Below are 72089 nucleotides of genomic sequence, written 5' to 3'. Positions count from 1 at the left end.
GGGCTCAGTTAGGGTCGGGCTTTAATACCGTCGGGTTCGGTTCGGGCTGGAGTTTTAAGCATGATCTTACCTCTATGGGGAAGTAGTAATATAATGGAACTAACTTCCGCATTGCCACAGTCGGCAACTTTGTGCCAGTGATCCTTGCGCTGTTTGGCAGCTGCAACTGTGTTGCTTTTTGCCTGTATTATTGATTTGTATTGCTCGTATTTATTAATTATTATTGTTTGCTCCTCTGTTGTGAAATATGCGGCTCGGGCCGGTTTGTTGCATGTTTGCGATTGGTCGCATGCAGCAAACTCCGCACTTTTTATGCGAGCGCGCACAGATCTAGACTGGACATGCCTGGATTGAATTAGTGAGTTGATAGCCGGCTTTATGGTACCGAATATCCGGAGGGAGGATGTCTCTGTAAGTGAAGGTTAATCCAGCTTTATCGTACAGGCCTCTGGTTATGTTCAGAGAGTCTGTTACTGCGGTAACAAACCCAGAGGTTCGATTTACCTCGCGTCATGAAACAGGTCAGGTTACTGCTCTAACCCTGGGTTACTTACGTCCCTTTGTGAAAATGAAAGTCCTGGTTTTCCCTGATTTCACGGTGAACTCACCCTGGTTTTCCACTAAACCTGCTTTTTGAACGGCCCCACGTCACGAAGCAGGGCTAACGAACCCCAAGTACAATTGTGGTTCTGGGTTGCTTTACCCTGAACTTGGAAACCCAGGGTTTTCAGTTTCACAAACGCTTCTCGGGGTTAGTTTTTGTAACCCAGGGTAAATTGACCCGCAGTTTAACAGGCGCGATGCCACTTTAAAAAGCCATCATCAATGGAGCCCAGATTCGACGAGTCACCATGACAACGGACGAGACGCGCTCCGCGTGACTTAACGCAATGGAAGTACAGATTGTAATCTACGTGTATGAAGACTTTGAGGACATATTGCGAAAAGATGAACAGCGTTGCAACTGTAACCAAGAGAGAGATGACTTTAAACTGCTGCTCAAGTTGATGCGTACGTCTAAACGTAGTCCGTTGGACTCATGGTAAAATTACGGCGGTAAACGGCTTGAATAATAGTTTATTAAATTATTTTGTTAGAAGCGCACATGTCAACAGCTGAGAACGAAGTTTAAAAACATTATTCACACAGGTCGCACTTCTGCATCATCTCGTTAGGGATCCTCCTCTTCCTCATTATAACATAATGACATTGTACAGTAAATAACAAGAGCATTCTTTTATCGCCAACAGAGTGCTCTTGTCACACACATAAATGTGCTCTCATCTTTAGGCATTCCATGTTTAATTCTGTGTGTCTTTTAGTCAAATTATACATAATTGATAAAAAGAAAGTAACAGGAAATTGAAGAAAAGAAAGGTGGTCAAATATTTTCTGTTACCGATTGTTCCTGTTGCTTAACATTCTGGTGCAATTCAGAGTGACATTTAGCCTCCACTGAAGGATCCACACTTTCTCATCCTTTTTTAACAGAGCAAGCAGGACAGTCCGTCACATCCAATGTACAGATAGACGCTCAGTGAACACCAGCGGTTCATTCAGTGGAATTCATATGCAACTGTATGTTTTGATGTCATCCTCATGTATTTCCAGCTATTTGTTGAAGTTTATTGAATTCACTTTCAATGAAATACAGACATCAGATTTAAAAAATGGTTTCTTTGGACCTCCAGATTAGGAGGGCAGATTTGAACATACAAATTGTGGAGCACAGGTTAGAGGTGGGTGTTGTTTACAAGTGAATCATGTTGAATATTAGAATGTTCACCACTAAAATGATCTAAGAAATAACTTTGTATTTGTAAGTAATAAAGATGACCAAAAGAAATGTATATTGTATGTTTTTATTGCCCGCTGTCATGATGGTGAGTTACACAGACTCTGAAATGATTCTGGCAGATGGAGTCACTGCTCTACCACCCTGGATAGCTGGCAGGTGGAGGGGGTCATCATCGGGGTGTTCAGTTTGTGGGGTAGGGTTTTGTTCTCATCTAATAGTGGCAATACTACTATGAAGAACAGAACTGTATCACAGGTCCTCTCAGGAATCATCTTGAGGTGTCATAGACACTGGAAACGGCCTTTCAGCGGCCTATGGTCATCACCCGGGCTCTCGTCCTGCAGTGAACCCATTTCAAGTTCTATTGGGGACCTGGGTTAGTAAGGGGTCAGCACCCTCAGTTGGCATGGGTAACCTCTGTCCCCCAGAAAACAACCATCAGACTCTCCTGTGATGGAAAATATATTCATTAGAGTGGATTAAACAATGTAGACAAATGAATTATTGTGCTAATCTCTAGTTACTGCGTTAGTCTGTTGCTCAGGTGAGACTCATCATACACCCGTGAGTCAGGAACCGATCAGGACCGCTCTGTCTCCACATCAGTACTGAGAGGAGTTCCTCATCCGCAGCTGCTGGTTATGCTTGCTCTGGAGGGTTCTGTTGGGTATCTGTCTGTTAAAGCTTGAAATGTCTGCTGATGTGATTAGGTGCTATACAAATAACGGCGGAAAATGTAGTTTGCAGCATCATATGTGATCTGGACAGATGTTAGTTTATCTATGATGCGGTCTTTAACATGTTGAAACAGTAGTCAATCTACTTGTACCTGCATATATTTTTTTGTGAATTGTCATCCTCTTCGAATCATCACCTTCATTATGTGAGGGAGCCTTGATGGGAATGTGGGTACCATCTATGGTAGAAAATTACATTCGGACATCCAAAAAGAGATTAATGTTACTAACATTGCAGCACAATATCATTAAGAGAACATACTTTCAAATGAATTAATCAGATTTCTACATCATTCACCTGCTGTCCTGTGGAACTCCTCCTTGATGATTCTGATGGTTTTGTCTCTAGGGAAACAGAAAATCTGGGGTAAAAGTTTGAAGGCAAGGCGCACTGAGCATCTCCCACATTATATAGGAAAATTACAGTTTGCAAATAAAAAATGTAAAACTGAACGGAGTGCTACACGCAGCGCTGCTGCAGACGGGAGGATGGATCAGGTGTGTGTCTGTGTGTGTGTGTTGGGATGTGAATCGGTACCGATCATAAAGAGAACTGTCTGGATATGACTGGACATCTGAATGCGATACAAATATATTTAATTCTCTGTGAATTGCAGAAACTCCATCAAGGGGCTCCATGTCAAACGAACATGCTATGTTCGCCTCTAAAATACCTCTAAAATACGGAGTTATTTATTAAACCTTACTTCGATCAAACTCTCCGTCCGACAGAACCAGGAAATGAAGCTGCGCGAGCGGCAGTTAAAGGGGGCGGAGTCAAAATAAACCCTGGGTTTGTCGAATAAAACCTGCTCCCGACCAGGTTATTTTCAGAGAGTCTGTTACTGCGGTAACAAACCCAGAGGTTCAATTTACCTCGCTACGTGAAACAGGCCAGGGTTACAGCTCTAATCCTAGGTTAAGTTACCTCCCTTTGTGAAACCGAAAACCATGGTTTTCCCTGATTTTACGGTTAACTTACCCAGAATTTCCACTGAACCTGCTTTGTGAGGCTAACTTCAGAGTGTGTTACTATGGTAACAAACCTAGAGGTTTACTTTACCTCGCCTCCTGACACAGGCTAGGTTTACTCCTCTGACTCTGCATTAACTTACCTCCTTTTGTGAAACCGAAAGCCCTGGTTTTCCCTGATTTCAGGGTTAACTTACCCAGGTTTTCCACTAAACCAGCTTTGTGAAACGGGCCCAATGTGTACCTTGATAGCTTTGCCTACAGTTTTTGCAAAAACACGCCCAGTCGCTCAAGGTGTGGATGAAAGATGAAGAGAAAACCACAAAGTCGTCTGGATACAGGAGAGAGGAACTGCCTGTATTGGTCTCCAAAAACCAATACAAAGACTGTACAGGCCTCTTGCATTATGCGGAACCCGTGTAAATTCCACTATAAAACAATAATATCAGACTTTGTTTGTTTTCTTTTTTTTCTTCGCCATCACAAGAAAACACACATAGTATAACTTACAATACCACAATATAAATGCGTTCCCATATCTACCAGTTGCGAACAAGACAAACAACCATTTCCTGAACCCTGAGCACTAATTATAACATGGCAGTTAGTGTACTTATTTGTTTTGCTCGCTGTGCTGAAGTATCCACACATTTTGACTGTTGCACACAGAAAACTTCATTATCCCACTGCTTATGGAGTGCCTTTTGGAAGTGGGTTCGTTGTCAGACAGCTCTGAAGATGTGCAGCTTTTGGCTGCTCTTGACACTCTTGTTGAACTCACCCCATTAATGCTGGATTACTGTGGAGAGGCTGTGTTTTCTTGACGGGGGAATAGAGCAGAACATTTGAGCGGGTATGATTTAATCTCACAGTTTTTAATTGCTCTAGCATCAGTTCATGCACTTTCAAGATGCACAGAGGAGCTTTTCAGATTCCTAGGGAGGAAAGTCAAAGTTCAGCAGAATCGGCTGATATATACTGCAACTGGCTGAAACATCCAAGTTTTTATGATCTCCGTATAAATTCATCCCTTTCCAGCTATAATATGCTTTCTAAAAACACCCCCCAATCTTCTCATTTCAAGGGAGCTTTTGTTGTTTTTGTGTTCACCAGAGTCTATATGAGCATTGCAGAGAAAGTAAATCTGTTACTAGATTAGCTATTTTCTCAAATGGTGATCGTGATTACTGAGCAGAAAGTATTAAGGCAGCATTAACATCTCTGATCATGTCAGATTATAAGGAAAAGGAGGCTGATTTTCTAGGCATTCCTTGTAATCATGGTATAAATATTATTCAAATATTATCCACATGAAATAATGTACATAGGTAGATAAATTTACTGTAATTTACATGTGTATGAACCCTCCACATACTGATGTTAAAACCCTTGAAAACGGATTAAAATGGCTATACACAATACCTAATCGGGTCAAAAAAGAGCCGTCTCATAAATATGTAAAAAATAATATTTTTTTCTTTCAATGCACCAGATCTTTTCCATTACTTCAGCCCTATTCATAGATAGAATGCCTATTCTATCTATGAATCTATCTATCTATCTAGAATGCCTATTCATAGATAATCTTAATTTCCCTTCGGGGATCAAACCAGTATATAAAATAAAAAAAATAAAAAAAATATATAAAGTTTATTATATTTCTTATTATTATTATATATGTTTATAGGGAATTTGCCATTAGAACCCTGTTATTCTTCCAATGGGAAAAACACAAAATATGGAATATTTCCAAGTTAGTACACAGTTTAAGACTTCTGATAAAGATATTACAACTATTAGATGAATGTTTTTGCAGGTGTGTGAACTCAGACAGTGGGTCTGTTTCTGGGTTGTGGGATCATTGAGGTCACTGTCTTGCTGCAGACAATGAAGATCTAGTTTCATGAAAACATGTCAGCATTATTGTTTATAATATGTATATATATATATATATATATATATATAGAGAGAGAGATATATATATATATATATATATATATATATATATATATATATATATATATATATATATATATATATATATATATATATATATATATATATATATATCTATACATATCTATACAGCATAGTATATGAAAAATATGTGGTTATAATGGGAGTCATGGGAGCATTTTTGGCCCAATTAGGTAATGTGTATACACAGTGAAAATCTGCTATTCTATACACTTCCAATGACAGGCATTAAGGAATTGAGAAAATAAAGTTGAAAGAAAATTACTGGCAAAATGTCATATATTTAACCTTTCAATTGACTGATTTATTGGGAGCTAAATACATAGAAACAACAAAAATGTCCTTTTTTTGGACCAAACAGTTCTCGAGGGTTAAACCACCTTCTATCTGTATTACCTTTTCCCACACTCCTGACTGTTTAAAGCCCCCCCCCCCCCCCCCAGATTGTCTTAAATAAGTGGTTTGAATAAAAATACAGACAAAAATTCCCTCCAAGGACTTTCCTCATATTAGTGTCCTAGAACTATTGATACAGTACTCAATAATCTATTTTATTTGCAAGAGGTGTTCCATCAGCACCTTCAATATGCTGACAATTACAAATACGGATGTCTTTTTACTGTTGTCTTTTCTAAATTTCCTTCTCCCACTATGGAGTAACAGTCTTATTATTGTGCATCAGCACTAACAGTAATGACCAATTATAAGAGATTCAATAATGCTTGTAATGATTTATTTCTGAATTTATGATTAAAAAGCTACCTAGTTATAAAAAATCATTAAAATTCACAGCACCAGCAATTATCTTATGTGTGTTTTTTTTCCACCCCTGACAATTTGCAAAGCTATCACTTCAGTTCTGTTGAAACTCATGCCAGTAATAATTGACATGAGCCTTGTTGACTATGGCCTTCTGAAAGCTGATTATCTGATACGTGTCTGTGCAGTCACGTCGTGCAATCATTATTCAATAATTCACTTTTTTATATCCCGAGGTGAGCACTGCCTTTGGTCATTAGCCCACCAGACAGAAGCAGACATCTTTAATTTTCTGTGTGGAAATTGTATTTTCTGTATGGGAATATAATTTCCTATGATGATTCAATTATTTTTCTTAATTATATCCAAAGAAGTAGGGTAGTGCAGATTTGATAACTGTGTAAATGTAGATGATTGTGGTTATTTATATGAACAACAAATGGCTATCACACATGTGCAAGTTTTTCATTCAATAATGGTCAGAATAAAGTCATGCTTGCATAAAGGAACAACCCGTTCAGCTCCGGTGTGGTCAAGCTATGTGTCAGTCCAAAGCGGAAGCCATGCAAACTTGACAGAGTACAGTTCATGAGATACAAAATAAATTGTCAAAAAAGAAATGTTACTGAATTGAGTGACATTGACTGTTGCTGTTAGCAGAGGGGTTCACTGAAGTGGAACGATGAGAAAAGTGTTCCATGTGCTCAGACCTTGTAAACAGTGGCTAGACTACAGGAAACTAGATGGGTATGGGAATCTGTGGCCCTGAGAGTTGGAGGTTTGTCAACATTATTGCCTCCTTAAGGACATTTTTGACTTGTTTCCCAATTCTTTTAACAAATAATTGAGGCAAAACACCCTTTCTTCCCTGTTTTCTCTTGCACTTCTCATTTTTCCCTCTTATTGATAGAGAATCCTAGATCTAATATATTACTACCTACAGCATGTTCACCAATGGTAATTTTTCTTTCTGCAATACTGAAACTTGGCACGACCTGAAAATGTTTCAACTTAAGAGAAAGATTTGTATTATCGGACTTTTTAACTGCAGTGTTACATTTACTCCCATAGACCTTCATAGATTTTGACAGAGATGGAGAGGAACAATCTCCACACAATAAGACATTTTAATCAAACATACCTAGTCTGCAACTACCAGCCTGGTGGACTGTTTACTTGACTTCTTTATACACATTATTACTTTTATGTGTGTGCGTGTGTATGTCTGTGTGTGTGTGTGTGTGTGTGTGTGTGTGTGTGTGTGCGCGCGCGCGCGTGTGCTAGCATAAAAATATAACCTAAATAAGAACAAAATTGAATGCCTCAGAGAGGAATCTAGTTCAAAACACAAGCTGTGCCAGCCAGATATTTGAGTAATCATTGAGTCATTGGAATTAATCTAAAATCCTATCAACCTCCCATAGATATATTGCAGTCATTTTGTGTTATAGTGCAATAAAAATCCCCCTTATTGGTCTTTTAAGTGTTAGATTAGATGATTGGAGCAATTTTGAACCAAGTGACAGAACAAATGATCTTTTATAATGTTGGCGTACTACAGTGAGACTTCTCTTTGACAGTGGAACCCATCATCCAGCACTGTAAGTGTTTTAAATCTTTTTTTACAGTGCACTTTTATCACCTTCATAAAGCTGTGCAGGTTTATAAAGCTACCAGTGACTTGTTCATTTAATGGTGAAAGCAGAGAATCATATACAGTATGAGAAAAACATTGCTGGATAAGAGATGTTTAGGCAGTACAAATGAATCTGTCTGCAGAAATCTTCACTTTGCAGTTCTCTCTTCTTCTGTTCTGGTATCACTGATAATGTCCAACTCCAACCTCCATCAATACATATCCAATGTCTGGGTGTCTTTAAACACGCAATATCCAATCATTCTTCAAAATTGGAGACTTTCTTCATCCCTAGAGTCCCCATATTCACCATCCACCCCAAGAAGATAGGTACCGATAATAATGTGTGCACCCCTGACAGAAGGAGAGCGACGGCTAACCCTAACCCCTACCTGCTTTTCAAGCCAATCCTAGCTCACCAGTGACATTTCACTGCACTTTGTAGGGAAATGTCATTGTAAAACAATAACAGCAACAGCATCATTACTTTTGGTTTATTTGATAAAAATTAGATCAATGGAAAATAATGAACTCTCCTCCCTAGATTAATTTCCAGTAACTTGATAATTAATATGGCTTTACTAATAAACTTTTCTATTTGGCTGCCTTCCCAAACAGGGTTGACCACAATCAGTCAGAGGAATGCATTTCTACAGCACCAGCAGTCATTCATTAGTCACTAATCACTGTGAGTAATACCACTGCACAAGCCCTCCATTATGAGAATATAAATCTCCTGTATTAATACAACACACAAAAATGGCTTATTGGCTGACTGAAAGGTCAGCTCGGAGTCAAAGTCATATTCAATAATCCATGAGTGAACAATTAGATCTGATGATTAGCATACCATAAGTTGTTTTGGAGAACACCAGCAGCCAGCAGCTCCTGTCAGGTTTCTACTCTGACATAACTTATTTCCTATGTACAGGAATTACCATCTGCAATTCAGATGGTAATTCAGATGCAGATTCTGCAGTATTGACAAGATAGTATTTGGAACTTAGAATGTAAGAAGACTAACTGCTGATGGGAAACTTGATGCGTTAACCCACAAAATGGATCATTACCTTTGAAATATTAGGAAAAGATAATGGGTGGGGGTGGCACCACTGCTTATTCTAGGTACAGAAAAAATTAACATCAACCACAAAACACAACCTTGAGCACAGTCATAACCAAAACAGCTACTGGGATCTTTAGCAAACTCTGCCCAAAGAAAAAACCTTGAGTCAACAATGAACTGCTTGAAATGTGCAACAAGTGAAGAGCCCCCAAAAAGTAAGAGCTCACCTTACATATTTGTTGACCATAGACATGTCAACAAGAGCATCATGAAAGGCATGCAGTCAGCAAAACAGAACTGGGCTGAGGGTAAGAGCAGAGAAATAAAGAATACCCTCAATACCAACAAAACAAGTTGACATCACAAATGATTAAAGGGCTAACAAGCACAAAACAGACCAAAGGTTTTTTTTAAATTCAGAGCAAGAATGGTGAATGCCTAAAGGGAGAACAGAAAACAGAAAACCAATGGATAGAATACTGTTTTGAACTCTGCAACCACACAGCAAGTGGAGATCCAACAGTCATGACAAACCATGGAGGACAAGCTTCCTATCTTCGGTGTGGAGAAGATAGGGAGCTTATCTGAGCACTGAAAGAAGGAAAAACTGCCAGAGTGTACAACATCACAACAGAGGTGGTAAAAGCAGGGGGAGAAGCCATGATCAATGCTTTTTCAACCTTCAACAAAATCTGGCAGAGTGGTGAGTGGCCTACATCGTGGACCCAGTCGCTCATCATCACACTTCCAAAAAAAAGGCAATGTTAAGCTGTGCAAACCCACCGCATCAGTCTCATCAGCCATCCCTGCAAAGTCCTACTGAAAATCATCTGGAACAGTTTAAAACCTCAGGTTGAACCGATTATAGCTGAAGAATAGGCTGACTTTGGGGCAGGGTGGAGCATCACAGAACACATATTCAATTTAAAAATTATCTGTGGGAGATGCTTGCAGTATGAACAACACATTTACTATGTGTTTGTAGACTTCAAGAAAGCCTGCAACCAGGTATGGTCTATGGCGCTGTGGGCAAACATAAAGAAATATGACATCAGCCCTCACATGGGACAAAGGCTAATATCTGGATTTGGACAAGTGTATAACGGTCTAAAACATTTAACAAACACCTCTCTCATATTGTAATTGTTGTTGATGTTGTAAATGTGAGGAAGTTGTGAAGAACTGTTATAACAATATGTCCATAAAAAAAAAAAGGACAGTAACTAGAAACTGTGTCCAGCTTCAAATACCTTGGAGCAATCTTGTCTGATGAAGGATCTAAAGACTATGTCCTTGCTTCCAAAATTGCCCAAACAACTGCTCCTCTGGTAAAACTTGAGCTTACTTAGAAAGACAGAAGCATCAGTCTTGCGTCAGAGGTGAGACCACTGCACTCCCTTATCATATAATCTTTCTGTATGCTTGTGAAACCTGCAATCTTACAGCTGAGCTACAGAAGACATGGCCTGCTTACCACTGTAATAAAGCAGAAACTAGGTGGTATGGTCATATCACCAGACCCTCAGGATTTGTGAAGACCATCCTACAAAGATCTGTACAAGGTGGAAGGAGATAAAGGTACCTGCCATATGTTGGGGAAAACTGAAAGTAATACAGGCCTAAAGTCCTCTCTCGGACTAAATTATTCTGTTTGGAACATTTAGGACTTTGTCACCGTAAAAATAATTTGTCTATTAATTGTTAACCCTATTTTTTCAAATATAAATTAAACCTTTTTCATCGATGACACTTTTAAGATAATAACAATATAACCCAACAACATAATAACAAACAAATTATAAAAGAAGTTACAAATATTTCAAAGATTTTTTATTGAACACAATATCAGATTGTTAACTATGGATAATGCTATATTTTTCCTTCTTTTCCTAAGACATTTACCTGGGTTTTAACAACAGCTACGTCACGAGATAACAGACATGATTGTAATTCCTCTTTGTTTTCTCAACTACTTCTGCAAATTGGCTCTCTGATTGTTGTGATGGTAGAATAGTGAACAAATATTCATATATACAGGAGAAAATCAAAGGGATGGCGTCATTCCAGTAAATCAAATTCATTGCAGATTGGGTAGTTACATTTCTGATCAAACCTAGACCCTTTAGGAATGTAAACCTTATCAGATCATGTTTACCTCCACCTCCAGTAACAAGTGATCATCCATCAGAAATGAAATGTGATTAGATGTGATTGGACTTTAATAAGTCCCTGTAAATAAAATAAATCAAATATATAAGTCTAAACAGAAAATAAGGGGATTATAAGTCAGGCAAACCTATGATTACATTGTGTGCAGTGTCACCTGCTGGGTCATCAGGACACCCTCATTAAATTAATCTGTTATCCAATTAGTTTTCTCTTTTGCTGCTAAATTGCTTCCTCTACGAGGCCTATTGAGGGACATCTGTGTGATTCATCAACAAAAGACCCTCCTGCCATTCCATTTTGCTCCCCTGATGGTGGAGCATTTTTGACTGAAAACAGTTACTTCTGTTGTGCATGTGAAGTGGATTACTAATTATCATTACACTGAATGAAGCCTGTGTTCGTCCTTGCATGCAGCTGCAGGGGATGTTGGATGTGACAGACTGAGATTACAGGATTAATTTTTTTGTCTGGCAAAAACAGTCATTAATGGTATCATTTGTTGACATTGTGTAAAAAACAAGCAGAAGCAGGTCGGTCAACATATGGATAACTGGGTACTTTATGCTTTTTTTTTTCATGAAAGAAGAGGTAATGTCTCGAACTAACACATTTTCTTTGCTGCTTTATTGTAAAACCTTTAATTCACAGCAATATCTGTATGCAGTGATGCTTCAAAAAATGTTTCTAAAAGTTTTGAAGATAAATGCCTCTTAAAATAAAAGTGTTGGAGGTGTTGAAGTGTTGGACTTCTCTTAAAGAGGACTGATACATGGCATTAAGTGTGTGATTGTGTACATCACTAGAGCTTATTTTAGGACTTCTTGTCAGGCACAGAGACAACACTGGTCAAAGGTATAAATGACCTAATTTCATAGAAGAGGGACTTGGCTCTTCTTATTAGAGCTTAGTGTTATATTTAACACCACTGAGCAGGAGGTACCATCAAAGTTGTGTTAATGAACTGGATTAAGCTGGTTTGAGATCCCAATTTGTAACAATAAGGAATTTTATTAAAAAATGGTGCTTTTCAAAAAGTTTCAAAGACAACGTTATTAACACAGGCATCAAATCATACATTGAATATGATTAAAGAAAAAGCTCTAATAACAAATAACAGTTCACATCACAAAGTAGATCTCACACAATCGTCAAATATTAAACCAATATGAGAAGATGACCTTTGAGTAAAGTTCTTTGCAGTGTTTAATGTGTGTGGGTATGGTGTTCCAGAGGGAGGCAGCAGCCACCAGCAAGACTATCCCATCAGCCCCGGTCCGGCAAAGTCATGGATCAGAGTTTGAGCAGCAACGAAGAAGAATGAAGTTACTCAGGTTGGAAAGAGTCCGATCTGGGGATTTGTTTGATGTGGTCTTCAAAGGAAAAGTTGCTGTAAAAGATGACTCCAAGGTTATAGATATAAGGGTGTGGGAGAGAGAGGGGAGTCGTCAATGGTGATACTGATATTTAGGATGTTTTTTAGTGAAGCAATGATTATCATACTAAATCTATCACACTTTAATATGAGGATGTTGGCTTGCATCCATTGTTTAATTAGTGAGGTACTTTTTTCAGAAAGGAAAGAGTTGCAGTTGTTATGGATTTAGCAGATATGTAGAGCTGGATGATGATGAGGATGGAAGACATTGATCAAGGAGAGGACAGTGTTGATGAACTGCTCTGTTTATATGAAATGGTTTAATCCAGAAGAGGGTAGTAACAGTGATGCTGAGACAGATAAGAGTATAGTGTAGTCAATGATGTCAGAGGTTGATGTGAGGTCAAGCACACGAGGAAGATGAGATGACCAGTCAGCAGATAGGAGGAAATCATTTGTGACTTTGATGAGGGATTTTTCAGTGCCGTGTCTTGTGTGGAAACTTGGTTCAAACAGGTTGAGGTGGGATGTCAGGGAAGGGGGAGAATGGAGATTAGCAGAAAGTTACTCATGATGTCAGTGTCATTTTTTTGAGAATGTGATTTGGGTTTGATTTGAAATATTATTATTAGCTAAACTTTTTTAGTCATCCAAAAGTACTGAGTTTGGGGAGTGGTTTAAAAAAATTCCACTTCTTAATAGAGTGGGTCCGACTTATGAGAAAACGCTACGAGCAATGATACTAACGAATTAATGTTTTTAATGAGTTAATTAAGTTCACGAAGCTCAAACATGAATAAATTCCTCAAAGATGACAGAATCCTTTGACGTAAGTTACCCCATAATGATTGCTCGGGTTAAATACAGAGCTAAAAAAAGAAGACGAAAAACACCCACCACTTTGGAGACTAGATCTTTGACTTGCACTCATCTTTGAGGTTTTTACACTAGAAAACTAAAAATTCCCATGTTTGAAACCTTCCCTGAACTCTTGCATTGAGACACATTGATACACACTGATAGCAAAAACAGTCATCACTAGAGGTGCTGAGAACAACTTAGACTTTAGTTTTGTGTGAGGTGAGTTTCTTGAGGTGTGGAAAGTGAGTGTTGGATTATAACAGCTTCTGATCTCAGTATAAAAAAAATACACGTATATAAGTACAATCACATTTTCTATAATATAAATTCACAAAAATTAAAATGGATTTGACAGGTAAGACATTACATTTAATGAGAAACACATCTCTATATGATTTGGTGAAAGCATTGCAAATACTGAAGATAAAACAACGGTTGACTAATAAATTAATTGTCAAACATTAATATCATAGCAGAGGAATTGATTAAAACTAGCAATATCTTGGAGTGCTTTCAGAAAATGGAACTTTCCCATTTAAATTCCCTAAATTCCTCTGCTAAACCTACCACCAGTCTGCTCGACAAAATTATAACTACGCTTCTTAAAGAGGTATTACCATCAATAAATAAACCCATACTGTCAATAATTAACTAGTCCTTATGTGCTGCAATCTTTTAAAGTGGATGCAGACATTATCCTCCTCTCAAATTACATGCTGACTTCCAACATTCCTGTATAAGATCCTAGAGAACGTAGCGGCCAAACAGCTAAATGATTACATGTTGGAGAATCATTTGTCAGAGGATTTTCAGGTTTTGGAACAAACTACAGTATGGAGCCTGCACTGCTAAAAGAAACAAATGATCTTTTAATAGTGCCAGATAAAGGTTTTCTATCTGTTGTAGTTTTATTAGACCTGAGTGCAGTGTTCAATATTGTTGATCACAATATTCATCTCAGGAGATTAAAAACTTGGTATTAAACTAGTTTTAGGTCACATCTATCCGACCAATTTCAGTTTGTCCATGTTAATAAATCCTCAGATCGAGAGACTCTTACCTGTCTTCCTCATGGATCTGTTCTGGGACCAATACTGTTAAATCTATCCATGTTACCATTGGGAATATTATATGAAAACATAACAATAATTTTCACTGTTATGCAGACGATACCCAATTATATTTATCATTTAAAACAAACAAATTTGATCAACCAACTAAATTAAAGATTTGCCTCAGCGATATTAAATCCTGGATGCTTCACAACTTCTTAATGATGAACAGTAACAAAATCAAAGTTATTATTATTGGGCCTAAGCATCTTAGAGATAATTTTTCCAGCATTGTAATTCACTTAGATAACTTTGCTTTATCCTCTACTAATGATGTCAGGACCTTGGGAGTGATTTTTGATCAAAATCTGTCCTTAGGCTCTCATATTAAGTCTGTCTCAGACAGCCTTCTTTCCTTTACGAAACATTGCTAAAATTAGACATTTCTTATCCTTTAAAGACGCAGAAAAAAATCATTCCTTTCCAAAGTTGTTTAAATCAATCCACTGGCCTTAAAGAAAGTTTCTTAAAGATGTTTCGCCTCTCAACCAAGAGGCTTTTTCAGTTCTTCAGTTCTTCAGTATTCAGAACTTCAGTTTCTCAGTATTCAGAACTGAAGAAGCCTCTTGGATGAGAGGCGAAACGTCCTTAATAAACTTTCTTAATGTCCAGTGGATTGATTTTAACAACTTTGGATAGCCATGACCTGGATAACTTAGAACTTACAGAATTTCATGCCTTTGTTACTTCTAGATTGGATTACTGCAATTCTTTACTATTGAGGTTCCTCCATTAGGACTTTACAATTACCTCAGAATGCAGCTTCTTGCATACTGGCTCAAACTGGAAGGAGAGAACACATCTCTTCTGTCCTGGCATCCTTATATTGGCTCCCGATAAAATCTCGAATAAAGCTCTTTAGTATAAGGCTCCGTATTAATGTAGCCGCAAGAGGACACAAGCCAGTTTCTTATTGTGCCGGTCCCAAGCCCGGATAAATACAGAGGGATGCATCAGGAAGGGCATCCGGCGTAAAACTTTTGTCAAATCAAAGATGCAAATCAAACCTATGACTTCCATACCGGGTTGGTCGAGGCCCGGATTAACAACGACCGCCATCAGCGCTGTTGACCTACAGGGCGCCGTCGGAAATTGGATTACTGTTGGTCGAAGAAGGAGAGGAGGAAAGTGTGTTCGTACGAAGAAAGAGAAGAGGAGCACTAAGAGTATAGGACTTAGAGTAGGGACGTTAAATGTTGGAACTATGACAGGAAAAGGTAGAGAGTTGGTTGACATGATGCAGAGAAGGAAAGTAGACATACTATGTGTCCAGGAGACCAGGTGGAAAGGTAGCAAGGCTAGAAGTTTAGGAGCAGGGTTCAAGTTGATCTATCATGGTGTAGATAGGAAGAAAAATGGAGTAGGAGTTATCTTGAAGGAGGAGTTTGTTAGGAATGTCCTAGAGGTAAAACAAGTGTCAGATAGAGTGATGAGTCTGAAGCTAGAAATAGAAGGAGTGATGTTCAACATTGTTAGTGGGTATGCTCCACAGGTAGGATGTGAGCTGGAGGAGAAGGATAAATTCTGGTTGGACTTTGATGAAGTGATGCAGAGCATGCCTAGAAGTGAGAGAGTTGTCATTGGTGCAGACTTCAATGGACATTTTGGTGCAGGAAACATGTGATGGAGAGGTGATGGGCAGGTTTGGTATCCAGGAGAGGAACACAGAAGGAGAGATGGTGGTTGAATTTGCAAAAATGATGGAAATGCTGTAGTGAATACTTTCTTCCAGAAGAGGCAGGAACATAGGTTGACCTATAAGAGTGGAGGTAGGAGCACACAGGTAGACTACATCTTGTGTAGACGGTGTAACCTGAAGGAGATCAGTGACTGCAAAGTAGTGGTAGGTGAGAGTGTAGCCAAACAGCATAGGATGGTGGTGTGTAGGATGACTCTAGTGGTGAGGAAGATGAAGAGGACAAAGACAGAGCAGAAGACGAAATGGTGGAAGCTGAAAAAGGAAGAGTGTTGCATGACTTTTGGGAAGGAGTTAAGACGGGCTTTTGGTGGTCAGGAGGTGCTTCCAGATGACTGGACAACTACAGCTAATGTGATCAGGGACACAGGTAGAAGAGTACTTGGTGTGTCACCTGGAAGGAAAGTAGATAAGGAGACTTGGTGGTGGAATGAGGAGGTACAGGAGTGTATACAGAGAAAGAGGTTAGATAAGAAGAAGTGGGACACTGAGAGGACTGAGAAGAGTAGACAGGAGTACAGGGAGATGCAGCGTAAGGTGAAAATAGAGGTGGCAAAGGCTAGGGTTAGGGTGATTAAAGATAGGGACGGAAGCCTATTGACAGGTGCCAGTAGTGTGATGGGAAGATGGAAAAAGTACTTTGAAGAGTTGATGAACGAGGAAAATGAGAGAGAACAAAGACTAGAAGAGGTGACTGTTGTGGACCAGGAAGTAGCAAAGATTAGTCAGGATGAAGTGAGGAGGGCACTGAAGAGGATGAAGAGTGGAAAGGCAGTCGGTCCTGGTGATATACCTGTAGAGGTTTGGAAGTGTCTAGGAGAGGTGGCAGTAGAGTTTCTGACTGGGTTGTTCAACAGGATCTTAGATAGTGAGAAGATGCCTGAGGAATGGAGGAGAAGTGTGCTGGTGTCCATTTTTAAGAACAAGGGAGATGTGCAGAGTTGTGGCAACTACAGAGGAATAAAGCTGATGAGCCATACAATGAAGTTATGGGAGAGAGTAGTGGAAGCTAGACTAAGGGCAGAAGTGAACATTTGTGAGCAGCAGTATGGTTTCATGCCAAAGAAGAGTACTACAGATGCAGTATTTGCTTTGAGGATGTTGATAGAGAAGTACAGAGAAGGCCAGAAGGAGCTGTATTGTGTTTTGTAGATCTGGAGAAAGCTGATGACAGGGTGCCCAGAGAGGAACTGTGGTATTGTATGAGGAAGTCTGGAGTGGCAGAGAAGTATGTTAGAGCGGTGCAGGACATGTATGAGGACTGTAAGACAGTGGTGAGGTGTGCTGTAGGTGTGACAGAGGAGTTCAAGGTGGAGGTGGGACTGCATCGGGGATCAGCTCTGAGTCCTTTCTTGTTGCTATGGTGATAGACAGGCTGACAGACGAGGTTAGACAGGAATCTCCATGGACTATGACGTTTGCAGATGACATTGTGATCTGCAGTGAGAGCAGGGAACAGGTCGAGAAGAAGCTAGAGAGGTGGATGTTTGTCCTGGAAAGGAGAGGAATGAAGGTTAGCCGCAGTAAGACAGAGTACATGTGTGTGAATAAGAGGGACCCAAGCGGAAGAGTGAGGTTACAGGGAGAAGAGATCAAGAAGGTGGAGGATTTTAAGTACTTAGGGTCAACAGTCCAGAGCAATGGAGAGTGTGGAGAAGAGGTGAAGAAGCGTGTCCAGGGAACGGGTGGAGGAAAGTGTCAGGTGTGATGTGTGATAGAAGAGTTTTAGCTAAAATGAAAGAGAGGTGTACAAAACTGTGGTGAGACCAGCGATGTTGTTTGGTCTAGAGACAGTGTCACTGAGGAAAAGACAGGAGACGGAGCTGGAGGTAGCAGAGATGAAGATGCTGAGGTTCTCAACAGCATATTTACTGCTACTTTAAAAAAGTGAGACAATACATGTCTGGCCAAGACTGCATCATCTGTCCATCATCTAACTCATGAATCAATGAACGATATCATCACAAGGACGGAGATGTTGTCGCTCAGAGCTAAATATGGTACTTGTTCAGTTGTTGGTTGAACAAATGACCTTCTGATTACAGTTCATCCAGATCTGGAGCAGCAGATCTGACGTGGAGAGAAGTGTCAGCTGTATCTTCACATGTGTGAGTAACTTGGGACTGGGCGCTTCACTGACTTTAACGTATTTCATATTTGTTAAGGGGTTCACTTCCCTTTAATAGGGGAGAGTTTTTCATGTTTTCAGTTAGAGTAAGAGACTTGCAGTGCTCTTCTCTCTTTTAATGAATGTTTCTAATTTGTTCATTGAAAGTTTTGGTACTGGAAATAATACTTTTGGAGTAGGATGTGTAAAAAAAAAAACCTGGCACATTTTAAACTTTATCTCTGGTGAAGCTAAAGTCACAATCTATTTGACCAGAAATACAAACTTGAGGACAAAGTGTTTTGCTGTGATATCAGATGTCGACTTAGACTAGATTTCATTTTTTACCAAATTGAAAAATGCATTATAGATGAAGATCAACTTGAATTTCATTGATATTGATCATTTTTCAAAATTTCTTTCGATTATAATAAATTTTGGGTACATTTTGGAAGCACATATATGAGCTAGTGTATGAAAATGTCTGTGAGGTGGATGTTTAAAGCTGAACCAGGACACGACAAAAAAAACAACAACAACAAAATGTAAAGTGTAAAACGCGTAAGTAAATGACAATGATAGTAATACTGGTAGTAATTATGGTGTAACAATAACTAAAGTATTCAGAACACAAATGATTCTGATAAAGATGGTCAGAACCCTGTTTGAATGAAGAGAACTCTGTAAAGAAGATTTGACCCACATTCCTCCACAGTGATGTGAAAGACTCGCTGCCAGTTGTGCCAAAATGTTTGATTGCAGCTGTTGTTGCCAAGGAAGGAACAACCACTTATTAGGTTTGGCGGTAATTAGTTCTTCACATGTGTGAGGTTTTCACTGAATGTAATGAGAATGTAAAAGCTGCATCTGGTGTTCACTCTTGTCTTGTTCCTAAATTAAAGTTACTTTGACAATCTGAACAATTTCAGGACAAGAATCAAACAAAACAGAATAAATGTAAAAAAAAGGGGACAAATGCTTTTTGACAAGTCCTGAGACTTTATATGATTGGAATAAGTATCATTCCAGCTTTCATGTGATTTGCCAATTGGCTTATCTGGATGAAGTCACATGCATAGTCAATATAATTTTACCAAATAAGAAAAAAACAAAACAAAACCTCAATGTCAATTCACCAATTACACCATCAACTTCCATTTTGATAAATCTGTTCTAATTTAAAAAAGCTCATTTTCACTCTAAAAGCTAATGTTTGCTCAGAACCACAGCTTTCAATTTTTAGTACACACTGTCCTCTCTTTACATTTAGAAGTATTGCTGGTTGTGGACCAATCAGGGCGGTGCACTGTCTATTCTTTACAGTCAAACTTTCCAGCCACTGGATCAATGCTGTCATTGAGTTTGACTGGATGTTAACGTAATATTGTTGTGGTTTCCAAATGTCCAAATGAAACAGGGATGCACTGCATTACTCCATCTGAGCTGCTATGGTCCAAACATTTGACATCCATCAGGAGTAATGAGAGTTTGTCACACTGTTGGAGCACAGATTGATCTTGTAAGCTTATCAAGCCCTTTTCCATATGGTTACCTTTATAATGTAGTGTAAAACAAAAAAATATTTTTGCTTTATATAACTATTTTATAAAATAATTCTGTCAAGCTGAGGTAAACATTTGCTAAGTGCCTCTGATCTCAGATCTATTTTACTCTAATGGTTTAATGTCATTCTAAGTTTGGGGATTTATCAGCTCTGCCTGCCTTCTGTTCTGAGACACGTCCCCTCAATATATATGAAGGACTCCAGAAAGTAAAGAGCTTCTTTGAGTCTCAGCTCATGTTAGATGAGAAGAGTGATGGATGCAAATCTGTGCTAGGAATATAAATTGGTTGTTTTTGATTTTACTAGTTTGGGAAAAAGGAAACCGTTGACTTTTATGACAGGCATAGAGGGAATGGGATGGTAGAAGGTCCACATCTGAAAGGGAAGACATGAAGACAGTGAAACAAATGAGTCCATGAATAACACATCACTAGATTGCATGTGTTTGAGTATTCTTGACATGAACGTAGGGCAGGGAGGAAGGACTCAAGTACACGACACTGAGCGGTAAAATCAGAAAAGCAAGGTTTATTCCAGGTGAGGGTCGGTACACAAGAAAGTCAAACCAGGCAGAGGTATTCAAGGCAGTAGGCAAAAAGGCAAGGTCAAAAAACCAGCAAGGTTCAAACGCAATAACAAGGGCAAGAGCTATGACACAAGGCTGGAATGTGAGTAATGAACTACAACGAACTGACGTCGAGACAAGACACAAAGGGGAAATATATGCAGGACCAATGGGGTAATTAGACACAGGTGCGGGAGACACAATCAGGGATCGGGTGCATTCAGACGGGGAGGGGGCAGGGCAGACAGGAACCTGGAACAGAGACAGGGGTGAGTGATAACAAAATAAAACAGGAAGACAAGACATGAAACATGGGGAAGCAAATAAAACACTTAACAGACAGGATCATGACAGAACCCCCCCCCTCAAGGGCCAGCCCCTGAAGGCCCAGGAGCGTCAGGGTGGGCGGCATGAAAATCCCAGATGAGGGAGGGGTCCATGAAGAACCGGGATGGGATCCAGGAGCGTTCCTCAGGCCCATAGCCCTCCCAGTCGACCAAGTAGACGGCGAGCAGACAGGAGTCAAGGTACGGTGAACACCGGATCACCATCAACGAACCGGGCGGGCGGAGGGGGTCTGGCCGGAGGGACGAGAGGACTGGTCCTGACAGGCTTGATGTGGCTTACATGAAATGTGGGGTGGACTCGCATAGACCCTGGGAGTTTCAGCTGGACTGTGACTGGATTAATGACTTTGGCGATGGGGAACGGACCAACGAACCTGGGAGCGAGTTTCTTGGACTCCACTCGAAGTGGTAAGTTCTTTGTAGACAACCAAACCTTCTAGCTGTGTCTGTAATGTGGAACGGATATTCTTTCGGTCTGCGGCTGCCTTGTAGATGGTGGACTGTCCTTGGAGATTCTGGTGGGCCCACTCCCAGGTTTTCCTACAGCGACTCACCATGGCCAATGCAGAGGGCACCAAACACTCCGAGTTAACAGAGGGAAACAGAGATGGTTGATGACCATGAACAATATGGAAGGGGGACAAACCAGTGGAAGCAGACGGAAGAGTAATGTGGGCAAACCCGACCCAAACCAGTTTCTGTGACCAGGTGTTGGGGTTCTGGGGTGCCGTGATGTGTACGCCGGTCTCCAGTTCTTGATTGAGGCACTCAGCCTGCCCATTGGTCTGCGGAGGAAAACCGGAGTAAAAGCTGACTGTGGCGCCCAGCAGGTTGCAGAACTCCTTCCAGAACCGCGAGACAAACTGAGGGCCCCGATCAGAGACAATGTCCTTGGGGAAATCATGAATTTGAAAGAGGAGAGAGCAATAAAGTGAACCATTTTAGAGAATCTGTTCACCACCGTCAGAATCACAGTGTTACCGTTAGAGGAGGGAAGCCACGTGAAAAAGTCCATTTAGATGTGGGACCAGGAACGTTGAGGAATGGGCAAGGGCCTGAGTTCACCAGAAGGCTTCTGGTGAGAGACCTTATTACTAGCACAAATAGGGCAACCATTGACATAATCGGTAGCATCTCTCCCCATCTTGGGCCACCAGGAACGTTGTTGAATCACAAACAAAGTCTTATTGATACTGGGGTGACAGACAATCTTATAGGTGTGGGCCCAATGAACCACCTCCCCCTTGACGGCCTGAACCACAAAGAGCTTACCATCCGGACACTCCGGGGGAATGGTGACCCCATTGGCCGCCGCCTTAACCTTGCCCTCCACTTCCCAAGAAAGTGTAGCCACAAAGCATGTCTCTGGTAAAATAGTCTTGGGTTCATAGTCAGTATATATCATGAGCAAACATAAGAGACAAGGAATCAGGCTTAACATTCTTTGAACCAGGTCGGTAGGAGGGCATGAAATTAAAAAGACTTAAAAAGATAGCCCACCTAGCCTGCCTCGCATTCAGTCTCTTGGCGGTCTTTAAATATTCAAGGTTCTTATGAGCAGTCCAAACCTGAAAAGGCTGAGAAGCTCCCTCCAGCCAGTGTCTCCACTCCTCAAGGACCACCTCGACAGCCAGCAGCTCGCGATCATCAATGTCATAATTGCGCTCCGTCAAAGAGAGTTTCCTCAACAGAAACGCACAGGGGTGCAGCTTATTTTCCTTAGAACTGACTTGAGAGAGGATCGCCCCGACCCCCACGTCAGAAGCATCTACCTCTACCACGCACTGCTAGTTGGGGTCCGGGATGATGAGAACAGGGGCGGAGGTGAAACTCTCCTTTAAAATCTGAAATGCTGCTTCACACTCTGGACTCCAGACAAAAGGTCTGTGAGGAGAGGACAGGTCATGCAAAGGTATGACTTTGGAGCTATAATTGCGGATGAACCTTCTGTAAAAGTTGGCAAAACCCAGAAACCTTTGGACCTCTTTGCGTGAACTGGGGGTGGCCCACTCCGCAACTGCAGAAACCTTCTCGGAATCCATCCTGATCTCCCCCTCAGCATGGTAATGTCATTAAGACCGCGATAGTCTATGCAGGGTTGGAGGGTCTTGTCCTTCTTTGCCACGAAGAAAATTCCGGCTCCGGCAGGGGATGAGGAGGGGCGGATGATCCCAGTGGTGAGAGAATCCCTCACATAGTGCTCCATGGCTCTGCGTTCTGGAGCAGAGAGAGAATACAACCTACCTCCGGGTGGGGTGCTACCGGGCAACAAGTCAATAGCACAATCATAAGGACGCTGCGGTGGCAGGGACGTGGCCTTAGCCTTACTAAAAACTTCAGCAAGGTCATGGTAACATGGCGGAACATTAACAAAGTCAGGATTCTAGAGATCTGTGACTGTGGCAGAACAGGAAGACTTGGGGAGACAGGAATCCACATAATTTGGTCCCCAGGAGGTAATCCTCCCATTATTATGGGGCGGCAGTGGCTCAGTGGTAGAGCAACCGTCTAGAAGACAGGATCACCAAGCCATCAGGGGTTTGAATCTGGCTCCCGCCAGAACATCCAACTGAGTGTGAGTCGACGGTGGGAGGTGTCGGCTCACCTCCTAGCCACTGCCGAGGCGCCCTTGAGCGAGGCGCCCAAGAGCAAGGCGCCGTCCCCCCTTCAAGCTGCTCAATTTGGGGCGCATTCCAGAAGCCGCTGCCCGTCACTCTGCCTCCTAATGTGTGTAGTTTGATGTGTGTAGTTTGATGTATGTACTAACTGCATGCTTGCAGGCCCCCTTGTGTGCTGTGTTCAGGGGGCCTGTATACTATACTAACCTGAGTGACTATGTAATTTCCCTTGCGGATAAATAAAGTATACTTCTTCTTCTTCTATCCCAATCAAAATTCGGGTTAGGCATCTTCAGCCATTTGTGCCCTAAAATTACCTGATGAGCCATAGAGTTAAAAATGTGAAAAATTAATCTCTCCGTGTGAGAGTCCGGGAAAATAAGTTTAACAGACTGAGCACGATGATTTATCCTGCCCGGGGGGGGCATCTACGACCTTAACCTCAAGGGGGCATTGGAGAGCAAACTTTCTTAGTCCCAGTCTTAGTCCCAGGGAAGAGTTCATAAAATTAGCATCGGTCCTAGAGTCAATGAACACAGATAACCGAAGTGAATTAGAGTCAGAAACGATTTCAACCAGAGGCTGGAATTGGGCAGGATTCCCAATGATACAACTTCTGCTCACCTTAAACTGCTCTCTAGTCTGTGCCACGGCTCCATTGACTTGACAGACCTTCACTAAGTGTCCCAGCTGTCCACAGTAGTAGCACCTGCCATCCTTTTGTCGGCGGAGACGCTCCTCAATGGGCAGGTGAGTCCAACTTGGCTGCATGGGTTCCTCCATGGGGTGGTTGATGGGAACCAAGCTGGCTGCCGGTGGATGAATGTGACTCGGCCGATCCTGGGAGTCGCTCCTCCATCCGCGATGAGCGACGACTTCGGGCGATGAGCGAGCCCGAAGTCGTCCCCGTTCTTGGTCCCGTTCAGCGAGTCTCTTGTCAATCTTGATGGCCAAAGCTATGAGAGAATCTAAATCCTCGGGCAGATTGACAGAAATTAACCGGTCCTTTATAGCTTCAGAGAGTCCTTGAACAAATGCATCAGTCAAAGCCACAGGATTCCACTTGCTCTCTGAGGCGAGGGTGCGAAAGCCTATAGCATAGTCTGAAACCTTGCGTTTTCCTTGCCTCAGCTTAAGCAGTGACCAGGCGGCTTCCCTGCTCTGTGAGGTGTGTTGGAACACCTGTTTGAGAGCTCTAGTGAAACTGGCGAGGGTAGAGCAGGTTGTCGACCTGTGATTCCACTCAGCGGTGGCCCAAATCTCTGCCCGCCCAGTGAGATGGGACATTATAAACGCAACTTTGGTTCGGTCTGTGGGGAAGGCCGATGCTTGTAGTTCAAAATGTAGTTCACATTGGGTTAAAAATGGTCCCACGTCACCTGATTCCCCAGAGAATTGCTCCGTACGGGAGAGCTAGAGGCAGGAAGAAGCGGCGCTGGTCGGTGACTGAGAGTCAGAGGGAAAACCCGGAAGAGTGGCCGGGTTAGACACTGCCACAGCAGGCGCTTCTTGAGGCAGGTGACTGAGTAATTGACTGCAGTCTGGGCATTGACTGGGCAGTCTGGCAGACCTCTCCTACCAATGTCATGTTTTTAGACTTGCACAGTGAAACCTCTATTTACAAATGTCTCTACATACGAAATTTTCTACTTACAAAACGCCTCAACAGGAAAATATTGCTTCTAGTTGTGAAAGAAATTTCGAGTTACGAAAGGTAAAAATACAGTATTGGCTGATACTCGCAGCTCCCACAGGTTCCTGAACGCAACATTCTTATAGCTGCTCTGCCATCCTGGCATCCCATTGGCTAAGAGGGACCTCTGTGTGTAGCTAGATAGGTGTCTATGCAGCGTCCTCGTCATTCGGCCCTCAGCCCATGAGGTGTTCTGATAGTTTTACGTAAATATATTAACTTTCAGAGGATTCACTATGGACCCCAAGAAAGTGACGGAGAAAAGAGGAAAAGAAAAGACTAAGAAAAGAGTTTTTTTGTCCGCACAAACAAAGCAAGAGATAATGGAAAAGCATGAAAAAGGGATGCGTTTGGTTGATCTCGCAAAGAATATGGCCGTAATGCATCTACAATCGCCACATTATGAAAACAAAAGGAAGTTTAAGGAGTTTAAGGCAGTGCGTGGGTGGTTGGAGAAGTTCAAAAGGAGGACTGGAATTCACTCTTGTTCATGGTGGGGCAAGAGGGCATGAACCAAAGAGGGAAAAAAACAATGAGGACAGCTGTTAAAAGGTAAATGACCATCATTTTTATTCTTTACTCTAATCTTTGTTTTTTACATTATGCACAACTCTCATTTACTGTGTAATAATCAAATTGTAACATGTATTTGTTACATGTTTTGATGCATTTTTATGCTTTATAAAACATTTATGTCTGAATTTTGGGTGGCTTGGAACGGATTAGGGCATTTGCATGGAAAACGTGTCTCTACTTACAAAATTTTATACTTTCTTCTTCCAGAACCAATTCATTTTGTAAGTAGAGGTACCACTGTACTAGTATAGTCAAACTAATCCCCTGTAGGTGGCATTAGTGCTGTTTTAGGATGAGATATTGCCGTATGTAATATGAGAAGAGACAGAGACAATAGCAATACTACAGAAGTGAGACAAAGTCAGGCAGCTCACACTCATACAGAGAAAGTTTTGTGGTAGTTTGGGGTGCCAGGATTGTGAAGAAACAAAAAAAAGATGATAGAGATGAAAGGGTGGAAGTTTGAATCATATCCCCTTCACTGTAAACCCTGGACCACAGCGAACTGCATCTGAGCTCAATGGATTCAGTATTTTTCCAAAAGGTACAAAAGAAAAATCATGTTTTTACCAGGCTGGCACGGTGGTGCAGTGGGTAGCGCTGCCGCTGCAGAGCAAAGCGGTTCCGGGTTCGAGTCCCGCTCTGTGTGGAGTTTGCATGTTCTCCCCGTGTCTGTGTGGGTTCTTTCTGGGTTCCCTAGCTTCCTCCCACCTCCAAAAACACGTGCTTCACGTTAATTGGCCGTTCCAAATTGCCCATAGGTGTGAACGTATTTGTTTGTCCTATATGTGACTCCGCGGTGGAATGGCGTTGCACCTGGAGTGTCTCCTAGCTCACGCTCCCAGTTGGCTGGGATAGGCTCCAGCAACCCCACGACCCATGATAGCGGGTATTAAAAATGAATGAATGTATAAATGTATTTGCCAAATGTTGTACATAGTTAGTTGTGTTTGAAAATACATGGTTATTGTACCATCGGTGGTGTTTTATTTTTTTATGGAAAGAAAGCACTGTTGAGATGAGCTGAACAGAGTCTACACTTTCTTGGCTAGTTTCGCCATAGAACATAATATTCCCTGGGTCTAAAACCGCTGGCTGTGAGAGGATCTCTGCTCTGAAAATGTCTGGAAGCCAATGAGTTCAAGTGCAATTAGCAGTCAGTGACGTCATAAAGTTGTGTATGACCAAAACAACCCTGACTGTTGATTTACTTTTTAGTTCATGGCTGGGCCAGTTTTAACTAGCTACATTAGTGTGGGTTGGTAGGACTAATAGCTTTGCAAATAAACTGACTAAAATGTGTTTCAGAGTGGAGAATTTGAATGTGAGTGAATGTCATCTAGCATCAAATACATGTGATGCATGAAACCAGTCAGTCAGATGATTCAGCCAACCATTGATTTGTATTACTAAAGAATCTTGGTGCAAACAGCCAGGAACTATCTCACGGAAGCCCAAATGCCTGCTTGTCATCTTTGCAGGGGTTTCAACAGTTTGTCGTCATTCACTGGGCAAATGCTCGACCCCAGTGGAGTCTGGCACATTTTGTTATTTTAACAGATGAATCCCAGTTACCCCTGAACTGCTCATATGGGAGACATGGTGTCATATCGCTCCTGAGACCCATTGTCCTTCCATTCATCCATCATCATTACCTCATGTTGCGCCAAGATGATGTCTCCCAGTGAACATCTGGATTGAGCAACGTCTATATCTGATGAAATAACTATTATTTTAAAGGTCCCATATTATACTCTTTGTCACACAGCTGTCAGACATCCAACTACACTGTATTGTCCCAAATTAATCCCTGGTCCTGGATTTCAGTTGTCTGAAAGGGGCTGAAGTGACTCATTAACTCATTGACTGCATAAGAATCCCTTACGTTCATTTGTACAACTAAAAACTGATCATCTAGCATACCTCGCTCTCAGCGACGGCATCGGGATAAACTGCGACCTTACCGCTGGACACAACGCCAACTTCACTGAATGCCCCTTTATCCAGGAAGAGGGGAGTGTCCTCGTGCAGAATGGGCGTGGTTATGCAAATCACTCCTGTTGTTACGTCACAAAAGGAGATAATTCTGATTAGAGTGTTTGAGGAATGTTTCACGAGTTTGTGGACTGGGCAGTCGTTACAGGACCCTTCTGTATTCCACATTCTAGGAGATGGTCGGGTTAGGGTCGGCCACTATATGTGTGTGTGTGTGTGTGTGTGTGTGTGTGTGTGTGTGTGTGTGTGTGTGTGTGTGTGTGTGTGTGTGTGTGTGTGTGTGTGTGTGTGTGTGTGTGTGTGTGTGAGGTACACATGGATACAGCAGCCGAAAATGGATGGATGGTAATTACTAAAAAGAAATTCAGTCTAAGCTGCGTACCTTAAACATACTCTCAGCTTCTGAACTCAGTTCTGTTTCACAATATAATGAAAGTGCAATGTTAAATCACTGGGGTGTCTCTTTCATGTTAAATGACTACCATCATCAGCATAAGTAGGGGTGATTGAAGTCACAAGCTTTACTGTTTAGATGTGAAGAATTCAGATACTTCATCATACCAACATAGTGACCAATGGACAGTTAATTATGGTATCACCAGCAGGTTGTTCACACTGAAATATACTTCCTACTACATTTTAATGTGTTAAAACCAGATTAACATAGTCTTTATACGTTGCTGACCCAGCTGCTATTGAACACCTAACTGTCATAAACGCCATAATCTTTTTCTCTTTACTTTGACACCATTTAAACAGCAGTAAATGTTTATGTCTGAGGTGAACACCTGAACTAGAGAATTCTAGTCATAATAAAATAATGATGATGAAAATAACCTTAAATTCTCACAGATTCAGAGCAAGTCTGTGTATGATCCACAAGGTACTGGGAAATGACATGTTTTAAGACAGACACTGTCTGTGAACTGAATATCAAGCAGATGACAGGTATCATTCTCCAGCAGTAGTTGGACCCACTTTCAAGCATAATGGGTTTACCATTAATGGAAATATTACACTTTGTGTCATTTCATTTTCTTTCTTACAACAGTTAAGTTGTCTTTAGAGCAGACATTGTCACAACATTTCAAAGCTCTGATAATTGAGTCGCAAACACAGAAGGTGCTGACAGGGTGCGCAAATGTGTGCACTTCACTCTCTGTAAATCGTCATCGGTGTGACACTCTGAGACACAGCCCCCATTTTATTTCCATCAGAGTCTCCCCCAGGGTTTGTAATCACACCTCCATTCACCTGCTGAGTCCAAGTTCCGGCTTGGGAGGCAGAGAACATGCTGATAGGCTGCTTCCCACTCTGGTCGGGCTACAGTCAATACTGTACAACAGCATCATTTAGCACTGACAGGCCTCTGAGACGGCGCCTATGGAGCCAATGGAGGTAGGGGAGGGAGAGGCGGTTCCTGAGATCCAGGCCTCTGACAGAGATGGATGGTCTGGAGCTCCACAGGCAGCAAGGACAAAGGGACACCCAGTCTGGTTGGCCTCCTCCGTTCGACCCCCCCCCGCCAGAAGCAGCACAGGATCCACAGGTGAACGTGGAATCGCTGTAGAGGTAGAGTTGGTGGAGAAGGCTGACAACGAGGAGGTGGGGGGCTGTGAAAGGAGCCCGAGCCGTTTGCCGATGAAGTCCTGAACAAAGATTACAGTCAGATGAGATAATATCTACTATACTCTGGTCAATACCAATATAAATAAATCAGACGCACACCCAACACGATAATATCAAAGTTTACTGTTTAAAGTTTGCGTCAACAGAAAAACAGAAAAAGTTTTTACAGACAAAAAGTAACACTGTCCTGAAGTTTTCCTTTACACTTTAAAAGCATGTAGGATGATGGTGCCCAGTAATCACCATCACCTCCCACTAACGCGGTGCCACACGTTAAGTCATTGTAAAAAAAAAATATAATAAAAAACACACAACAACAAAAACAAGAATCTTTTGGAAGAACAACGGTTTGTCACATTTCATCACAGCTTCCTACTGGTGTTAAATGTCATCAGAATTCAACAAAGCAAAATTAAAGACAGGCTGCCAAGTTAGTCCTCACCCCCCCCCCCCCCCCCCCAGAACAAACTCCACTCTTTATTGTCTTCATACAACAATGACATTTATTAAGAACCTGACACACACATGTCGAGTGTTTGGTGTGTGAGGTAACTATTCCTCTGAATACTTCTCAGCAGGGACACTTCTGTCTATGGTTCTAATCATCGGCTTTGGTATTCCACTCAAATAGACGTCCTAATATGTGATGATTTATGAGTAGAGCTTTGCCTTTGTTTCATCATCAATTAAGTTCTGACTCCTAATGAGCGCATTTTAATTCCGTCTTGCTCATCTGCCCCCACCAGTAACACAGCCCATTTTATTAAATTACTTTGGTCTATTCCACAATATTGTATCAAAGTAATGTTTTATTCATAGACTTAAAAAAAATAGTAGTTTCTAGTAGAATCTTTCAAATAATGTTTACACAGGAGCTGTACAAGTAGACTAGAAATAGAGGTTTAAGTTTTTTCTGTCTGAAAACAGGCTTGTCGGTGACTTTGTTAAGTGTGTGAGAAAATAACTTGACTTCTCAGTTATTTACTGTTACTAGTTCTTCTTTTTACAAATTCTGCTACTAGTTATTTAAAGTTTCTGGATCCATTTATGGTCTCAAGAGTAAATTTAAACCCATCTTTCATACAACATGTCCATGTGTTTAAAGTAGAGCACGTTTGAGGCTACACTGCATCAGGTTTCAGGTTGTTTCAGAGTAATGGTAAAACCACATGTATCCCACATGTATCAGATATGATAATGATGGTATGATATGATCACTTTAAAATAAGGAAACAAGAAAAGAAAGGAAAAAAGAAAAAACAAGCATGTTCTCTGGTCCCCATCTACTTTCACCACACCTTGTTCAAAAATTGCATTTTTGTGTGGACATGGCCTAACTTAAGGTCAGTCAAGCTGACTGAAGCTTTGTACACTAAAGCTACACATTATTGGTCCTGGTATTCTGTTCTTTACACCTGTCACAGTGATTACAAGAGAGTCTGGACATCATTTTGGTTCTGCTTTTTTATGTTGCCAAACCCTTATTTATCATCCAACTTTCCCTCACATATACTGTTAAATCTTCTTTGAACATCACCTCGTGGTCATAAAACTTGTCTCACTCGGAAACTTAATAGAATAAAGGTAACGTCACCCTGAGACTCACTCTTATTAAAAAATAATGGTATCCATCCAGAGACGCTGGTGACCCCTCTGGATCCTGACTCATCGTCTCAGAAATGCTGCTCTGTGGATTTCTTAATTACCCACTTGCCTTTAGGAAATATTAATATGGCTCTCCACATGGGTGTTGCTATTGTTTCTTGCTCTTCCACATGCAGTTTTAATTTAGTAAAAGACAGCAAGTACAGTGAGAAGACAAAAAAAGTACCAAAGCAATTTTAGCAACCAATCTTGATTTAACGTGTTCACCTTCGAGGAGGTATAATTTAAGCAGACTTATGAATAAATGCCGTCTCAATTAAGTTGAAATAGAGCTCATATTTTCCAGCGTGCGCCATGTAATAAATCTGACCATGTCAGCAAAGCAATGGCCTTGAAAAAGAAACTGAGAACCTGGACTGCAAAGTGGAGCAGACACAGACTTTTAAATCACCCTTCCATAATTTGGGAACATGCACACCCATAAAATTGTGAATAATGTGAGATGTGATTTTCCTCACTGTTAGACATTTCACATTGTACGGCCTGTTAAAGCCAATGGCTTGTGGAGGAGTAAATGTACTGTACTCTGCCATGTGTCATCTATCTCCAGGCTTTGCAAGTTTGTATGCCAGCTGTCCACAAATCTCCCCACATCACACTCCATCGTTTGCCATAGAAAGAAGACGAGTAGCACCACACACATCTCTCTCTCTCACACACACACACACACACACACACACACACACACACACACACACACACACACACACACACACACACACACACACACACACACACACACACACACACACACACACACACACACACACACCACGGCGTCAGCCTTCAGCATGCTGTAAGAACTTCTGCTGTTCACAACAGGTCACTCACTGGAGGCATTTTATTTCCCAATCAGGAGGTTTCCGGACTACACATTCAGCTCTTTGCCATTGTGGATAATTTCCCAGAGTTCATAGAGTGTAACCTGATGGTGGATGGTTTGGTGCATTGATAAAGCCTGCAGGGGAAGAGGATCTCTCTGTGCTTCACCTGTGGATAGGGGTTACCCTCCTCTCCCCCAGGCGAGTGCATGTCTGCTGCAGGTCACATGAGCGATCAAAGACGCAGCGAGGTGGCCTCTGGTATCTACAGACCGCAGGCTGGCTAATGGAAAGCAGAGCCAACAGGTGGGCACCAGACAGAGCAGGGATAAAAGTAGCTTTGTCTGCAAAACAAGGGGAGGCATATAAAGGAACTCGGGGGCGAATGGGTAAGGAGAGGAAGAGGAAGCAGCAGTCCTTGAAGGTAAAGAAGCAAAACAAATAGCCTTTTTTTAAAAAGAGGAAAGCACTCAAGATGGTATGCATCTAAGGAAATGATAGAGTAGCAGCTGTACGAGAGGCGTTATGCTTCTCAATACCCCAAACCAAAGGACAAGTGGTTGTTCTCTCTTAAACAAAGAGAGAAACCGAGGCCAGGCACCTGATGGTGAGGAGGACTGAACCATCACAGGGTCACCTGGATGAGCAGGATATGTTTGAATCTTTAAATGTCTGTGGAATATCAGAGGTGGGGGGTTTGGAGAAGGTATTCACATGACAAGGAGGGAATAATCTTGAGTGAAATTTAGACAGAGACCAAGAAGAAAAACTTCACATATTCATTAATTTCTAATACCAGCTTCTTCCTCTGTGGCGTGTTGTGGGGTTGCTGGAAGAACAAATACAAAATGTTACATCCAAAAATAAAAACTTTCCATAATTTGCTGATTTGATTGGAAAAAGGTTATTTATATGTTATGTTATTTATATGTCTTGACTGTAGCCTCAATCCGTTAATGGACAGGTTGCATAAGCTTGAAGGTGTAGTTGGACTTCAATGTAAATTAGTGCAACATTAAAGTGTGTGATAATATCTTTTCAAATGTTTGTTTAGACTTAATTTGATTTTAAAACCTTCACAATGTTAGGACAATGCTGTAACACTGTTTTGTAATAGCTTGTAATAACTTTATAATAGCTTTATAATAGACTTGACACGACTTTCATTCACAAAAGGATGAGTTAATAATAATGATACTGATTAAAGTTGATGAGAGTATTTCCTCATGATTTTTTAAATTTATTTATCTCTATGAGAATCAATGTTAACTTAGTGCTGTTATACCTGGATAAGAGGGTTTGGAACACATAAGATCAGTGTTTGGTTGTGATTCTGAGTTCATATCCAGATTGTATACAATTGAAAAATGTAGATTATTTATCCCTAAGGGAACTCTACATTTGACCCATCCCAAGGATACATCATCATGATGAAATAAATTTCATGATATTGATTTTTTTTAGAGAATACAAGTACACAGTTTAGTGGTTATTGCCATGGGTCATGCATCCTCATTGTATTATGAAGTGTATTTCGATAATGCCTGTGGTGATATAAGCAGCTGCAAATCAGCCTTAAAAAGAAATAAAAATGAGGAGAAAATATGAAAAGTGAGAATCATCTGTTCTGTCTTTAAAATTGACATTTTTGGGATGAAAGTAGGCTCTATGATACCCTGGCAATGCGTCCAGGGTGTACCCCACCTCTCGCCCATATCCAGCTGGGAAAGGCACCAGCAATACCCATGACCCACAAACAGAAAAGCAGCTGAATACCACAAGGTTATTGCTGTCTCGTCTTCAAGACCACCATGAATACATTTAATAAACATAAATAAAAATACTTAAAAACTACTAGAACTGCTTGAAAAAGAGGGTGGGTATCATAAACTACTCTTTGTTTAACTCTTCAGTAACACAGCAGTTTCCAGATTTAGAGGATTAAACCAATCAGAGGCACACAATACAGGACTCACCAGGTGTTTGCTTATGTCAACAGAGCCTCACAATGGGAGATAAGCCTTAGGAAATTTCTGCAGTTGCAGTCGGTCACTGGCTCAGATATCAGTAAATGCTTTGTAACGTCATTCTTTTGTTTTTGCCTGTATGTTAGAAGAAAGGGCCTGACTCGAAAAAAAAGTAGTCAGACTTCCAGGATTTCCAAGGAGTAATCAATATATGTAAATCAAATTCATAAAGCCTCTGCGGGGTGTCAGATTGTTCTTTGGAGTAACAGCGTATGTTTGCCACAGGACTGGACCTCAGCCAGTTAGAACAAATCTATTATTATTTAGAGCGCAGCTTAAACTGCTGGTGGGCAGGAGTGGGTGGAGAGTGAACATGAGTCTGTTCAAAGTGAATGTTCAGCCGAGATGGCCTGGACCTGTTGAGAGGTAAAGAGACTCAGGCTCACATTCGTCTGGCCAGAATTAAAAAGTAAAAGTAAAATGTGTTTTGTTTTTGTACAATCTAAGAAGCACAGGTCCAGTTACTGATGTTTGCTGATGGAGCTCAGAGAGACAATGCCTAGAGTAGTTCTGACAATAGTTTCTTGTGGTCTAAATTAAGTAACTGAAGCCATCACCATACACAGACATCTACCTGTAGCCAACAGAAGCACATTACTGTCAGTATAAGTGTCTGCCTTCATTCATAAAAAGAGACAAATTACACATTTTCTAAACTTAATTTCTGAATATTCTGCTCATTTATGGAGTGGCCAGTGGTTTTCTTTCCTTTACTGTGCTGGTGGAGTATCTTCACCATATTCGAGCACCGTCTCACCTGCTGTGTGGGGCAGATTGGCAAAAAAGACCCAAGACATAGTTAATTACACCTGGGTAGGGTAGATCCAGAGGGAAATCAATTCAAGGCCGGCTGTAGTCCTGATGTGTCAGACTTGGGCGGTCTCAACACGGGTCATGGACCAAAGACCAATGGAACCATCTAGTAGCTGTCTGTGTAGGTTCTCAGTCATCCAGGTCATGGTTATCCAAAAGCTATTGAGTCGATCCACTGGACGTTAAGAAAGTTCTTGAAGACGTTCTGTCTCTCATACAAGAGACTTCTTCAGTTCGAACTGAACTGTTCACCTGTCATCAGGGTGTCTACTTGGAGTCTGATGTACATCTTACCTGTCAAGACTCCGTTGGTGGTTATTTACAGTATTATCCGTACTATAAGGCGCACTGGATTATAAGACACACCTTCAATGAATGGCCTATTTTAAAACTTCTTCATACATAGAGCGCGCTGGATTATAAGGCGTACTGTCGGTTTTTGAGAAAATTAAAGTCTTTTAGGTGCGCCTTATAGTGCGGAAAATACTGTACTGATTCCACCCGTAATACAGAAATATGAAAAAGACATTGTTTTATTGATTTAGTATCAATACACTAATATTACACTGATAATTACATTATAAACTCTGTTAAACATTATGTCTGAATAAGTCCAATTATTATGAATTATTCTTATGAATCATAGCTATCTAGCTATAATATAATCCATTTCTAATATAAGTCACGTCTTAATTATTTAACAATCATTGTTCAAAAATTTGTCAAATATGTCAAAATACATGCAGCCCTAAGACTTACCTGTCAGCCTTTACTATTAATATTTGCTTAGGGTCCAAAGAAACAAAAACCACTACCCTTCTGTCAGAAAAGCGACATCTTCAAGAAGAAGAAAAAATGGACGACTGATCAGAGGCTGTCATTTCTTGGTTATTCAAAATCTATTCCTCAAACCAAATTTCACTTAAGATTATTTGGTTTATTTTGGAAGTGTACAAACAAATGTCAGACCGTAGTTTCTTAAGTTCTAATATTTACATAGAATTTAAACAGCATGTTGTGTGTTCTGACATGTGTGGGTTGGCAGCAGGAAATGTTTCACATATTTGTGTTGCAGGTCTGGTATGTAGGTCTGTGGATTTAAACAAAAATTCTAACATAGGAAATGTATTAAATACCAACTGAATGACTGACAAGATTTCTGTGTTGCTATACTAATTTTTTTCAGTTGGAGTGGAAAACAGCTGAACTACCGATATCCGTTCGGGGTTAAATTAAATTCAAAGGGTATTATTCCGAGGTTAAATTCTAAATACCTGCATCTTGATTACTGGACTAGTCACCAGCTTAAGAGAAAAAACAACAACAAAAACCTCTACATTTATGATAAAGCAAACTAGAAACTGGACTATGAATTATGCTGAGAGTCGTTAAAGCAAAAACTGATATATTTTAGATCCACAGCGAAGCATCTGTTGAAAAAATGTTTTGTGGCTACTGGTATTTCCATTTTGCAAGAGAGTTAAAATGCAAAGTGTTGAACAGTTTCCACAAGGAACACACCAGGGTCAGCTGATTTGTTCCCTGCATCTTCAAGAGCTGCTGCTATATATTCCTCTCGTACGAAGCACGTTTTCCCTGAGCAGCAGCTGCGTGTGGGAGTGTGCGATGTCCTAACTGCATTGTTTTCTGAGCCCCTGAAACGCCAAAGCTCTACAATGTTGTCTCCTTAGCAACAACGAACAACAAAAATCTATTGAATTTCTTCCAATATAAGACAGACGAGGGGAGGGGGGAGTTTGTAGTAGGTGTCCAAAGTGCACGGAACATGAAATCAATATTCTGCTTGGCAGAGAAGTTTAGACACTGTGCTGTTTGCCCGTTGGCTCATCGGTCACTGGGTCAGCTCTTTGAGCATCCATCATGGGCGTTTGCATCCAGCTGTGAGCCGAGCCATGCCCAAGACGAGCTGGGGAGGAGGGGAGGGAAGCAAATGAGCTCACCAGAGAGGTGCAGCGCTTGTGCTAAATAATTACAGTACTCTTCTACTCTGCTCCATCGGCGGTTGGATGTACAGATATGATCAACGGCTTCATCTCCATCATGGTTAGATAGATAGATATATACTTTATTAATCCTGGAGGAAATTGTACGAACAGATATTTTTGATTTCTTTATCCTCATTCTTCAGGCCTCATCTCAAACTCCTTGTGTCTGTACTGGTGAACCCATTATTCACAATACAAATAAGTTGCATGGCCACACACTCTAAACCATATAAGCTGTGTATGTTTTTAATGAACAGACTGCACCTGTTGTCCTCTCATATCAATCCCTTGAACATGGATCATGAATGCCGTTAAAATGCATGAATGTAGAGGAGGATAAGGATGTGGGAAGTGTAATTTCTTTAACAATGCTCTAAATTACTTGCCAAATCAGTTTCATTATGTGTAGCTGATTGTATTGTTTCTGTAATGACAATCAAAAAAAAGAAAAGAAATAGAGGCACGGAAGCGCAAACGGCGACATCTTCTTAGCTACTTGCTAATTATGATGTCATTTATGTCTTGCCATGCTTCCTCCTTCTCAAGTACTAAGGGTATTTTCTTTGACATAGCATGGCATTGTGCAGCAATGTCAGAAGTGAGTGGGCTGAGAGTTAATCATTTGGAGATTGTGTGGAGATTGCTCTGAAGCTAATTTCTTTCTTTGCAGTTGGTGATTAATGCCTGGTCTGTGAGGTCACTGGAGATAAGGTCCTGCTGCTGCATTCGCTCCCCTCCCAGTGAAGATAATGCAAACCAGACTCTATCAAGGGCGTAGAGGCAAGAGGAGCATATAATACTCGGGGGGACTTTTCATGAATACGACCATAACAAGATATTATCGGCCATCAACAGCACAATCAATTACCTCATCCCTGCAGGACTCCTCATGGCTGTAGATGTCATAGGAAATCTTTAAGAATGTTATAACGCCAGCGACCTGCTTCGCTGAAAGAGTGTTTTTGTGGACAGACAGAAAAAAACACAAGATTTGCATCGAGATACATGCTACTTCACCCAAAAATGACAATCCAGGTCTATTCTATTTACCTTCATGCCGAGGGATTAGTCTGTAAACCATGTCCTGAGACATTTACAGATCATGTGATTTAAGATTCCAGAACCCCAAAGTTATTTTTATAGATAACAATGACAACACCCTTTTTAAATTGAAATCTCCATTGTAGCCCCAAAGCTAAGCGTTAGCTCACACTACGTCTTATGTGACTCAAACCAATCCTGATTTCCTCTGAACAGTCTTATCCCAGACATAATCCTCTCTCCCATTAAAAATCTCCATTTGACGTTGGGACATTCTGGTGCCTTTGGATGTATATCACAGACACGTGAGCAGATCTCAGTCTGCTGGTTGGCCCGGCAGGGTCACGGAAACCATCATTGTGATTTATGATGGATGATATTTGAATGTGTGAAATACTAAATCTTTAATGATAAAATATTAATTAAATGTTCTACAGCAATCCCTGAAAGCAGAAAAGAGGAATTCATCTTGTCATCCTTGCCGTTTACATCACACTGAATGGAGGACATGCTTCAGTCTCCTCAATCAGTACTGAAACAATCTCCCAATATGGTGGTCTGTGTGTGTGTGTGTGTGTGTGTGTGTGTGTGTGTGTGTGTGTGTGTGTGTGTGTGTGTGTGTGTGTGTGTGTGTAAAAATGTAAAATGGACACATGATAGGAAATGTGTGTATAAGGCGCACCTAAAAGCCTTTAATCCTGTCAAGAACCGACAGAGCGCCTTATAATCCAGTGCGCCTTATACAAGAAAACAGTTTTAAAATAGGTCATTCATTGAAGGTGTGTCTTATAGAGCAGAAAATACATAAAAACAGACAAATCAGATTTTATATGTATAGTGCCAAATCCTAACAGACATCATCTCGTGGTTCCTTCCTTTTAGAGCTGGTTGAGACCAGTTTACGGAAGCCTATTTCAAGCCTATTTACGGAAAGCCAACTAAATTCTCCAGGAGCGAGCAGTGGAGAGGAAAAACGTCCTTCAGCAGACCCCGACTCCTGGAGGATGGCCGCCTCGACCAGTTGGACTTAGAGAGGGAGAGAGGGATGGGGAGGAGAAAGGGGGAGTAGCAGTGTACCCAGCTCTCTTCTGCATTTCCCACATGTGTATCACTACATTCTGGGACAAGTCAAACAATATCACAGATGCATGCGTATTTACTAATAATAATTCCAGTAAATCTCAAACATACCTCCTACTATGACGTATTTATCCACCACACCACTAACGCAACAGGCAGCAGGCTGTTTCTGTAGATGTGAACAGTTGCACCCGTTTTATTCTGGGCCATCAGGACTTTGCTTTCAGCAGCAGAGCAGAGGAGATCTCAGCTGTAACCTCAACCCCCACGCTGTTGTCCATTTGGTCAGCAGCCCAGACAGAGAACACAAGTCTAAGCTGTGCTCCTCCCACCCCCCCACAATTACCTGCTGTTTCAGGTGTCAACCACATTTGTGAATCAATTGTAACATTCCAGGCACCTTTGGCTAGCAGACTTGGCTACTCGTGAATGTAATGCCTTTAGCGCAGCTCAATCTTGTGGATACAAAACCCAACCACAGCCACTAAGGTAGTTTCTATACTATACCTTATAATATGGTGCGCCCTCTACTGGTGAAAACAGTGTTAACCCTTACAGCCCTGACCTATTTTGAGGGTTTTTGGTACTTTTGATATTTGTTGTTAGCCCCACAAATGTAATAAAAAATTGCAGCTTTCAATGTAATAATACCACAAATGTAATAATTTTCCCACAAACGTAATAAATATTACATTTGTGGGGTTATTATGTTTATGGGGGTAACATTTGCTCTCTATATACCACATTAAAAATGATTTAACATACCCATGCTTGGTATGTTTATCTTCACCACAACTTCAGCTATATGAAGGGATAGTTTTTATTTCCCTATAACTTAGTATATTGAGAAATTGGGACAAAATAGACACACACAGTTAAATTTGGAAATGGAAGATTTAATTTTATTGCACATAAAAGCCAAAAACATGCTCATCAAATTGATTTTGAGCTCCAAAAAGGTTCCCATGGGCTTCTAACATAATTATGTAGTTTGTGTCACTTGTGCCACTCTTTAAAGGAGCTTTTCAAAATAAGACAGTGCAACGTGAAATGTGCGAATCGTGACACACCTTTGCATCACATGACAAAATGCACCAATCACGGTACATGTTTGCATCAAGTGACAAAATGCACAAATCGCGAGACATGTTCGAGTCACATGAATGCACACATCACTGCTTGTACGATGGTGACTACATGGGTAGAAATACATGTTTTTCATAAATGTGTGTGTACAGGCCCTAGTACACAAACACACACACACACACACACACACACACACACACACACACACACACACACACACACACACACACACACACACACACACTAGGAAAATAGGAATGCAAATTGACGAGAGGATGATGGTAAAGTGGCGGCCACATCATGTTGCATCCATCGAGCAACGTGTAATAGGCAGTGCCTTAGTCAAGGGCACCTCGGTAGAACTCAGGAGGTGAACTGACAGCTCTCTACTGACTTTTACCAGACAAATTTGCATTAGCTGTAGACTAAAGCAAGCAACATTTGTCACTGAGTCAAGAGGAGTCGGATCAGACCTGGTCCTTGGTTCTGAGTAATCTCATGCATGTGTACATTATAAAGAAAAGAAAATGATTGAGGTCATCCACTGAGGCTGTTTGTTGCCAAAACACAGTTTGGAGATAAGGCTTCCACTGTGTGAGAACCAAACTCCCCTGCAAATTCTTGCATGTTTCATGTAAAAGTGTCAAGGCTGTCTTGGTGCTATTGAGATAATTTTTTTTCTGAAAAAATGTGCTGTTTTATATTCTCACTGAAGATCTAAAGCTGTTTCTTTTCATATGATAGCAAACACATCTGTGTTGTTTTTTCTTTTAAATTTAATATGATCAGACTTTTCCATTCATCATATAAATCTATTTCTCTTTCATTTTCTTTCTTTCTTTTTTTCTCTCTATAGATATAAGAAGAACCCCTCCTCATAGTGTATGCATGATTTCAAACATATTTCTGTGGAGTGAAGGAGATGCTCTTTTACATCATGCAAATTAGTTTTGATTGCAGCTCAAAAGCTGCCATAGGGATGTTTCAGAGAGGATATGATTGGAATCAAAACGATGTTTGATATTTGTTAGAATCCAGCAGGCACTAAAGTTGCACCATATGCAATTCTAAATACCCAAACGGGTGTGTTTGAATAGAGCGACTACCGCTTCTTTTCAAAAGAGCAGTTGAACACTGAGATTGTTAGTATAAAGAATAAAATGAAACTAATTAATGACATTTATGAAGATATGAGATATTTGCCAAAACCCGCACATCACATCTGTCTCCAGGCTCTGACTCGTGTTTGCTTATCAGTAAATGTCCACCATGCACATTGAATCTATTCAGGCATCTTCCAATTAGACAGCATTATGTTTCACTCCACACCCAATTATTTTAATTCTGTGATTGCTCAGAGAACGCTCTGCATGAAAGTCTACAGAAACAGTGATTGCTGAGGAGATGAGTGGACACGTCGGCCGGCCCCGGCGCCTCTTCACCGGGCCCCTCTGCCCCCAGGGCTTTGCAGCTCTGGCCTGCTGTGGCCGTCACTGTGGTTATTCAGTGAAAATAAGTTGTCAAGGGATTCTCCATTCTCCTGTCAGCATTCTTACTTACCTCCTTACTTGGACCCCTTGGTGGATTAGAAGAAGGTATGGTCTATTTCCCAAGACGACCCACTTTCAACATGGCAGCCTTCAGTGGAAAATCGCTTCAAAATAAGATCCAATATCAACACGTAAATTAGAAGAGTCCATCAGTATTAACAAAACCAGACACATTTCAAGATTTTACAAAGCAGTTGCATCATGGTTGTCAAGATGTGCCATATAATGAAATGCAATGGATAATTCCCTCTTGGCCAATTATCATGACCCTGTTGTCTAAGGCAGTAGGAAGACTTGCTGTAATGGCTGAGGCTCTCTCTCTCTGTGTATGTGTGTGTGTGTGTATATATATATATAAAACCCAAGCTGCTTGAGGTCCAGTGTGAAATATCCACAGTCAGTCATAGATTTGGGGTGCAATGTCCAGTGCAGGTGCTTTCTTAAATCCAAGGTCACCGCAACAGTCTACCAGTATGTTTGGAGGACTTCATGATTCCTTCTGCTGAGGATCTGTATGGAGATGCAGATTTCATCTTCCAGCAGGACCAGGCCACTAGCCATACTGCCAGAAGCACAAAAAACTGGTTTAATGCCATCACAGTGCTTGACTGGCCAGCCAACTCGCTGGAGCTAAACCCCATTGACAATCTACGGGTATTCCCAAGAGGACAATGAGGGGCACCAGACCCAACAACAGAGAAGAGCTGACAGCCAGCATCAAAGAAATCTGGGCTACCATAACTCCTATGCAATGCCATAGGTCGATTGGCTCAATGCTATGTGGCATCAAGGCAGTGATTAAGGCAAAGGGATTCCCAACCAAGTATTGATGTTGAAAGTACCATATTTTGATTGATTTCTTTCTTTCTTTTCTGCAAAAACTGAGAAATAAATGATGATTTCTTCACAGTATTCACATTTTTTGAAATCCTGTTTTCATGGGTTTTATGAGCTGGAAGCCAAAATTATGTAAAAATAAATAAATACATACCTGAAATTGTTTAAATTGTGGGCCATGAATCTATAATATATGAAAGTTTAACTTTCTGAATGGAATTATGGAAATTAAACAACTTTTCCACGATATTCTAATTTTTTTGGAAAGGGTCTGTATATATATATATATATATATATATATATATATATATATATATATATATATATATATATATATATATATATATATATATATATATATATATATATATATATATATATATATGAGAGAGAGAGAGAGAGAGAGAGAGAGAGAGAGAGAGAGAGAGAGAGAGAGAGAGAGAGATGCGGAGCAGTGAGTAGTGTACTACGTTTCATTTTCTCATGTTAAAGGTTGGGTAACATGATAATGTTATGTTTTCACTTATGTCAACAAGGGGACTAAATCATAATCATTATAAACTGCCACAAGCATCTGATCCAATTTTTGTAATTACAGCCTAAGGCCAATAATCCATCTTCAACTGGAGCAGGCATTTTAATCCCAGTCATTCATATATTCATGCAGACCTACTGTTCCACAGTATCTTTCATAAAGAGCAGAAAGGAAGCCACACCTCCAGTGTGACTGAATAATCCTACACTTGTTAGTTTAGCTTCCCTACCTGTGCCCCACCCAAAGGTAAGTGATGCATTGTGGAGTTTTTCTGCTGGGAATTTAAAAATATTGAAAATATAATAGAAGAGATAGTTAGAGGAAAATTCTTTACCTGCCCTTTACCTTATCATCATCAAAATGCAGCGGGTCCTTTGCTACCCCATGAACCATTCCTTCACAAAAAAAAAGGGTATCATCCCATTCACAAACAACCCAGCCAACAAAGAGAAGGCACTCAGGGATCACATACATAGGCCTATCGCATTTAAGAGTCCTGCTATGACCAAACATATTTTAATGAAAGCATGTTTGAAATCTTTCACAATTTTTTAGGAGCAGTCATTCCATCATGACTGTTGTTCCTTATTTGCATTCACAAAACATGGAAATTACGTTCCGTCCTTAAGACTTACATTCACATCTGACCTAAATACATACACAGTGGACACAGAGTGTGTTTGTGATGGTTTCCAAGTGACTGAACCCAAAAAAACTGCCAGAAAATTAAATTTATACCGTAAAGACAGTAGAGTAGGGTAGAATTTCATTGATCCCTTAAGGAGGTTCCATCAGGGAAATTTACTTCTCCGTTGCACTGCACACAGTACAGTGAGTACACAAAAACACAGAAAAAGAACACAGAAAAAACACAAAAAACATAGAAAAAGCATGCTGAAAGTAGCACCAGCGCCAAATACAAACAATAATAAATAACCCACCAAGAATATACAAATAGAAAGGCAAAAATTGGCATAGGAAACATTAGGGACTAAACATTGATAATCTGTCTGTGAAGGAACACACGGTGCCTAAAGAATAAAGAAAAGTAAGAAAAGGCAAAAACTACTCTCTAAACTGAGGTACATTAACATTGAGAGGTCTTACAGTGCATCTCACACTTAAAGGTGTGTTAGTGGGTTACTGCGTACATCACTTCAAACTTAAAAAGTATTATTTTTGGTGGATAGCTTTATTTATTATTATTATTTATTTATTGTGTTCTTTACTAAAAATACCACCTTAAGAGGAGGATCGACCACTGATTCTTTCATGGTAGATTATGGATATTTTAATATGATATTATGTTTTTATTTTTATTCATTGTACAGTAACGTGATATTCTCTGCTTTTAATGGTTTGCTAGTGATTTCAAGAGTCTGATATTTGTGGTGGACAAACGTACAATCGAGCGAAATGATGTTAACTTGATTTTTATTTTTTAAGAAATCGGGGGATAATCATTAAAACCTATTAAAAAAATGACCTGTTCCTGTATTTATTTAATTATGTATTGTTTTTATGTCATGCCATTGTTTCTGGCAAGTTTTAGGGGATATTTCTTCAGTATTTGGAGGAGTGATGACATTTAAATGACCTCAAATAGTCATTATGGATTGAAATTTAATAAATAACAACTTACAAACAATTCAGCTTATAAACAGTCTCTCAGAACCAATTGTGTTTGTGGGTTGAGAATTAATTTCAAATTTTGTGTACAGTCCACTAAAGAAATGACTATTATTATGAGCTGGCTGTATTAACAATAGTGACTAACACGTGTTAAATATGGGTTTTTGTATGAATATTCTCCTGAAATAAAGGAGAATAAAACATAATTTCGTAATCTTTCTTGATGAAATATTTTTTTTTCCATTCATGTTTCCAATATATGTTTGACATTTATATTATGTAAATATAAGTACAGGCCCCAGAAGCAAACAGGCCCCCATGTTTGAGGTTTATATGCTAACTTTTTTGTGTTAAAGTTTACTCATTCACACGATTCAGTCCAAAGCTCCAAGAATCAATAGTTTTTATTCCAACAATGGATAAAAATGACAGTGTGAGAGGTGTCACTTAGAGTGATGAGGCCACAGACAATTATCACTCATGGCTGTAGAGACTTTTGCAGCTTGTTCCACATCCCTGTTTGGGTTTAATGGCCCACTGCTTTATTATTTGGCTCTGGTTCACTGCTGACATCAATCTTTTGTGTCCAGAAGCAGCAGGCAGCTGTTTTAAGTATTAACCCAAATTAACCCACCGTACAGTACCTGAACAACGCCAAACAGCCGGCAGGCTGTGTTAGCAACTAGCTGTAAACATAGTGGAGTATTTAGTGTAATATTGTAACTTCGAAAACAGAACTCCAACTGGATTTTAATGTGGTCTGCTTCTGCTGGAAGAGTAAAACAGCCATTGTTTTGCATCTAGAAACAGGTCATATGGTAAGTTTACAGAGATATTTCCTGCCCCCAGGTGCCTGAAAATGTCTTCATGACGCATAGAAAAACCTCAGCGATGGACACTGTTTCTGTTTTATCTTCTAGTATCTTTTAGTTTTACAATGTGTTCAGGGTTCACAAAACAAAATGCAAATTGTTTCTTTTCACAAACATTGTCAATAAAATATGTGCTTGATGGTAATTTAGGTAAGAAGAGAAAGAAACAGTAAGAGTTTTGGTCTATGTTGATTGAAGTCCACCAAAATCAGTGGTGGTCTTTGGCTGCAGGTAAAATGTTCATGTGCACATGCTCCTCATATTTAATGAATTAAATATCATCTATTTATGAAAGGGGATACAGGTGTGTCCTTCTGTTATTTTACATTTTAGGCCTCGGAGAACACAGAGACCTTAATGGTAATGTGCAGTATTGTCCCTCAAGAAGATGTAAAAGAGTGATCAATGGGTCTTCTCAGGCAGTTTTAGGAGACAGGATGGAATAAATGATAGTCTAAACCTCCCAGACAGGGGGGATAATATGATTAAGGACTTGTAAGGGGGTGGGGGCTAGAAGTGAAGGCTCTGCTTATCCTTAATATTATCACTACGCTCTGCTGTTTCAGCCATCAGCAACAACACGATGGAAATGATGCAGCCATAACCAGCATTTTGACAGCAGCAGAGTGCTACCATGGCGTTCTGTTTCTTTCAAAGGTAGTCACATTAATCCTAAAGTTTCCACACTGTGTGTGAATTCATGTGATTCCATTTTGACTAAAGAAAGAGAAGCTGGTCTGAATCACCTCAGCTCCTTTGTCTGTCCTTACGTCCGACGGAGGGAGAAAACATCACAACATGTTGATTAGATCTGGACCCCCCCCCCCAGATCTGATAGCATTCTCCTATGATTATCAGAGACAGCTTGTCATTTGGACAAGGTGACCTTTAACATCATTGTCCTGTGAAAACATTCGGCGGTTACGAGCCTTAAACTCAACGACAAAAGATGTCATTTGAAAATGAGCTCGAAATTAATGTGTAGACCATTTTCTGATGTGACGCTAAGAATAAAGTTTAGCTGCTAACTAATGTGTGGTTAAGATTCGGTTAGATATCAATAAGTAACTATACTTGCATCTAATTTTTCAAGTGATGCAGTGATGCTATCCACCCATTCAGACATATTCATACAATGGATCCCACACAAGAAGTAACCATATATAATAATAGTAAGAAAGAAAAGAAAGAAAGAAACTCACTTTATTTATCCCCCATGGGGAAATTATTTAGACACATATCTATCATACAGTTAAACGTTTACAAATCATTTCAACAAGTAGTCGGCACAGGCCAGGGATGGTCTCAATCCTTTGGTACAAAAAGTCTTATTTTCTTACTGAGCTCAGTTCTTCAAGTAGAGTCGAACAACGAGTACGAGTTTAATCTGTTCTTCTTTTATACACAACTCTGAAGTTAAAGAATATGTCTCTATTTAAAATAACTAAACTATTTTAATCCATTCCAGTCTTGTAAAAAAACTCAAACCCCCTAAGAAACGCAAAAGTCACGGGAACACACGAGCTGCGAACGAATGACATCCGGTCTCACTGATGTCGTATCCATCCGCCAACACGTGGTAAAGAATCAGATCCGGTCTCACTGATGTCGTATCCATCCGCCAACACTTGGTAAAGAACGAGATCAGGTCTCACTGATGTCGTATCCATCCGCCAACACGTGGTAAAGAACGAGATCCGGTCTCACTGATGTCGTATCCATCCGCCAACACGTGGTAAAGAACGAGATCCGGTCTCACTGATGTCGTATCCATCCGCCAACACGTGGTAAAGAACGAGATCCGGTCTCACTGATGTCGTATCCATCCGCCAACACGTGGTAAAGAACGAGATCCGGTCTCACTGATGTCGTATCCATCCGCCAACACGTGGTAAAGAACGAGATCCGGTCTCACTGATGTCGTATCCATCCGCCAACACGTGGTAAAGAACGAGATCCGGTCTCACTGATGTCGTATCCATCCGCCAACACGTGGTAAAGAACGAGATCCGGTCTCACTGATGTCGTATCCATCCGCCAACACGTGGTAAAGAACGAGATCCGGTCTCACTGATGTCGTATCCATCCGCCTTTGCTTATAGATGGTCAGCTGCTCTGATCTAAGGTGATGGTCTCACCAGCTTTCACTGTAATGGCAAAGCATTTTTCTACTGCTAGTGGTTTACCCTTAATACCCCCCCACCTTCATTTTTGAAGTGGGACCGTCTGTGATGGATATTTCATAATCCAGACTAACAACGTATGCTAGAATTTATGAAAGGTAATCTCGTGTGATTATATTTTTCTATAACTGGTCCCAGCCTTTCTCTTCACTGATGGAGCAGTGATTGTAAAGAAGGGTTCAACCCTGTTCAATAATTCAGTGTTGGTCAGACAAGCAGGGGCCGTTTGACTCTTCTCTGTCTAGTAATGCAGTGCCTTGTGACTCGGGGGCCTCACCAGCCCTACGGTGTCGAGGAGGTGTCTATGTCCTGAGATTAGAGCAACCCCCTAATATACAGTAAAAATATACAATAGTACCAGAGTACACCTTGTATTGTAGTGTGAGTTGTCAGTGTGATGAACATCTCTAACTGGAATTATATATACTGTATGTGTATTTTATTTATGAAGTGAGATGGTTTGTGCATAAATGATAAAAAAAATTATGAAAGCTATCGGAGTGCGCAATTCATAATCTGTATCCAAATCTGTGGAAATCAAAATTAAGAATAAATGATATGCAAAGATAACGTTAACAAATATACAAGTACGGTCTTCTAGGATTCCCTTTAAGCCAAAACCATCAGAACATTTAAAACAGCTTGTTTTAAATGATTAAAACCTGTGAAATCTGTGATTCAAATTGATAATATGAGATTTGAATGAGTGTGTATATTTTAATATACAGTTTTCTCCCTACATTGACCACATACTTCCTCTCATAAATGTAAAATGGCCTATGCATAAACAAAGTCCGCTTACTGAGATATGGCACTCACATGTGAACATGTGATAATGGGGGGCTGATGGGATTATATATATATATATATATATATATATATATATATATATATATATATATATATATATATATATATATATATACATATATATATATATATACACACACACACACACACACACACACACACACACACACACACACACACACACACACACACACACACACACACACACACACACACACACACACACACACACACACACACACACTTCAAGTCAGGGACCGACACTGACACAACATCATCATGCCCTCCATTTAAAGAGATAATTTATCATCATTTAATATTTTTTTTAATAATGGTATTCAACATTATGACCAAAATAGTGTTATTAATATATTAAATTGAATTATTACAGTGTTTACAGTAATTACAGTGAATTATTTCCTTTCTTTAAGAGCCCTAAAACCCCCTCAAGGACCAATGATGGTCCTCCAACCCCTCTTTGAAAACAACTGACCAGCCCAACATCTGTAAGATGTTAGTCAGGGAAATGGAGCCAATGGAGAACCAGAGGTTCACAGGGAAAAACACTAAGAGTGAGTACTAGCAGCAGCTCTCTAAAAGCTAAGACATGCATTAAAAGTTAAATTACAAGCAATTGTTTTGTTTGACTCTTTTTAACAACAGCAAGTTTATTTTGAAAAAGCCACAGATATTTACTCAAACGTGTGGAAAAGTACACAAGTAATGATGGAATATCTGAGATTAATGTTATTTGCGCAATAAAGAAGTGAAAATACAGCATAGGTATCTCACCTCGATAACCTACTTAAAGTGTGGCTTTAAAACAGACGATCAGCATATTTTTGTGCAGTGCAGTCAGTTATATGTGCACTGTCTTGGCACTGTGTTGCACCAACTGTAATTACCCCACAAGATAGGAGTTTGTAAAACCATGATTGGCATCTTGGGGGAAATAAACATGCTGACCTGAGAATTTAAGGTGACCCATGTATGGGCAGATGATCCCTGCAGCCCCTCAGGCTTGGCAATTTCCCCTTAAGGTCATAAACTATGCATTAGCCACAACCACGAGTTCAAATCTCAACAGACACATAAAAGCAGAAACAGTATAGTTTCCACTCGAAAAACACTGTGTGTGTGTGTTAGTGTGTGTGCGTTAGGTGCAGAGATGTGTTGTAGGGACATCCAGTTCAGAGGCTTCCTGCTTGAGATGGACACATTGTTTGTTCCATTTTATTTTTACTTTGGTTGGTTTTCGTCCAAGCCAGGAAAGCACTCCTATGGGAGAAAGCTTCTGTTCTGCAGCCAGCATGTGAGAAACCAGCCTCCAGGTACCAGATGGGGTCTGGATGTACAGCGTGAAGGAGAGGGGAAGAGATAGTTCTGGGGAGAGACAAGCTGCAAGCCAAAGTGAAAGTTGATGGCTTATTTCCTCCCCATCCAGCTCCCCCCGGCAGGCTTCTGAATGCAATGGTCTAAGCTCCATCTCACCCCCATCATCATCTGTCTGAAGGGCTCAGGGTAGGAAATATCTCCTGATACAGCCAGCATCACACTGCTCCAAAAAAGACGTTGGTTATTTGTCCTCAACTAGTCTTGTCAAAAGCAGGTAAATGATGGTCTGCAAGGGAACACAAGTTCTTCTTTTGTGAAGTAAGAGCTATAGTGAGCTCCAGTTGGTATCAGTCAGATCACCAGGCAGAAAAATGTAGCCTTCAGCTCTCCTTCTACTCAGTGTGAATGTCTTGTACTTGTTAAATTGTTGTATTAGTGCCCCTCTGTATAAAGTCTCCAGTCTGGATTTTACCTGAGGGCCTCTGGGGAATATCTAACCAGTTTGTTTGTAGTCCTGTGAACCTTCTAAGAAATGCTGGGATCAAGACAATTAGGCCAATTTTCATAATCATTATTCACCTGTCCCCAGGGAGAGCTTAGGGGTAGTAAGCTTATGACTGCAGTGGTGATTTGTCTGGTATCTGCAAGCTAATTCTGCTATTTATAGAGGGTCATTATGCTGTGAAAATCTCCCTTCACTCCTAACCTATCTACACTGTGCCATTTCTTACTTAAATTAAAGCCAAGGTCCAGTTCAGTCTGGATGTCCCGACCACTTAAAAGTCCATTATATTCTCCAGGTGTCATTACTTCAGTAAGTCTGCTCTGAAATAGTGCCTTGAAAAGAGAGAGAACTTAATAATCCCTCTGGATATTTTGCTTTCTCATTTTGTAGAAGTGCCTCTTTCAAACAAATCCCTGGTAGGTATTAACACACTGTAGTTTCTAGAGCTGATAGTTATCCTACATCTCATTCAACAGTGATGATGGAAGTCTTTTACTTTTTTTTAACCTTCCTACAGGACAATTTAATGACTGACGTGTAGTCAGATTCCTCACTGTCTTCAAGACATTCTTCTTCTATCAGGCAGTTTTGATGTTAGGTTTTAACGCTGCAATGTTTTAGCAAAGATTCTCATAACCAGGATGAGATTTGTCAAACAACAGACGGGGGGATTTTTTCGGTTGGCCTTTTGAATTCCAAAAAGTGGAACATTAATATTTAATAGAAACTTTAAAAGACAAAAACGGTTTAATTTTCTGGGCCTGCCACGATGTGGGAGTTGTAGATCATGAAGACGGCCCAATGGCTTCAGGACCACCAGTAAGGGCCGATCACACCAACATGGTAAGAGGATTTAGCCTAATGCTAACGGTCCGTTAAACATAACATTAACACCACATAGATTCAGATTTCATGTCATGTAAACATGACTCATCAAATCCCAGACTCAGTGAACAGTTTTCTCTGATGTCACTTCCTGTGGTCTTTTCTTCTTTCCTGTTAGCGTCTTCTGCAGCGTTTCCTCCTTCTTTTCTGCACATTTCTGTGAACTTCTAATCAGGAAACGAACCCACAATGCATTTCTGTTCATGGAGACGTTCAGCAACATGGAGACTGAAGACAGTTCAGGTCAGGTTAAAGTTAGAGCAGCAATGTAGACGATAGAGTAGCTGTCAGAAAACTCTGTTACTACCTGCTGTTAGTTCATACCTTATTAATTATTGACGATGTCGTCCCTCTAGGAACTAAATGATGTAGGAACCAATGTTGGAGGGTTAGGTTTCCACCTGTAAGCGTTAAACAATGAACTGTGATTGTCAATGTTTTTCTATTTGATTTGATGTTAACTATTGATCGATTTAAGTAAGAACCTTAATCAAATCAAACAGAGTCATCAAACATAAAGGGGTGTGTCTGACTTTTGATGAGCAGGAAGTGACATCAGCGCGTCATTCAGGTCAGTGTGGGGGAACACTGACCTGAATGACCCCCCCCCCACACACACACACACAGTCAACAGCAGAGCCTCATAAGATCATGACTTTACATTTATCAGAAGTGGATGAAGCTACTTTTCATAGAATATATTTGGTATCCATGAACGACTTACTGAAATTAATCACAACGGGGATGTTTTTTCTTTTCTTTTTCTATAACAGCTAATTTTAAGTAGAACATTAATGTCCAAGGACACAGACACCCCCACTATGGAAACAACTAATGTGGATGGACTATATCCTGTTTCATTACTCACTGGGCTATTAATCCTCCATAAGGCATCTAAACAAAATGCAGAAATCTAATACATTTTAAAAGCCATGAAGTAAACTGCTCTATTTACCTGCATCTGTATTTGTACTCTGGCAAACTGCAACTCTTTATTTCTTTATACTTGATTAATTGCTGTGAGTTAGTCTTAGTGGAAGCTCTTGACAAATGAATTATTGCTGTGGGGATGGGTGGAATCAGTTTGCATCTACACTACAGTAAGGGAAAAGTGTTTCCAGTTTTTAAAGGATAGATCTAGAAAATGGCTACAAGCTGGGATGGAAGAAGGAAAACCTGTATAAAAGAAGACTGAATGAAGAGACCCATTCTTCATCTGAGGTCACACACACACACACACACACACACACACACACACATGCACACACATGCACACACTATTAACTGAATGTTGCTATGAATACAGTTCCATTAAACATATTCAAATTATATTATTTTGTCAAATTAGATTCCAGGTAAAGCTCTCTAGTATATACTTCATAACCCCCTTCTTCTTCACAACCTGACTGATTTGACTGCTATCTGTGTCATTATGGGATGGTATTTTGAACATTATCATGAAAGCAAACAACTACATGTCATGTAAAGATATGGAGACAGGATTCTTCTTATGTGACTTCCCATGTGTTAGAATCATTCAGTCGGGGGCCCTCTAGTTGGTTTTTAACATTGATGTTAGCAGTGGCGGGGTGTGCATTTCACACCTAGGTCTTCAGTGATGTACTTAGTCAAACGTACATAAATACATCCCATAATATTGTTAGAAGGCCAACTCATGATCTGATTGGCTATTGTATCTGTATATTAACTATACATTCCCATTTTCTCACTGTGCAGGGTCGCCTGCATATTATTGAAATATATTTATTTAAGGAAATGCATTAAAATATAATTATTTTTTATCATCGATATTATGATTTCTGGTTATGTTAGGCCAGCAGAGAAGACTTTGCTTGCCCTGACCGCCCACCACACCCAGCAGCTCCTGATGACTGAATTAAACCCTAATCTTAATTCCAAAAATGTATGCAATCAAGCAGCCAACCTCAGTATTTAACTCCAAAGTAAAAAAAAAATTAAAAAAAAAATTCCAGAGGTATCTAACTGAAGAAAACAATGGTTTAATTTTACATGTAGTTTACAAGTAGTTATGTATAATTAAAAAAAGTATGTATGTATGTATGTGTATATATATATATATATATATATATATATATATATATTATCCATTATACATTATCCAACACAGTCATCCATCTTCACACATCACTGATACTGTCTTCCACACCCCATCACAGTATTTATTATTTAAACACTGTAATCAACTTTTGTTCACGATGTATGTATTTCTATATCTATTTACTCTTTATTTACTATGCACACAATAGGTTGACTTTGAATGTGGTTCTAGGTTTTTCCGTTGTGGTTCAGCTATTCAAGGACATCTATGAGCACCTCTTAAGTGATTTCAAGTCTGGTGCTTGGGTTGTCAGTCGGGATGGGGGGGATGGATCAGTTTTTGCACAGGCCCAATTTGGGAAAATAATGATCTTACCAGCAGACTAAATTCCAAAAGACAACACCTAAAAGTCAAGTCAACAAATCATAGTCGGAGTTTGAAAGCAGTTATAAAAGTAATAACATAAATGAAATCTAGGAATAGGAGTGAAAAATTCATTTGTTATCTACTGAACACTACAATATTATTAAATGATGTTTTAACTGCACAACCACAGGAGAGAAACATAAAATCTACCCAATAAGAATCCCACCTAGTAGTGGTATAAAAATGCATTAGTCTTTAGTGTGTCCAGACAGAGGATGAGATTAAGATAATGTATCACTGAATGTGTTTCTCAATTTGCAATAAGCAAAAAAAAAAAAGATAGCTGCTTTGGGCAATGAAGGCCTGCTCTCCACAAATTAGGCATTGCAACAGCTTGTGCATGGAGATTTCAATTCCCACCCACATACTGTACTCTCATGTTCCTCCATGTCAGCACATATGTACAACATGCTCAAGTTAAATCCGTGTAAGCATTTGCGAGGGCAGCTGTGTTCCGATGAGGCTCCAGTCATGTGGAAGCTCCGTCCAGGATTTATTGCAGCCTGTGTTACCTTAAACGGTTGGAGCGCTCTGTGCTTTCACCAGAAATAAGCGAAATGAGAAAGAAGAAGCTGAGAGACCTGCAGAGAGGTGGAATAAATTAGTAACTCATTCCAAATGAACAGGATCGGCGAGGAGGAAGGACAGATGATTTAGTGTCTTCTTCTCCACACACCTCTTTGAGGCGAAGAAGCTGGTCGCAGCAATTACACTCTCTATCACGGCGAGCCCCTTTGGACAATGCAGGGGGGGCTCTGCTCCTTTAAATGATCATCAAGGTGCTGTATTAGAGATACTCATGTATCAAAACTGCATAGTAAAAATGCATTCAATTATCATTAATGTACGACAAGCTTCCGTGATCCTCTCCAGCCAATTAGAATGCAGGATATCCCAAATAAACCATATATACGGCCACTGTCTATGAAATGTCACTTCTATTTAATCACATAAACACGTCATGGAATCTGGATTATTTGCAAAAGCTGGAGGACTATGGGATGGTTCTAGAACTCTGAATACTGTCTCAACAGCACTTTGAAAATTCATTGTCAAAGACTTGATCACAGAGTGTGTGCACGTCTTAAGAATCCGATTTTATGACATCCCGCTTCAAAGCGGTGATGTATTGTAATTGTCAGTGTTCATGTGTTGGTTTGTCCGTCCACCAAATATCTTCACAACCATTGCAGATAGAAAGATTTGACAAAAAGCACATTATTCGGGCAGCAAAGGGGATAAAAATGAGATGATGACCTTGACCTTGAGAAAAGTAGGTCAAGGTCAAATTTCAACTTTTGTACACTCAGGATAAGATATGAAAGATGAGGGAGAAGGCCAGTGTGAGTAAGACCATAGATCAAAGCTAGTGCTTTGATCAATGACAGTATGTCAGAGCACCAGCTTTGATCTTTGACCTATGTAAGTAGGTCAGGGTAAAATTTTGAATTCAGGGGTGCCGCACGATGTTGCAGTCTGACTGCCTTGTTGTGTTTGCTTGTGTCCTTGTTTTTCACCATGATGGTCCAGCATTCTGATTAACATCTAAGTAATAAAATAAAATGTGCTTGTTATTCAATGTAACATCTTCTGTTCATCTAAGTTGCATGATTTTGTAGGTGAACCCACACAGACACGGGGAGAATGAGTGAATTCCACAATTTAAAACTCCAGTTAGCATTAGCCAACACTCACCCTCAACGTACAGATGGCCGCTGTCTGGGCATCCTCACCAATGTGTTGTTTCCTACAGTCAAACCTGGTCTGGTGACCACCCTTGGAAGGTGACCCCTGCTCACAATCAAGTTTATCCATCACGTTTCCTGTACCAGACTCTCACCGGAACAGCGTTCTTGGAGAACTGCAGGCAGCGAGTCACTGACTATATTAACCAGTCCTCTTGTTGATACTTAAAAACTAAATTGAGCAAAAAGACAAAAAAAAAATGTTGTAAAGAGGACTTTTCCAGGTTACTGTTGTTTACTTTCTGGAGAGAGGGAGAGAATACTTGGATTAACTGTTAAAGCAATACCTGAAGAAACAGGAAGAGAAATTTCTGACCGATAATAATCCTTAAAATCAACAAACTCTGGCAAAAATGTTTCTGCAACACAACATTCCGACTCATGTTGTGCACCACTCTAGTGTCACAGGAACATGATGGTTAATGAACTTGATTTGGCAAAGCTTCCAGTGGCAATACTGTAATGTTGGTGGAAACATGATGGCGAGACAAATTTCCACAGTTTACTACACATGAATGTAAAAAAAATCCCCCAAATCACAGACTGGTTCTCTCCAGAAGGAACCTACAACAAATATAAGGCTGGACATGATTTCTGATTGGATGTTAACAAAATATGTGAAACAATGCTGTGGATAAATCAGACAAAAGATTATCCAATATAACGTTGGTGAGGGAATCGCGGGAGTCAATGCCACATTTTCTAATTTAAACGTAATGGCAGCATCCATCCACACAACATAACTGCTTTCAACCACTAGAATATGTCATACTCTACTCATAAAATATTCTCTGCATACTGTTTGCACTTCACAGTGTTACCTATTGGTGAAGAACCATCTGTCACATCTGCATATGTGTCTCTAAACACGACGTGATAAAAATAATGTCACAAACGCGGTAGGACCAGAGACATCACTGATCATTTCAGGAGTTCATCCCTTCATTCTTTTTAAAAAAGAATTAAACAAGCAGTAAGATGTCCAATATGTGGGTTGCAGACCCCAGGAGGGTCCCAGGATGCTGATCTTGGAGTTATGATGTGATTGTCAGGAATCAAATACAGTTTAAATGAGATTAAAAATACTCTATTTTAGCCATTATACCTGGCTTGTGTTTGAGGGGGTATATATTATATTTTATTTAACATTGCTGATTTCTTACCAGCACAAAAATATAGAAATGGGTTTTTGTATCAACTACCCATTTACTAATATTTTCAAAAAGACCTAAAAAAAAAAGAAAAAAAAGAGTGGATGCATGATATTGGTATATCTGCAGGCACATTGAGAGTGTGGTATGTTAAACTGCAAAAAAGGAATGGAGTTTATTTTCAACACACTCAGGGTGAAATGTAAAAAAGAGAACAATAGCATGCATCAGCTTTGATGATAGTGAAACGCCTCCTGACAGCCATGACATTGAATCTGATATTCCTCTTTAAGTGCTGGGACATGATTATGTGAGAAAGGAGGGGAATTATAGGGGTATGAGCTGTCAGTGGATTCAGTCCACTGTATTGTTATGCACACAGAACAATGCTTCTGTATATCAAAGACTGAAAAGATGCCGTAGAGGCTTGGCAGAAAAGACTCAGGCATCATTCAGGTCACGGATAAATATTTCTATAAAGGTTGAGCTTGCTGTCATTCTATATTTCCATACTCTCAACAAATCAGTCCACCTGTCCAACATTTTACATTTATACTCACGTCTGTGAAACTACTCTAATCCTAATCGCTCCTGTCGAAGACATATTTACAGATTAGAAATTATTTTCTTAAATTTTTTTTAATCCCAGTTATCCCAGTTATAACATCTTTGTCTGGCTCATATAACTAATATTTTATTTTAGTTAAAAGCTTCATGTAAATTCACTTTTTACAGGAGCAGCACTTTTCATGTTTTAAGCTATTTCCACCCTTTGTTTAAAGTTGTGTCCATGGAAACATGATTTATAAAGTGAAGTTTAAGAATGCTTATCTTGTACATAGCATATTTTGTGAACTATACATCAAACTTTAAATATAAATATCAATACATATCAATCATTGCACCGCTTTGTTTTTATAGATGGAAACATTTTGTGTTCAGTGACCTTAAATGGGCTCAGTTTGAAGTTAGCAAGCTGGCTAAGTGTGACAAGCTTAGGGTGACATTTTACTCCTTTTAAGTTCTTCTCCTGAATTGTTTCTATTTTTCAAGCTACATTTAGCCGTCAACTAAAAATTGTTACCATGCACTTGATTTTGTTTTCTTTGTAAAGTAACGGTTAACCTTTAAAGTAACGTTTAATTAGTCCATTAAGCCAGTAAGTATGAATTCTACAAGTCTACCTCCCATCAAAATATGTAGCCTCTATAATTGATCAGCTTTTATTTTGTGGTCCATGCCCAGACTCTATTGTATACTGTATATTCATAACATTATTTATGTCTCATCTTGAAACCAGGCACAGGTCTCCTAAGCACAAGCATATTTTGTGTCATGTAATTTTGTATCATGCATATTTATCTTAAAAGTGGAAATCTAGCATAAGAGAACCTGATTTGACAAGCATACATTGACAACATTATATAACATAACATCTACGTATATATAATAATAAAATATGGACAGAAGTGCACTTTTGACATCATTGATGACGTGTGAGTCCTCCAATGAAAACAAACAAAAAGAGTTGTTCAGGAGCAAGTTTGCTTTGCTGTGGATGACAATAATAATGTTAATCAAATTTTATTTCAGTTTTGTGACTTTCAGATTCTATATCCTATTCTGAGGCTCCTTGGTAGGTCTGTCCCTTTTTGAGCTGTATGACACTGAAATACAGGGCATGCTATCTTGTTGTCCAATATTACAGGCACTAACAAGTCACATATCAAGTCACACAGCACAGTCACATAGAAAGTAGGTGTGGACTGAAGTTTTTCAGTGCTGCCTGGAGCGAAGTATAAACCAATACAGATGAGTATTTTACTGATACTACTTAAATGATCTCAATTGCCATGATACGATCCTGAAATTCATTCCTGCGTTATTCATCCACCTACATCACCTTGTTCTGAAACATGATAACACCTGTTGTAAGTACTAGTAGTCCTCAACTTACAATACCTGACTTACGAGCATTCGGAGATACAAACAAACATGTAAGACCATATCAGATTATTGTCTTGGAGTTCCATTTGTCGCTACAACCTCTGTGGGGGCAGTATTGCCTCATTCACTCATCTCCAACACTCGTATTCCTCTCTTGTAGTTGTTCGTTGGCTCTGTGAGCATCTCAAAGTGTCAGGCTTACTACTTTGGATACTTTACTATTTATCATGGATGATAAAACAAGAAGACAGTTCATGGAACTCCCAGTCAACAACAGCCAGAGTCAGCTGTTGTTGAAGAACCAATGTACAAAACTGTATCATGTGGAATGTAGCTTACCTTTAAAACAAAGGAAGAGAAAAATAAGAGGGGTGTTATTGTTGGTGAGAGGCAGAGTTGCCATCAAAAAGAACATTAGCACAACCACCTTCTTTACTAGCCTTTGATTTGTCATCCATGGTCAACAGTAAAGTATCCAAGGTACGAAGCCTGACACTACGAGATGCTCACAAAGACAACAACAAACAACAAGAGGAGGAGACAAGTACTTTTTGATTGGGGTTGTGGCAGAAAGCAGGACTGCAGGACAATACAATGATGTCCATAGTAGTAGAAGTATCTCTGAATGTTTGTAAGTCCAATGTTTGTAAGTGGAGGACTACATGTAATCACTTTGAAGACAGTACATTACGTGGGGCATTGGAAATCATACCATTTTAGCCAGGTTGGCCAGGGTTAGAATGGGGTGAAGGGGTTCTGAATCACTGCACCACGCTCAGCCACCTGGTTCACTTTAACACTATGCAGAAAAGCAACGACCACGCTTGTTCATTCAGGAGACCGATGTTATACTGCCGTACCAGACCTTCTCTCCCTCTGCTAAACCTCATTCTTTCATTGGACAGCTACACACTGCCAGCGTGATGGCGTGCCGATGTGTCAGCTGCTCAAACCTGGTGCCCACGGATGTATTGGCTCTTTACGTGGCCAGACAGAATGACAATAGCACATAGATACTGCCAAAGTTCAGCAGGAACCACCCAGAGCTTAATTTCCATTAACTTATATATCATGTCCAACAATGATAATAAAAAGAATATAATAATGGAGGTGTCTGGGGAGAGGTAATTACAGGCAACCCTCCCTTGACTGTTGCCAATATGGTAAGGCATCATTTGTCAGTCCATTCCTTAAAGCATTCTTTACTGTGCTTAACGCAGGAGTCTTCATCGGAAGATAATATAATATAAAAACTAAATACTGCCTCTATAGCTTTAGACACCTCAGAAGAGTTGAAGCGGTTTGAGGTTTACCTAAACTTTGCCTAATACCAGAACTTGTTTAGCTGTGGATTTGACTATGTAGAGCAGTACCGTCTAAACAAGGTAAATTAGCAAAAGATGTCTATATTCCGTAAGTCATGATGATGAAAAAGAGAAGTAAATTGCAATTCTCAAATTAAATGGAACCTGGATGTGCATCTGTCATCCAAGCAATTTTTTTCTTAGTTTAGTCATAAAATTCATTTTGGAGGTACTGGTTTTAGTCATCAGTGCCCAGAACTAAACTTTCTCAATCTCTCAAACACTCTACTCAGGCTCTTCAGTCATTTTCTTGTCAATCATTGAGCTATGAAATCTCAATTGTGATTCAAGCAAGGGTCTCATGCATCAAAGTGTTTTCAGGCCTCTTACCTGGATGGATCACTTTTTTTATCACTCTATTTTTTCATGCACATCTTTTACAAAATGTGCCATCTGTTCGCCTATTATGTGGAGACTACTTGGGCATGTTAAAAATGTTTCCTCCTCAGAGTCCGAGTTGTAACATGAATTAATCTTTAAATTTTGTCAAGCTCTTTTACATTTACTCATAAGCAAATAAATAACAATATTTTTTTTTACCTGAATTTAGAGGATTTGCCTTTTGCTAGATCAAGAACAGCTCCATTACATTTCACACATTACACGTAAGTCTGCTGAAGGTGAATGCAGTGTGTCAAGAAACCTGGCTCTGCAGCTGCAAAACAAGACCACCACCACACCCTATATATTTTGCAGATATTCAGTACCTCGAAGAACATGTCCACTGAACTGGGTAATGTCTAGAATCCCATTGATCAACTGTTATTGTACAGTATCGTTGTAGTTTGAATTACTTATCTAGTCTGTTTAGCTCACTCCCTCAGTCCTTCTGGTAAGCAGAATGCTAAGCGCGGATATATTTTATAAAACATCAGGTTGAATGATGTTAGTGTCATTGCTCCAATGCATGCTTTGAAATTGGGCATTTTATTACAGGTTGATGCTCGACTTGTGCTTGAAGCACACTACCAAGCAAAGGGAAGCATGGTTTATGTTCAATTTCTATAACTATAGTCAAATTTACTGTACTGTGAATGTACTTGCTTATGTAGTGCACACATTGCAAACTTATGCAAATGCTGCCGCAAATTGTTAACTCACTTTTTACAAGCTTGTCTTGTAAGCCGCTCCCCTTTCAGCTATGTAACCATGGTGACAATCATTACTGGTAAGAAGGGACCATTCCAAATTCAACCTATGGGTTCTTTTGTGTGTGCTAATTGTGTACTCCAAGTTTAAAGCATTTTTGACAAACTCACTAGAATGCCATATAATATATTACAATATAATATAGTATAATATAATATAGTATAATATAATACAGTGGTACCTCTGCTTACGAAATTAATTGGTTCTGGAAGAAATTTCGTAAGTATTTCGTTTTCCATGCAAATGCCCTAATCCGTTCCAAGCCCCCCAAAATTCAGACATAAATATTTTATAAAGCATAAAAATGCATCAAAACATGTAACAAATACATGTTACGATTAGATTATTACACAATAAATGAGAGTTGTGCATAACGTAAAAAACAAAGAATAGAATAAAGAATAAAAAATACGGTCATTTACCTTTTAACTGCTGTCCTCATTGGGTTTTGCCCTCTTTGGTTCATGCCCTCTTGCCCCACCATGAACAACAGAGTGAATTCCAGTCCTTCTTCTGAACTTCTCCAACCACCCACGCAATGCCTTAAACTTCCTTTTGTTTTAATAACGTGGTGGTTGTAGATGCATTACGGCCATATTCTTTGGTGAGATCAACCAAACGCATCCCTTATCATTACTTTTCTATGATCTCTTGCTTTGTTTGTACAGACAAAAAAACTCTTTTCTTTGTCTTGTCTTTTCCTCTTTTCTCCGTCACTTTCTTGGGGTCCATAGTGAATACTCTAAAAGTTAATGTATTTATGTAAAACTATCAGAACACGCGATGAGTCGAGGGCCGAATGACGAGGATGATGCATAGACACCTATGCAGCATCCTTAGCCAATGAGGGACCTCCTCATTGGCTAAGAGGAGTTCCCTCCTAGCCAATGGGATGCCGGGATGCTAGGTGATAGCCAATGGCAGAGCAGCTATAAGAATGTTGCGTTTAGGAACCTGTGGGAGCTGTGAGTATCAGCCCATACTGTATTTTTACCTTTCGTAACTCTAAATTTCTTTCGTAACTAGAGGCAATATTTACCTGTTGAGGCGTTTCGTAAATAGAATATTTCGTAAGTAGATACATTCGTAAGTAGAGGTACCACCTTATAATATAATATTTTCTCTTCCCTTATCTTCACCCTCAGCATTCCACATGCATAAGTTCTCAGATGATACCACGATTGTGGCAGATTGTCCCTGGTATCATGGAGGGTGATGAGGGGCAGTGCAGGAGAGTGGTGACGGATTTTGTGGAGTGGTGTCAGCGGAATGAGCTCCAGCTGAACATCTGCAGGACGACGGAGATGTTTGTGGATGTTGGCACAGAGGTTGGTCATTGAGGGCAGGGAGGTGGAGGTGGTAGAGACCTACAAACACCCGGGACTGCAGCTGGATAACAGACTGGGCTGGTCTACCAACATGGACTGTGTGTACAAGTAGGGGCAGAGTAGGATACACTTACACAGAGTAGGATGCTCTGAGCTCCTTCAGATGTTCTAGTCCATCCTGTCCAGTGCTCTGTCCTACCCCATGGGTGGTGCCAGGAAGTGGGACATGGAACGCCTGAATAGAATCATCCACAGTGCTGGTTCTGTGCTACATGTGGCAGAGTTCACACCGTATAAATACATTGATATTATTGTAGGTTCCACACTATGGAGCTTGGCTTGACGCTCTCACTACTCCCCTCGTTATCCACATCGACGAGAAAAATCCACAGGACTGCTCGTAAAGTTTAAACTGTTTACTTAAGCAAAACCAAAAAAAGGGGGGTGATACAGAAAAATATTGAAATTGTACATTAAGCATCCATCATAACCAAAACTTTTACCACGGGGTGGCTAGGTAGAGAGTTAGCGAGGTAAAAAGGAGGGAGAGAGAGAGAGAGAGGTCAAAAAACCGTGTGGCTCCACTCTCGCCTGCCCAACTGACTGAATGACTGACCTCGCGGAAGCCTCAACCAAAGTAATTAAAGGTGCACAACAACTTAAAAACACCAAACTTCCATATATGCTCCCATCCATTACAAATATCATATAAATGACATTTATCCATTTTAAACTCCAAATACATTTTAAATGATTAATTACAGTATCATTCAAATGAACTGAAAATACCTGTAAATAGGCCTTTTACTTCCTTCCTAATCAATTAACTTATATTGCTATGAATTTTAACTAATTTTAAATTATTTATTAACCTTTTTTCAACCAAAAATCGAAGAAATGCATTTAGGCTCCTACATTACCGGCCCCTAATTGTTATCAATGTCCTTGAAACAATTACTCAAACATGTTTAAATTAAAGGAGCCTATATGCCACAATGTTACTTAGTTCAACTATCTAACGAAATCTTCCTTTTCTTGATTCCATCCAGACCAGGTGTCTGGCTTCAGATTCAGTCCATCAATTATCCTCTGATTCTTGAAGAAGACATAGCTTTGTTATTGGTCGACAAAGCTCGTTGGTCTTGGTCTTGACCTTCACTTGGCGAACGAGGCCCTTCTTGTCAGGAAGAGTCTCCACAATTCTTCCAAGTGGCCAGGAATTTCTGGGTGAAGTGTCGTCCACAATCAGCACCACGTCACCGACACAGAAGTTTCTTCCAGGTGTGGACCACCGTTGACGTTCTTGGAGCTGTGTGAGGTATTCTTTGCACCAGCGTTTCCAAAAGATGTCTGCAAGGTACTGGACCTGTCGCCATCTGCGGTTAGCGTAATGGTCATCTTTGTCAAATACCCCTGGTGGTAACTCGGGCTTGACCTTGAGCAGCAACAGGTGGTTGGGCGTTAAGGCCTCTAAGTCGTTGAGGTCTGACGATGCCTTTGTGATCGGCCTGCTGTTTATGATGGCCTCAGCTTCACACAACAAGGTATGGAGACCTTCTTCATCCAAAAGCTGTTCTTTCACTGTCACACTCAAGATTTTTCGCACAGAGCGAATGAGTCGCTCCCAGCTTCCCCCGTGGTGGGAACCTGTTGGCGGATTGAAGTACCACTGGACACTCTTTTGTTGCAAGTGTTTTGCAATCTTGCTGGTGTTCCATTCTTTAATCAATTTCTTCAACTCACTGTCAGTTGACTGAAAGTTGGTCCCATTGTCTGAGTACATCTCTCTGACCTGTCCTCTTCTGGACACGAATCTTCTGATTGCATTAAGACATGCATCTGTGTCAAGTGAAGATGCAACTTCCAGATGTATGGCTCGTATGGCAAGACACGTAAAGATGACGCCATACCGCTTTACTTGTCCTCTTCCTCTTTTCACGAGGAATGGGCCAAAGTAGTCGACTCCAACTCTTGTGAATGGAGGATCATCAGGCAAAACCCTGCACCTTGGTAGATCGGCCATGAGTTGCTTGCCAGCGGGTCCATGTAATTTTTTGCAGGTGACGCACTTCGACAGAAATTTTCTGATGGCTCCATTTGCTCCAGGGATCCAGAATTTTTGACGCAGTTGAGCCAACATGTGGTTCCTTCCGGCGTGAGCTGTTAAGTCATGGATGTGTTTCAGCACAAGCCTTGCGATGTGCGACTCTTTGGGCAAGATTGCTTGCTGCTTGGAATCATCCGGCATTGCCGCACGACTCAACCTTCCACCGACTCTTATGACTCCATCTTGAAGAACTGGATTCAACTTCTGGAGTGAGCTAGTTCTCTTCACTCTTTGGCATTCTTTTAGCATTGCCAAGTCTTCTTTGAAGCCTTGTTTTTGACAATATTTCACGATTTCTGTCTCTGCCTTGGTTAACTCATCACAAGTTAGGTGTGTTCCCTTGTAAACCTTCTTAAATTGACTCACTCGATTTTCTTCACTTGATGAGTTTGGTTCCTTTCTCTTTGCTTTCAGTTTCTTCAGCAAGTCTTTCAATCTCAGAAACCAAGCAACGGCACGCTTTAGCTTCGTCCAGGATGAGTAGTGGATCATCAACTGGTCCACTGCATCTTTAGGCTCATGCGCCTGAATGGTGTACACTTGAGCTCTTTTAACCTCTGAGTCATCGATGTCAAGCATTCCAGGATCTGGATTCTTTGGCCATTGGTCTTGTGCATGGAGCAAGAAACCTGGTCCTGAAAGCCAACTTTCATTTTTCAAGAAAGCTTCAACTGTCTGTCCTCTCGAGACATGATCGGCGGGATTCAGAGTAGTATTGAGGTATCTCCACTGTGAAGTCTGTGAGTGCTCCAGAATAGCTAAGATTCTGTTAGCAACGAAAGTCTTGAATCTTGTGCCTTCACTGTTCAAGTACTTTAGCACAGATGTGCTATCCGTCCAAAAGATGGACTCTTCGAGTTCCAGCTCAAGCTCTTTCCTCAGAAGCCTGTCCATCTTGACTGCAACTGTAGCTGCAGTCAGTTCCATTCTTGGAATGGTTGGAGACTTCAAGGGTGCAACCCTTGCCTTTGCCATAATCAGGGTGGACTGTGCTTCACCACTGGCAGAGCGCAGCAGCAGGTAGCTTGTTGTTCCATAAGCATCTTCGCTCGCGTCAGCAAAGTGATGTAGCTGTGCACAGACTGGTGCACACAACTGCTTTGTCTTGACACATCTGTTGACTCCAAACTTCTCAAGCTGTTGCAGACTAGATATCCACCTTTTCCAGTTCTTGGTGACACTGTCTGGCAGGTCTTCATCCCAGCTATACTTTTGCCGGCATAATTCTTGCAGCATTTTTTTGGCGGGAAGTATTGCTGGAGCAAGGAAGCCCAGTGGATCAAAGATGGAGCTGACGACAGAAAGCAGGCCTCTCCTGGTGTGGGGTCGATCTTTGAGGTTGACCTTGAACTTGAACTGATCTGATTCAGCACACCATTGGATTCCCAATGCTCTCTCTGTTGGCAGGCTGTGTTCATCTAAGTACAGATCTTGAAATGCTTGGGCTCTGTCCTCTTCAGGAATGGAGTTGAGCAACTTCCGGCTGTTGCTTGCCCATTTCGTTAGCTGAAATCCACCTTTTGCCAACATGCTTCTCAAATCCGCACAAAGGGTGATTGCTGTGTCTTCATTCGCTGTTGACTTAAGGCAGTCATCCACGTAGAAAAATGTCTTGACTGTCTTGGCAGCTTCTGGACCAAATTCTTCCGCAAAGTCTGTTGCACATTTTTGAAGTGCGAAAGTTGCAACGCTTGGTGATGATGTTGCACCAAAGATGTGAACCAACATCTTGTGCTCAACAAGCTCTTGATCATAATTACCATCAGGCCACCACAGAAACCTGAGGAAATCCGTGTCTTCATCGCTGACTCTGACCTGGTAGAACATGGCCTCCACATCAGCCATAACCGCCACACTGTCTTGTCGGAACCTCATGAGGACCCCCACTAGAGAGCTTGTTAGGTCTGGCCCCTGCAGAAGCTCTTGGTTCAGCGATGTTCCTCCAAAGCTTGCTCCACAATCAAAAACAACACGAAGCTTTTGCTTGACTGGATGTCTGACCCCGTGATGAGGCAGATACCATATTCGCCCCTCAGTGGGCTCATGTTCAGCACAGTTGAGCTTCACCGCATAGCCTTTCTTAAGGATGTCATCCATGAATGCGACATATTCTGCATGAAACTTGACATCTCTTGAGAATCTTTTCTTTAAGTTCAACGCACGTTGTTCAGCGACTGATCTGTTGTTGGGCATGCACAATAACTTGTTCTTTACTGGAAAACAGACACTGTAATGACCATCCACAAGTTTTAAGGATTGGGACACCATGTTAATGAACTGGTGGTCATCCTTTGACATTTCAATGTCTTCATTTAGTCCAGCATCAGGAAAGTCTTGCTTGAACTGCTGTTGCCATAGCTCCTCTAGCTTGGCTACTGTGATTCGATTTGCAGCGACTTCCTTTGAGTTGTTTGTCTCCATCATATCGTTTCCACCTCTGAGCGGTCCGTTCACTGTCCAGCCTAATATTGTTCTCACGGCGTACGGTCCGTCGTCCACGCTGCTGATCACTTGTAGTGGCTCCATCGCCCTGGGAACGTTTGCTCCGATGAGCAATCCAATCTCTGCTTGGATAGTGGGAAGCTTCACCTCCTTTAGGTGAGGCCAGCTACTAATATCCTCTTGGCGGGGAATGTTATCCTTGGTTACCGGGATGGTTTTCTGTGAATACACCTCGGAGAGTTCGATGAACTTGTCAGCATCCAGGCTACTGATTTCCAGTCCAGTCACAATACAGGTGTTCACCATAGATACATTTCCCATTGTTCGTAATGAGATGCTTGTATTGCGTCCATTCATGTTGAGTTGTTTAATCAATGACTCTGTAGCAAATGTGGCTGAGCTACCTGGATCCAAGAATGCGTACGTTGTCAATGTCTTGGTTCCCTTTTGTGCCTTGACACATACTGGAATGATTGAAAGAACACAGTCTTCCTTACCGGCCCCGGTGACACCAAAGGCTTCCATCATTTGCACAAGGGCACTTGATACTGACTGTTGCTCACGGCTGTCTTTTGCTGCTTCTACTTGTGAATCTTTAGTGTTCATGTGCAGCAATGTAGGATGCAGTCGAGAACAGTCCTGACATTGAACCTTCTCTCTGCAGCTGCTACTTATGTGACCATGTTTCAAACATGCAAAACACAAACCTTTGCTTCTTAAGAAGTCAATCTTTTCCTTGTGTGGCTTGCTCTTGAGTTTCCTGCAGACTGTGAGGCTGTGTTGCTCTCCTTTGCAATAAACACAAGGTTTGCTGTTGGCATCCACTGAGACTGGTTGCGTCTTTGATGTTGCTTATTTGTCGTTTTCCATCTTTGCTTTGTGTTCGGTTCTGGAGGGAACAACAGCTGTTGTGAACACTTTCTTAGGTTTTAGTATCTCTGCGTATTGTGTTTTTGGTTTCAGCCGAACTGGGTCTCTCGTACTGGTGTTGCTTTCATTTAGGTTTCCAAAGAGTGGGTGCAATATATACTTGACCTGTTTGTTGACAAAGTAGACAAAGTCCTTAAACCTCGCTCTTTTCTTTGTCTGCTCTTGCAAGTCGCAGGCATACCTTCTCCAAACTTCTTTGAGTTTGTATGGAAGCTTGTTAGTCAGTGCCTTTATGTTAGCTGTATTGTCCAAGTCTTCCATGTAGCTAATATCTGTCATTGTGTTGGAACAGCCTGTGAGAAATAATGCGAAAGACTGTAGAGCAGCGCCATCTTCTGATTTAATTGTAGGCCAGTCCAAGGCCTCCTTTATGTAGGCTTCTGCTATCATGTAGTCATCGCCAAAAAACTCCTTTAGCAGTTGCTTCGCTTTAGCATAGCCGGCTGAGGATTCCATGTGGATGCAACTCTTCACCAGCTCATGCGGTTGTCCACTTGTGTACTGCAGCAAAAACTGTAGGCGGTCGCGGTTGTCACTAATGCGACCTTCAACTCCATGTTCAACGGATCTGATGAAGGATTTATATTCCAGTGGCTCACCCTTGAATATGGGAATGGTGAGATCTGGAAGTAATGATGCTTTGTGATTCCTCACAAGGTACTCTGTAACATTGGCTTGTTGAGTGATAGCCTGACATAGACTATCAAGCACTGTTCCTTCGTTGACTTCCATTTTCAGGGCTGATGAGGCTCTTTGTGGTGCTAAGCTATCAGGCTCTAGCCTATCTTCAAGTTCCGCTTTTGATGTGGCTGAGGCCTTTTGTGGCGATGCAGTCTGCACAGTGGGTTCAACATCACGTGTAGGAGTGATGAGCTCTGGTGGTGGTTGAACGGCTATGTTCACCTCCCCTTTGGTAGGCTGTTTGTCACTTCCAGTGCTGCTCCTGTCCGTTTGCGTGTGTTCATATTTTTGCAAAACTTCCATTTTTGCATCCGCCTCAGCAAGAGCTGTTTGCATTGCATGCATTTCCTTTCTAGCCTTTATTGAAGCTTCTATTCTTTTTTGTTGTGCTTCAAACTCTGCCTCGCGACGTTTTTCTTCAGCTTGCAGTTGGGCCTCCCTGCATCTTTTTTCTGCATTCCACTCCGCTTCTTCCTTTTCTATTGCCAACCTCTCTTGTAAAGCTGCCGCTTTTGCCTTTAATGCTGCACGTTCCATTTCTGCCTTCATTCTGGTTGAGGATGATGATAACAAAACACTTCCGCATAGAGAGCCAGGTCTGCTTATGTGGTTAGCAGTATATTTGGATGTTGTGGACCTACTATCTGCAGGTGTTACTTGTTGATCATACTCTTCAGCCTGTTGAGACCTTTTCATGACCTCTTTCATCCATTCCTCAGACTTCCAGAAGAAATCATGCATTAATTTATTTTTAGGCTCATACCAATTCTTTTGGTTATCAGCAAATTCTTCTTCAGTCACGAATCTTTCCAAACCGGAATTTAGGTCGCATAACTCCTGATGCAGACCAGTAAATTCGACACGGAGTTTATTTTTTACAGTGTCGACATTTGCATCATCTTCCATTAACTGCTTAATCTGCTTCTCCAAGCTTGTTAGCTGTGCTAGCTTGTACCTGCGTGCCTGGAGTTGTCTCGCCTTGTGGTCCTCCACAGCCTTCTCAGTCATTTTTACAGTCCGTTTTTCACTCGGTTCATCCATAACGTTGTGTCCACTTCGCCGTTCAGCCGAACGACGTCCGTAATTTTTTACAGTGCAACTGGCACGACGCAGCCGTTAGCTTGAGAGCTAGCTTCGGTTATCAATCCGTAATAAACGTGATGACAGCGAGCTACAACTTACGGGTTGTTGTCCTTCCTTCTCGGATCCGCCGTAATGTCCGTGAAAAGTTCTTCTTCCGTGATCCGGTTTCAGTCAGTCGGTCCAAAATCCACTAGTCCGTGCAGAGCGGGTTTTTTGACTAAAAATGTAGGTTCCACACTATGGAGCTTGGCTTGACGCTCTCACTACTCCCCTCGTTATCCACATCGACGAGAAAAATCCACAGGACTGCTCGTAAAGTTTAAACTGTTTACTTAAGCAAAACCAAAAAAAGGGGGGTGATACAGAAAAATATTGAAATTGTACATTAAGCATCCATCATAACCAAAACTTTTACCACGGGGTGGCTAGGTAGAGAGTTAGCGAGGTAAAAAGGAGGGAGAGAGAGAGAGAGAGGTCAAAAAACCGTGTGGCTCCACTCTCGCCTGCCCAACTGACTGAATGACTGACCTCGCGGAAGCCTCAACCAAAGTAATTAAAGGTGCACAACAACTTAAAAACACCAAACTTCCATATATGCTCCCATCCATTACAAATATCATATAAATGACATTTATCCATTTTAAACTCCAAATACATTTTAAATGATTAATTACAGTATCATTCAAATGAACTGAAAATACCTGTAAATAGGCCTTTTACTTCCTTCCTAATCAATTAACTTATATTGCTATGAATTTTAACTAATTTTAAATTATTTATTAACCTTTTTTCAACCAAAAATCGAAGAAATGCATTTAGGCTCCTACAATTATAAACACTGCATTTCTGATTATGTAAATAGTCCCCCACTTGTATGGACATATAAACCACTCTGATCCAAGACTCTTCAGTATTAACCCTGTAGACTCGTTATACTCCCACTGTGCGGATGCCTCTTTATTTGTGACATGACACTATGGTGTTCCCTCATTCTTCAAAAAATATTTAATTGCATGCAATAAAAAGCAAACAATAAAAATATCCGTTAGGATTGTTTGATCTGGCTCGGATGTTAGGTGATAAATCAATTGCATCTGACCCCTCTGAGCTCAGAGCTCTGTTGAGCTTCCCTTACCTGCTGCCCAGAGGGTTATTACATGATGGAAGTCTTATATTATTCATGCCAGTCATTAAATATCCACGCACATCACATATTGGTCTCATGAAATTTTTATATGTAGAACTATGACACTATTCATCACGTCCCTGCCATTTAAGCCACTGGTACAAAAGCAACAGTATGCATTGTTGATGATTTTGTAGCTTCTGTGTGAGTCTGGCTATTTTTTGCAGCTACTTTGAGAAATATGAAAAGGCCTGCATTCTGTCCAGATTACTCATCCAATCAATAAATGTGCTGGTGGTATGACTCGCTGGTGCTAATCATAGCTTGGCAGACTGTGGGGGTCTGAGCTGGAGCTGGGCTCACACTCCACCAGAGACATGAGAGCTGCACCACTAATATCTCATTATCATGGACCTGCTGATTACTCTGACAGTCCCCTCCTGCATCGGGCTTTTCCTCCTCATCTGAATACATTTAAATAAGTGCAGAATGAGGAAGACAAACTGCTAATTTCATAGTATCGGAGACAGGTTAGAGATATTCCTGTGAATCCTGCTTCTTATTTTGTGACATTGGCCTTATTTCCCAGAGGTGTGAGAAATAAGAAACCTATCAACTACTGCTGTTCTAATCAACAAGGTTACTTCTCCAATCAGCTCCCATGTAGACTCAAATTATTCAGCAAATATTTTCCCTCATACTATAGTTTTCGTGCCTCAGAGGGAGAATTGATTACGGATTACAGCTGACCTGCTTTGTGGATGTAAGCTTTAAAGTGCCTTATTTAGTTTTCCTCTGTTTGCACTGGCGGTGAAGAGATGGGAAGATGGCACAGATGGTGCTTTATGCTGGATGATTCCTCAACAGACGTTCTTTGAATGGTTCTTCAATGTTAAATACGCAAGTGTTAAAGGGGGGAGCAATAGAAGCAGAGAAAATCAGTAGTTTGTTTCTGCTACCCGTGCTTTCCATATTAATCAAGGAAAGCATGCTGGGGTGCAACACATTCAAAGAATTGCAGCTCTATGAATGCCTCCACACCCCCACCCTGGGAATAAAAAAGGAGCTACATGATTGTGGAAATTCAAGTCAATCAAGGGTGCTTTCATTGGGTCAGTGTCTGTTTTGTTCTTGTAAATGTGTGTCTCTTTGGCTGACTGAGCACCAACACTTTGCTTTAATAAATCCACCTCATCCCCAGAGAATACCTAAATTAAATTTTCTATACAGCATACGATGGCGTAACCCACTGTGTTGCACTGAGGATCAGTGATCCAAACTGTCTGCATTATACAAGATGCAGACATGAAGTGCTGGTCATAAAAGTCTCCTTGTTTGACCTTGGCACTATGTATGCACAGTATGTATGATTACAAAGTCACATTCAAACCTACAGATATTTTAGTGTGACCGATTGGTGTAACCTAAATTACATGTTTTTGGAGGTGGAGGGACATGGAGAGAACATTCAAACTCCATACAGAAAAAGTCTACTGCATTTACTGTTTTACTAGAAATCCCTCCTTATAGCTGATTTGCACACAAACTATAAAAGTTAATTCAACACATTTCCTTTTTATAGCACATTTAAACAC

This window comes from Antennarius striatus, chromosome 19 (genome assembly GCF_040054535.1).
Source record: "Antennarius striatus isolate MH-2024 chromosome 19, ASM4005453v1, whole genome shotgun sequence".
NCBI classification, from domain to species: Eukaryota; Metazoa; Chordata; class Actinopteri; order Lophiiformes; family Antennariidae; genus Antennarius; species Antennarius striatus.
This window is presented reverse-complemented; position numbering follows the sequence as displayed.